Source organism: Peromyscus eremicus, chromosome 4, assembly GCF_949786415.1.
Source record: "Peromyscus eremicus chromosome 4, PerEre_H2_v1, whole genome shotgun sequence".
Lineage (NCBI taxonomy): Eukaryota > Metazoa > Chordata > Mammalia > Rodentia > Cricetidae > Peromyscus > Peromyscus eremicus.
In genome coordinates this window covers 84,269,865-84,341,953 of record NC_081419.1, presented here as the reverse complement: position 1 = coordinate 84,341,953, position 72,089 = coordinate 84,269,865, and the positions used below count along the sequence as shown (strand labels likewise).

Genomic DNA, 72,089 nt, shown 5'->3' with positions numbered 1-72,089 from the left:
TGTGGGCCCTGTTGTATGGTGTGACTCCTTCACACTGTTTTTAAAATACAACAATATACATGTATGAAAATTTCATGAACAGTTAGTTCATACAATTAATATACATTGATAAAAGTAATCTTATCATACTTCTCAAATTTCTCTATTAATTAAAATTATTTAAATCAAAAATCAAACAAAGTTGAAACATTAAAATAACCAATTCAAACCTATTTTCTATTATATTTACAAATACACACATTTGACATGTTGAAGAGATCAAGACACTTGTCCCAAATTCTAAATTTTTGATTCACTTCTTTGTAGAATCATTTATTTTGATTTTTATTCCATTCTTTCCATGAAGCTCAAACTAAACATTTGACTAGATTTTTTTGTACTACCTTTTCTGTAAGCATCCTTCATAAATGCTGCTGTGTGCTACACATAATGCTGTTTACACCATGCTCCAAACCTCTCCACTGACTTAAGGGGGAGCTTGGGGAACACGCTTAATCCTGAAGAGCCTTGGTTTTCTCTTAGAGATGATGGGAACACATGCTTCAAACACCTATCATGAATACTCTATTGTATAATCTTTGTAAATAACACAAATGATATAGTCAAACACTAAATCTTAACTATGATTATGAATAAGACTTGCAGAGTGCTTGGTACAGTGTACTGTTGCAAGGCCCTCAGGTTAATCATTACTGATATTTTTATTAGTTATTCTGGCTAACTAAACCACGTATGTTTCATTGGTAGACAGTGCCGTAGGATGAATGCAAATGAGGTATAAGCCTTAACACACTGATGCTCAGAAAGAAAATTCTGTCTGATAAATTTCAGTTCAGGAATAAATGATAAATTTCAAGATGGGCAGGTGTCCTAGTTATTTCTATTGTGATAAAACAGCATGACCAAAATCAACTTGGGGTTGGGAAGGGTTTATATCAGCTCACAGTTAATAGTACAAGATCAAATAAAGTTGGGTAGGAAGTCAAGGCAGGAACCTTGAGGCAGCAACTATATATAGGAGGGGCCATGGAGGAATGTTACTTACTGGGTTATTCACTCTGGCTTGTTCAGTTTACTTTCTTACATACCCTAGGACCACCTGCCCAGGGATGGCATGGCTCTTCCACATCAATCATTAATCAAAATTTGCCCCTACAGACTTATCTGTAGGCAAGCATATTATCAACTGCACTTTCCTCTTCCAGATGATGGTAGCTTATGCCAAATTGACAAAAACTATCCAGGACAGCAGGAATTTATTAATTCTTATGTCTACAGTATGTAGATCGTTGCAAAGCTCTTAAAATTGGTGAATAGAAGACTTTTCCCAATATACAACTTTAAACAGGCTGCTCTCCTGCTGCATAGCCTCGTGCTCCCACATAACAAGCTGCTACTACCATTTCTGGACATCCTTGGCATCTCTACCATTTAGAGGACTTATGCTCCTTGCTTTTACTGATGAGCATCAGACTAGCCATTCCAGGTGTTTCATCTTCTGTTTCCTAAGGGAGAATTTTTCAGAAGGTTTCACTTTATATCAGTCTTGCTCTTCTCAAAACAGATCACAGTGTAGCCACACAATTCAATGCTTATTATATCTTATGAATTTGTAGGCTGCCTTGATGTCTGACACTTTCGTCTACTTCTTCCAATTAGCATGTAAACACTTTGATGACTGGAATGTGTTTTTTCTTTTGCTCTTCCTAGTCCTCTTCCTCAACAGTCACCCTCTCCCTAATCAAACACTTGGCACAGAAATTGACTAGTATTAAACACTAAGGAAAACCTACCTATAATCTAACACTTCTTTATTACATTTTTTAAAGAACATATACATCAACATAACTGCCAGGAAAGATTGGTTGTGATTTTGCATATGGTGACTGACTGCCTGCCAGCCTGTATTGCAATTATCTGGGAAGATGCCTAGATCCCCATTTAAACTAACAGAATGCTGGACTTTTGACTCTTTCATCTCTGTCAACGAGGGTAGGGCTTGGCACATGACCAATGACTAATCAATGATCCATGTTAAAAAATTAATAGACTGATAAATTTGATTTAAAAAAGTTTGATTAGTGAGCAGGAGACATAGCTCAGCTGTTAAGAGCCCTTGCCAATATCCACACCAGGTGACTCATGACTGCCTGTAACTCCAGTTCCAGGGGATCCAATGTCCTCTTTTAGCCTCCATGGGCACCTATACACATGTGGTGCACATACATACATATGGGCACACATACACTTAAAATAAAATAAATCTTTAAATTATTAATCAATGTTTTGAACTGATTTAGTCAATGAATTGATATGATGGAACTATTTGCATATATAGGACCAATCTTTTATGAAACGTATTTTGAGGAAGTAGAATAATCGACCCATGACTGGAAAGGACAATGACTAAAAAGAGACACTGACTACAAGAGACTTTATTATTCTGCGTAGGAATGGTATAGTGATTTCTAAGTTCTAAAGAAAAATCTTTCAAGTAGAGTTTCCTCCAGAAGAGAGAGCTATTTCAAGATCAAGAGGCAGCTCTTTTTTTTTTTTCCTCACTTCTGGAAATTACACTATTACTCCTAAGTCCCCACCCAGCAATCAAAACAAGGCAACTTCAAACATGAGGAACACAGGACAGAAATCCTCTGTGCTTATGCTGCAGATGTTTCTTGCACACTTTGGAGTGGTGCTCGTCAAGACCAGGTTGAGGCATGTCAGAACTGTGTCCCACACACCTTTCCAATAATCCTGAGCCCAAGTATAAAACCAGACACCTCCATGTTGGCATCCAAGAGATCTGACAGTTTAGTATTTTAAACATTGACATCTCGTGCTTTGATGGCCCAGTCATATTAAGGCAACCACACCATTCAATTATCCTCATGTGAGAACAAAACAAAATAAAACACAGCATTTTGTTTTCATTTTAATCAACCTGACCAAGGCCCAGCTTGTGAAAGAAAAAGAAAAATCTCTCTTAAGGGTTGGAAAAAATTGACACCGATGAGTTAACATTGTTTTGTTAAACATTAACTACCACGAGGTAGAGCTAATTAGTTTAGAGAGCCATTATTATCCATTGTTCATTGAGTTTTATCTTTCTGAATATTCACTGATGTAGCATGATGTGTTACTAGGAAAAATATTATGATTTTAATTGCGTTTTGGCATCCCAAAAAGAATGTCTCACACTGTTTAACATCTGTAGTCAACAGATGTTTAAACAACTCTCTCAATGACTAGAATTTGGCAAAATGTATAATTGTTGGAAACAGCTTAAAATTATAAATATACTTCTAGGAACATGATACAGGCAGATGAATTACTACTTGTATGTGTTTTATATTAAATATTCAAATATTATATATACCATCCTTCCTTGAGATGACAAGATTCGGGAAAAAAGCAAGAACAGCCAAGAGGCATTTAAATCACCAGATAGACTCTATAAGTGGGGCTGTGTATGCAGTCACAGTCAATTGCAGAAGGAACCAGGTTTGAAGTGTTGTTATCTAGTGTGGTTAACCACAGAGGTTAGCAGAAGCTAAGCTATGAGGAAGTAAGTTGCTGATTTGGTTTCCTCTTCTCGTATCCTTTCTTGGACTCAGATTCCCAGAACCTAGATGAAGGGAGATTCTTTAATATGCATAGATTAATTCTGACTTCAAAATGATTGATCATACACTTCCATTAATTCAGGTAAAGATCAACTTACCTCTCTGTCTCTCTCTCTCTCTCTCTCTCTCTCTCTCTCTCTCTCTCTCTCTCTGTGTGTGTGTGTGTGTGTGTGTGTGTGTGTGTGTGTGTGTGTGTGTTGGGGGAAGTGCATACATGCATCTGTATCTGCTTGCTTATTTTATGAGGTAGGGGTCAGAGAGTGGAGATGGTGGTCTAAAGAATGTTTGATTATTTATCATTGTTAGAATGACTTATATCTAGAACTTAAAAATTTAATGCAGTCAGAACTCTAAGCAATTTATCCCCACTGATGCTTTATGACAGTTGATATGAAGATTAGCAAAGAGTCATATCATTTTAATGTAACTTTCCTTGTAAGAACTCTTATTTAGGTATTCATTATAAATAGTAAAAGTAAATTTTGTTTTCTCATAATTTCATACATGTTCTTTGTGTGCTCTGGTCACTCCCCCCACCACTGCCATATCCTGTTTTCTTTCCATCCCCATCGTATGTCTTAGTTAGGTTTCTATTACTGTAATAAAACACATGAACAAAAGTGATTTGGTCAACTTGGGAAGGTTTATTTGGTTTACAGTCATAGTCTACCATTAGGAACTTAAGGCAGGAATCTTGAGACAGGAACTGAAACAGAGGCAATGGAGCAATGTGGTTTACTGGCTTACTTCTCATGATTTGCTCAGTCTGCTTTCTTACACAACTCAGGACCATCTTCCCAGGAGCACCACCACTCACAGTAGGTAATTAATCAATTATTGATCAAGAAACTGCACTCCAGGCTTGCCTACAGGCCAGTTTAATGGAAGGCATTTTCTCAGCTGAGATTCCTTCATCCCAGATGACCCGAGATTGTGTGAAATAGAAAAAAAATATATCCTGGACACCATGATTGTGAGAATTCTTGCCTAAGTTTCTACCCCGACTGTCCTGTGTGTCTTGTAGATTTTAGACTCAACAGTGACTGAAAGATCAACTGTTGTGTGAATTTCCAGCCTGCCAGCTTGCCCTACAGATCTGGACTTGCTAGCTCTGATAAATACATGGGCTAATTCATTAACACCCCTCCTTTTCTCTCTCCCTCCCTCTTTTTCTTCCCAAACACTCTCCATTCACATACTCACACAGAAATACATACATACATATATATATATATATATATATATATATATATATATATATATATACATATACATATATATAATTATATACATATATTTTTTCTACCTTTCTGGAGAAACCTAATACAGACAAATGTATACAACATCTGCATTCAGATAGTATTCAGATAGTAACTGGCTAGTTAGTAGTAAGGTATACTTCATATAGAGGTAAGTAGGGTAAGGCTAGGAGAAGAGCAATGGAGCCATCAAGAAAGAGCAGCAGCTTGTTCAAGGACCAGGAGCCCATGCTTGTGCTGTGGAGTGGAATATTGATCCTATGCTAATATCTGGGAGGTTGTGTTAGAGAGCAATAGGTATAAGATTAGATCGATTGATGAGACACCAGGACCATTGCATAGAAGTCCATTCTTTTCATGTATATAGTGGAGACATCTTTTCTGTATCACTCTGAGAACAGAAACACTTCAGATTGTCCATAGCTATTTGGGGGCATGTCCATATTCCCTGCTCTTCCTTCTAATTTCTAGGAACATTTTCTCTTGCTAAGTTCAATGCCTACTAAAGAAATCTAGTAAGAGTTTCATAAAGAACTGGAGAGATAGCTTAGTTGTCAAAAGCACATTCTGCTCGTTCAGAGGACCTGTGTCCAGATCCCAGCACATATAAGAGAAGGCTTACAGCCACCTGTAACTCCACTTTCAATGGCTCTCTTGCCCTCTGGCCTCTGCAGACAAATGTATGCATGTATTGTACATAAACTCTTGTTAGTACACACATATATACATACATAAAAATAATAAAATAGATATCTTTAAAAATCTTATCAGAGATCTTGAAGAATGAATAAGCATGAAGGCAAAGTAACACTGTAGAAGGGAGTGAGAAGGGTTCTTTTCTGAAAGAGCACCTAGGTGAACATTTCTGTCAAGTGAGCCACTAATCACTTGGCTCTTTCTAGGAATGTTTAAATGAATAAGCCAAATCCACATCTCAGTATTTGTTTACAGAAGATCCTGTCCCTCTGGAGAGGTCACCATTAGGCTGAGAGGGTGGGATAAACAAATGGATGTTAAAAGTGGTGCAATTTGATAAACACTATCAGGGGTAGCAAAAAACAACAAAGGAAAATCACCAACCTAAGGGTATGCATCATTCTAATCCTTAAAAAAACTATACCATGGAAGGAATTATATTTTCTTCTCTGAACCTCATTCCTTGTATCAAATCTGAATCTTTGGCTTTCCTTCTCAAATGCCTTTAATGCTTGTCAGATGGTGAGAGTTGTTACAATGATGATCTGACGCTGTGCTGGTGGCCAGGAGCACTGCATGCTTGCCCCTTCCATTTCTTCTGGACTTATTTCAAGGTACTATGCCCCTTGAAGTGCCATCTTATGAGGTCAAGTATCATTTCCAGCGTGGCTCTGACTCTTTCTCCCTGCAAAATCTTCACTAAGCCCAGAATAAAGAGTCTTGGGTGTCATGAGGAACTAATGGTGTACTAAAAGACCAGATCTCCTCCTTGGTGCCTGAAGTCAAATTGATGAAGACCACCTCTTGACCTGTAGCTTTTTCTTGGGTAGAATGGACATGTGATCTGATTGCCTTCCACTGGGACATACTTCCCTGACACATTGATGATTTCCAGGAGGGTACCAGGGCTATAGTTACCTGGGGAAATGAAGCAGTGGCATTTATAGAATCCTTTGTAGATAGACTCCTGTGAAACGTGCATGTTGAGGTCTTGGTCTAATTAGTGGGCAGAGTGCTGGTGCCCATGTCGCTGTTGATGAAGAGAGCTTTTAGGTCCTGTTGAATCCTGATGCATGGGAAGCAGCGCAGAGATGGAGGCTCAGATGTCATGGTTGACCAGGTGTTGAGTTTGAATGATAAATGTCCTCCAAAGGCTCATATATTTAAACCTTTGCTCCTTCCGTTGGTGGTGCTGTTTGAGGAGGGTTAGGTGATATAGCTTTGCTGGAGGAAGTATGTCACTGGCCTACTTTCAGAAGTCTGACATATGAAGTATGTCATAACCTTGTACTACTTTCAGTTTGTCCTCACTGATTCTCAGCTTCCTGCTCAGGCTATACCTGCCAGCCATGCCTCACCAAAATTATGACCTCTTATCCTTTTGGATCTGTAAGCCCAAATAAACCCTTCCTTTTATAAGTTGTCTTGATTATGATGTTTTTTATCACATAACAGAAAAGTAACCATTTTACTTGACACTGTGTTGCACCCTGCCAATGTTCTGACTTATGAATAGTAATCTTATTGCCAAAACTCAGATGCATGATTTTTACATAAAAGTAAGTTCAATCCTGATCCTATAGCTACTCTCTTCATCCTATCACATGTTTAGGAGTTGAGTGTCAGTCAAATTATTACCCCCAGGTATGGGAAAGAGCCTGAGTTTCTCAGTATGTTGCCAAGTCATATTTCCTTCGACATTGGACTTGTCTATAGTATTTACTGTTGAGATGTCCATGTCCTCAAATGACATGACATAGTTTCTTCCATTTCTGACCCCTTGCCAGGAATGTCATCAGTGAGTTTACTAAGACCAGCCTATCTAAAATCTTTCCTTGGTGAATAGTGCTCCAAACTCTAGCTCCATTTCACACTATGCCTCCTCTTGCCAGAATCTCCATGTCTACAAGGGGTTTAAGTTTTATTCAATTCAGGACTGTAGTCAGAAGTGTTTTGTAGACAACTTTGGCTTCTGGGCCCATGGCAAGACTTTCCATTGTGGTGAGGGGCCACACAAAGGCCTGATAATTTACCTACAATGGAAAAAAGACAGAATCATGGAGAGTACAAATGCAAGTTAATATCCCAAAATTATACCACCATGTACTGTTGACAAGTTCACAAGTATCTTTCTAGAATTTTCTTGTGCTTACAATGCAAAATATCTATACATTAGCTACTTTTTAGGCAAATGAGAACCATACCATGTAAATATATTTGCAAATTTGGTTTTTTTTCTTTCACTTAGTTTAGCATGGATGTCTTCCTAGATTATTATTATTTTTTAATGACATTACATATGGCTCCCTTGATGAATACTCGATTGTTTTTCCCTCACAAACAATGCTGTATTGTGCATTTATATGCATATGTGTGTCTTTGTCTATTTTTCGATTATTGCCTCCTAGAAGTTGATGATATGGTTAATACTGTTTATTTATTACACTCTTGGGGGCTCAAACCCGGGGCCTTGTGCATGCAGAGGAAGCACTCTACTATTGAGTTACCTTCTTCAGCCATAGCGATTTTGTCTATTTGTTTGTTGCTTTTATTTGTTTTCTTTGAAACAGAGTCTCACTTTCCAACTCAATCTGGCCTCGAACTCCTGATCCTTCTTCTGCTGTCTTCAGAGTGAGAGGATTATGAGTATGTGTCACCATACCTGGCACCAATGAATGATGAATTTTAAATATCCAGTACTGGTAGCCGAGAAAAAAAGAAAATGGTCTTTTAGGAAACTAAATCTATGCTATAACAATAACTGACTAGAGGGAAATATAAGTAGAGCATCCAATGAAGACAATATTTTAATACTTCACACGTGGGAGAATAAAGGAAGTAGCCAAAGAGATGAATAGGGAAATTTCAAAGAATACTGTTACAAAAAAATGTTTTGATAGGATTTTGAGACCAAGAGTCAAACTTTTAATTCTAAAGCACTTATGTAACAATGTAATCAGAGGGAAATACAGAAACTTAAAATATTAAATCTCACAGACTGAGGCCATTCCCTGGTTAGGGGGAAGGATGTGGATAAGTATTGGAAAATAAGTGATAGATTCTACTTTTAAAGTATTTCTCACATATCCGGAGATTTCTGCCTCTCTTCACCATCCACAACGACATTTTTTAACATTCAACAGAATTCTCAACATTAAATTACAAAAGAGTTCCCTGTTTCTTGATCTTAGTGGTCATGGGTTGGTTAACACATGCTGGTGCTCAGGAAAGATGGATCCCACAGATGAGTTTCTCAAGGTTCTAATTTTTATTCATCTAATAAAGATCGTGGAGCTGATGCAGAGATTATCCCAGTCCTCTCTGTGGTATGCCTCAGCAAATAAGACTGTCAATGTTGAGGCATCAAGATCCTGAGTTATTCAGTCATCACCTAAGTGGACCACAATCATTTTCCATGCTAGGTCTCAGGCTCATCACTACACAATGGAGATGGAAAAGACAAGCACTCCTTTAGGAACTCTCTGAAGTGATGTAGTATGGGAGTTGGCCAAGGGGGTCAGATCCCTTTTTGTTCAGGTTCTTTTATTTTTTTTTTAATAAACTTATTTATTTTACATCCCAGCCTCAGTTTAACCTCCCAGTCCTCCCCAATCCCCATTCCCATTTTCTAATCTACTCCCATTCCATTTCTGTTTAGGAAAGGGCAGGTCTCCCATTGATATCAACAAAACATGGCATATCAAGTTGCAGTAAGACTAAGCACCTTCCCATGTATTAAGGCTGAGCAAGGATCCAGTATGAGGAGTAGGGTCCCAAAAGCCAGTAAAAGAGTCAGAGACAGCCCCTGTTCCCGATGTTAGTAGTCCCACAAGACAACCAAGCTACACAACTGTAACATACATGCAGAGTGCCTATGTCAATCCCATGCAGGCTCCTTGGTTGGTGGTTCAGTTTCTGTGAGCTCAGGTTAGTTGATTCAGTGAGTTTTCTTGTCCTGACCCTTCTGGCTCTTACAATCCTTTCTCTCTAGGGTGGAGCTAATTGGTTACCTATTATTTTGATATAAATTAGATATTGAAGTCTTTGTCAGGTAAAATCATATGCAGATGGTGGTTAAAGTCAGTAGTCATGCTCAGTAGTGTAACATTTCTTTTATATTGGTCCTTATTGGTCAAGCACCATCAGTAGAAGGTCATAGAGTGGTCATGTGGGAACATTTGAAGGACTAAACATGTTCAGGCATTTTAGAGTCTGGTAGCAATTTGAAGATCCAGGGTAATATCTTGGGAGAAAGTAATATTTTCCTTTTGTTCCCATTAAACAACTAGAACTTGTAATTGATTACACTGAGAAAAAACAAGTAATGTAAAGCTTCACTAAGGATTATGTCTAGTACCCCCAATTCCTATGTGCCCATTTAACGGCTTTTGCATAGCTACACTTAAAGTTATATGTGTTCTCTTGAGTCCATAAGTGGGCCATGTGCCAAGCTGGTAAATAGCATCTGTCTGTGGGTGCATGACAAACTTAGGGCTACAATGACCCTGTTACATCTTTTCAGCCTCCTGCTTTTCATTTTACTAGGACCCAACATTCACATTGAAGAGGTTTCAATATAGAAAGCACAAGACCAGTATGGAACCAGGAAATGATACAGTGCAAGGTGGTGGCCTATATAAGATGTGTTACCAAGCCAGCTGTCGATGAGCTTAATCCCCAAGGGCAATGCTAGGAAATGCATGCCTTGACCTGAAGAACAAGGGAAACGAGGTGTTTATGCTCCAACTCCCATCAACACACCCAAGTGCTCTAATGTGCTAATTGCCAGCATATCTAGGCTACCATACAAAGGCTCAGAGAGAAACTTCAGGTCAACGGTTTGAGGAGGGGTGTCCAGACTTGACACAGCACCAACAGTGCCTGTTGTGTAACCTTAACATCTGCCTTGGTTTATTCTTCTGCACATTTGCTCACCTTGTACTTTCTCCTTCGATTTTCTGATTAATGTATAAGCCATGGCCTCCTAGATATGTGTCCTTCCTCTGTTACTTGCTAGGTGACTTACTTTGGGCACATTACTTAGGCTTTCTGTGCCTCAGTTTCCTATTTTTAAAAGAGACATACATGGTGTATCACTTACTTTTTTATTGCTGTGATAAAACACCACATCCTAGGAAGCTTATAAAAGAAAATTCTACATTGGGCTAGTGGGTCCAAAATCTATGACGGCAGAAAGAGGACATGGCATGAAGAATAGCTGGGAGGTTCTGTTTCAGAGGACGCAGAGAGCATGACACAAGTCTTCTGAAACCTTAAAACTTGTAACCAGTGACACACATCCTCTAACAGGGCTACACTTTCTAATCCTTTCCAAAGAGTTCTACCAATGGGGAGCCCTCTCCCCCCCCAAAAAAAACAAGCCTATGGGTGACATTCTCATTCAATCCACCACACATGGTGATTAGTGTCTTATAAAACTGTTGTCAGGATTATAGCGGTTCCCAACACTTAATAAGACTTCAATAACTGTTACAATACTTAAAAATTACTACCATTCAGTTGCCACTTTGAGTGACAATGCTTTGAAGAAGCCTCCCTCAAGACTTCAGGCTTGGTAAAGGGCTCAGACCCTCACAAAAAGCACTTTAAGCAGGTGGTGGTGGTGGCACATACCTTTAGTCCACACTCCCAGCACTTAGGAGGCAGAGACAGGCAGATCTCTGAGTTTGAGGCCAGCCTGGTTTACAGAGTGAGTTCTAGGACAGCCAGGGCTACACAGAGAAACTTTGTCTCGAAAAGAAAAAAAAAAGATATTTTACAGTAACATTTAATATACACGTTTATCTTTCACAAAGAGAGAGATCTCCAGGCATCACTGTGGCTTACTCAGGCCTTCAGTCCCTGAGATTAATACAGGGTTTGGCCTACCATTTTGTGGACAGTTGACAAACTGCCACACTGATGTCACTCATTCTCAGATGAATTGTTTTTTTCTGTTTTAAAACTTATCCAGAATAAGATGAAAATTTTACCAACTAAAGTATAAACACACCTTTGTGTCATATGACGTGTATGTGCATGTGCCTATACAGCTGTTCATGTGTCTGTGAACTACACATGCTTGTAGAGGGAAGAGGGCAGCTTCAAGTATTCCTAAGGTACCATTCTGTTTTTTAGACAGGACATGTCATTGGCCTGTAACTCCTAAGAGGCTAGGCTGACTGGCTAGTGAGACCCAGGAATCCTTGTGTCTCCACCTCTTCAGCACTAGCAATAAGTGTGCCACTATCTCTGGCTTCTTTATACATGATATCTAGGAATCAAACTCATGTCCTCATGCTTGCAAATAAAGCCTTTCGCCAACTGAGCCATCTCCTCAGTCCCTAAGTATCATTTATTTAGATAATCACTCTGTCCTTTTTGAAGTTTGTACACTTATCACTCTATGATGTTTTGGAAATCAGGTTGAAGCTGTCATAAAAATATTTATATTTCATCTGGAGTACTTGTATTTTTGAAAGGAAGCTAATAATAAGTAGTGAACGCTTCTATTAAAACTGACTATGTGTGGTTTAGATCTCAGAGTATAGGGTGACTTAGAAGTAGTTCTCACTTCCTCTTCAAGGAGAAAGCATTCTTGAGATGCCTTGCTCATGTTGTAGATCTCATTTCCTACCCTTTTGACATAGTCTTAGGAGCAGCTTTTCTCACTCTACAGAGGATCTGGGCATCCCCATCCATCTGCAAGTACCAGGAGCAGACTCTGCTCAGTCTCACTGAGGCCAATCTTATTGTAAATCAGATGAAACAAAAGCAGGGCAGACTGGTGGGGTTCCAAATACAAAGGGAAAAAAGAACACCGTTGAAGTGAAGTTGAAAGGCATTCATAAGGCCAAGCCAAAGAAGCCAAATCAGATGTTAAAAGACAAGAGGTCAAATAGAAAATAGATAGCAATGGGCAAAGTTCAGGAATGGAGTAAGAAGGAAGTGGGGTGTAATCACATTCATGATTTTGTCTTTACTAGATGACAGCTGCGTGGTGTGAATTGGCCAGGAACAGACATCTCAAAATCAAGATGCAGAACAAGACAATGAGAGAAGCAAGTCCAGCCATAGATGTCACATTAAGCTGTGGGGTGGTAGAGGCAAAGACACTGACCAAAAATCAAGGTCTGAAGGAGGGTTTAGCTTAGGTATAAACATTGTCTTTTTCAATTTCAATTAAATACAGCTAGAAAATTAGCTAATATCATTAACCCAGGGGGGAAAAAACAGATTTGAATCTTAAGTTCCTTGACTTTGCTAACTGGAAGCATTTGGGCAATTTACACAAGCAATCTGCTATGGAGCTCTGTTCTAAGGATGGCATGACAGTTGCCATCTTGAGATCCGAGCAGCTATAATTCCCCACATGAGAGTCTCACAAGATTGGGCCCATCAACATTCTGTTGTGGAAGCTTGGAGAACTTAGGAGGCAAAGCAGCACCCTTCCCTCCCCAAGGATATGCAAGTGATTAACAACTGTTGGGGTGAGAGGAGACTCCTCTTTGGTGGCATAACTGCCTGTAAATGCCTATGCTCTTGTATGTAACCCCAATCAAACTAGTTGTTTCACCAAAATAGACTTGGGTGAAATAATTCCCTTTTGACCTATCATTGGTGCTTTGTATGGGGGTAAATAGATATTTGTTCAGGCCTCTCCAGGAAAAGTCATGCAGTATAACTCCATGTAAGTTTTCATTGTGCAGTATAATATAAAATGCAATGAAAATAACATCCCAGAGCTATTGTGAGAATCATTATTATGATGAGGTGTCTGGCGTAGTACTAAGGACTTTCACACACTTGGTTTTATTTTGTATAATCACTGTAAAGAGTAAGAATAGTTTTCATTTTGCAGAGATATAGTGAATAACTTATCCATTCTCTCCAGTTAGAGAAAATATATAAGGAATCATCCCATGGGTTAAAATGGTTGTTTAGTGTATGTGGGCTTTGTCCTCCTCTACATTCAAAGTCGACCACAGTTCATCTTTTAACTGTCTGATTTTTGAAGATAAAGCTCTTGGAAGAGTGATCCCTATTTACTGAGCTAGGGTTCATTTAACTATCATCTTGATCCCTGTGAAGTTGATAGCCTCTTAATCCATCAAGGCTACTACCTTATTGTAATGTGTTGACTTCTTCTGCCGCCAGTGTTTCCCGAGGGACCTCTGTCTGCATTTGTTCGTAGCTGTTTCTAGTGACATTTCCTCTTTACCTGATTCCTAAGATAATTTGTTTCTCTTTTGAACTTGAACAGCTTGAAAGATAATCTCAAAAAATGAATCAATCCCTTGACAAACATTGTAAATAAAACCCCTCAGCTTTGCATGAAAGATATTTCTATTATCCAGTTGTCATGGAAGTAGAGGGGCCCTAAAGAAGAGAGCCAGAGATTAGAATGAAAACCTGTTCGTATATAAGATCTTGTACATAGGTTGGGTGGGAGGAGCTTCAGCCTTATAGAATCAGAGTTTCAGTACGGGAATACACAAATAGAGAGATGTCATCCCATGGGACCATTGGGAACTCCAGGTGGAACATGGGGGCTTTTGATCCGATGTAGATTGTAGCCCCTTTAGAAACCATCCCCTCCCTCTACAGCCTTCTATGTAAAGGAAGTTGTCTTAGTTAGGTTTTTATTGCTGTGAAGAGACACCACGACCACTGCAACTCTTACAAAGAAAACATTTAATTGAGGGTGGCTTGCTTACAGTTTCAGAGGTTCAGTCCATTGTGATCATGAAGGGGAGCATGGCAGTGTGCAGGCAGATGTGGTACTGGAGTTGAGAGTGCTACATTTTGTAGGCAACAGGAAGTTGACTGACAGTCACACTGAGGAAAGCTTGAACAAAAAAGACCTCAAAGCCCTCCCCGACGGTGACACACTTTCTCCAACAAGGCCACACCTCCTAATAGTTCCACTCTCTTTGGGGGCCATTGTCTTTCAAACCATCACAGGAATCAATGATGTCTTAGAAGATCTGGGCTGGTTTCTGGGGAGATCTTAAGGCTGGAATCTTGTGATTACATCCTTCCTTAAAGTATAGCCAGCATCTGTGGACTGAATGCAGCTTGTTTGGGCTTTGCCTTTTAAATGTTTGTTTGTGGTGGTTTGAATGGGAAATGTCCCACATAGCTGCATGTATTTGAACGCTTCGTCTCCTGTGGGTGTGTGACGCTGTTTGGCGAGGTTACTGAACCTTCAGGTAGTGCAGGAGGGGGAGGAAGCACATCCTTGGGGACAGAATTAGAGAGTTGACAATCTTGCCCCACTTCTAATTCACTCTCTGGGCTTCCTGTAGATGGCTGAGATGTGATCTCTCAGCTTCCTGCTCTGGGCACCGGTAGTCATGCCTCCCTCTCCATTATGGACTTTGCCTCTGGAACTCTAAACCCAAATAAACCCTTTCTTCCTTCAGTTGCCTTTGATCATAGTATTTTATCAGAGCCACACAACATAACTGTTAGAGTTTTTGTAAAAAACCTTTGTATTAGTTGTAACATTTTAGATAAGAGACTTCCCAGAAACTCCAGATTTCTGGCTCCTCTTGAAATTAATTTTTGATAATCCTGGGACAGTATTTCCACTGGATAGAAGAGACTGAATTTAAAGATGCATCTTCTGATGGGATGGGTGGTAACCTGTGCACCAAGGTCTGCCATGATATACCATGCTCACTTAGGCTACTGTCCAGTCTGCTGGGAAACGAACAATGGGGCAAAGGCTTGTAAGCTAGCCTAGTTTATAATGGAAAAGTAAATGACACTTTATTTAACTATTGCGTTTTTTCATTATTATTCCAGTTTTATAGAAAGAAAAACTGGAAGACAAGTTAATTTATAATATACTTACATGATTAGTAAGGAGTAGTGCCATAATTTGAAGTTGGGTCTCTCTGGCTCCAAGTTGTAGGGCCATAAAATCCAATTCTGGTTTTCTATACTCTGGCCTCACCTGGCAGCTCCATCTGACAGTGGTGGACACCCACATGTTTCTGTATCCTTAGGGCATTTGATAACCTGTCAGATATCTCCCAGTTAATATTATATCAGTCACTGTTTGTGACACCAGGAAAATCCAAGTGGAGTCTTATTTCTCTACCCTTTTTCTGGCATCCTCTCTGATCTCTGAATCCCTGATCAGAACATAGGCAGTGATATTCAAATAGAATAGGAGAAACTTCTTTGTATATCACCAAGGTTACCATTTGCATGAAGGGAAGAGAGGTTGGATGACTCTCAGGCGGGCAGTTCAGCAGCCATCTGTACTTCACATCACTGGCCTGAATTTTCAGCTTCATTAAATTCTTTCAGGTCATCTGGTCCCAATCTTTGTAGTTGCCTGAGTGCATATTTATGTCCCCTGAGTTACTGCCATTTCTAACCTGTGCTTTACTGCTCCCACTTCCTCCTCACCTTTAATTGCTCTTGCAGTACTCCTGTTATTATTTTAAAAGTTTTCCCTTTCCCAATTATTTCTGAGGGCCCACAGAGGTTGCTCCATGGATTCCAGATACTTTACCCTTTGGATTTCTATATGACACTTGCCTTATTCTGCCAAGACACTTTGACAACTTTTGCAAGAACTACAGTGTTCTACATGAAACCACTGCCAAGAGGTATTAAGGTCATATGGGTTCCACATATCCATGGAAGATAGAACGAATGTTTGGCTCTTATCATGGCACTCCTTTGCCTTATGCATTCTCTTCTCTTGCTCCATAGGGTTCAGAGGTAATGCCACGGGGAACATGGCTGAAAGACAGAATACTGACCCAGGGACTGTATCACTCCTTTGATGATGAAGGCTTTGTTGCCACATACAGGCTGAATGCCAGGTGCCCTCCCCCACAGAAAGTTTCCCTCCAGATGGCTCTTCACTCCCCTGTTCACATTGCTTCCTATCTTGTCTTCATTGAATGTGATGGGATCTCAGTGATGAATGTTGCTCAGCATTGTTAGGACCCCTGACATCTTAGATGGCAGCCCTTCGCGTAGCTGTATGTCCTTGAAGACCAAATCAGGTAAGATAGGCTGACCACACAGGCACAGTCCAGACACATGATGGCTTATGTGTTCCTTTAGGTGCTTGCTATTCAGCTTCTGTGTCCTTTTTCCTAAAGAAGCAAGCCTTGTGCCTCCAGGTTTGAACCCCAGTGAGATATGGGCATAGGAAGACAGGTGTACGATCCCATAGACACAGCTGCAGTAAGTCCCAGAGCCAGCCTTAGCAACCAGGAGGAAATAGAAGGAGAACACAGCACAGGATTATGGTCATGTCTTCAGAAAAGACTGAGGTCAGACACTTTGTCTTGTTTCTGCTCTCCTCTGCACACTGCCTTCATCCTTCCTACCTGCAGACCTCCACTCTTTGCAGCTACCCTGTTGCTCTTCTGTTTAAATGCAATAGTTTCAGAAATATGCGAGACTTGTCGTATCTGTTCAGATCTCAAGTTCAAGTTCCCAAGCCAGAGAGCTTTACTGCAACTGCTTCTCTTTCTTGTGCCAGGGCTCACCTCTCATCTAGTCAGCTTTGTCCAGTGCACCAAATTGGAGTTTATGGATTAGAAATAGGGGGACATGGGTGGGGGTAGTGAAGGGCGAGGGTCGAGGGAAAGAGAGCTTGGGGGAGCGGGAGATCCCAGCTGGATCAAGAACAGAGAGGGAGAACAAGAAATAGGAGACCATGGTAAATGAAGACCACATGAGAATAGGAAGAAGAAAAGTGCTAGAGAGGCCCACAGAAATCCACAAAGATGCCCCCATGATAGACTGCGGGCAATGGTCGAGAGACAGCCCGAACTGACCTACTCTGGTGATGGGATGGCCAAACATCCTAATTGTTGTGCTAGAAACCCCATCCAACTACTGAGGGATCTGGATGCAGAGATTCACGGCCAGGCCCTGGGTGGAGCTCCAGGAGTCCAGTTAGCGAGAATGAGGAGGGTTTATATGAGCGAGAATTGTTGAGACCAAGGTTGGATAAAGCACAGGGACAAATAGCCAAACAAACGGAAACACATGAAATATGAACCAATGGCTGAGGGGTCACCAACTGGATCAGGCCCTCTGAATGGGTGAGATAGTCAATTGGCTTGATCTGTTTGGGAGGCATCCAGGCAGTGGGACCGGGTCCTGTGCTCATTGCATGAGTTGGCTGTTTGAAACCTGGGGCCTATGCAGGGTCGCTTGGCTCAGCCTGGGAGGAGGGGACTGGACCTGCCTGGACTGAGTCTATCAGGTTGATCTCAGTCCGCAGGGAAGGCTTTGCCCTGGAGGAGGTGGGAATTGGGGGGGTGGGCTGGGGGGAAGGGGAGGGGGTGGGAGGGGGGAGAAAAAGGGAATCCGTGGCTGATATGTAGAACTGAATTGTATTGCAAAATAAAATAAAAAAAATTATTTTCAGAAAAAAAAAAGAAAAGAAACAGGCCACAGAGAAGGCTGATGTGTTCTGGACAGCTTCACAAGCATCCATTCTACCACATCATAGGTTTTCTTCAACTCATAATCCCTTGTACCTTTGAGGAGCAAAGGAGCAAAACTGAGGACAGGTGCTGAAACGTAGCAGATGACCGTTGATTATTTACTATGCATGGTCTTTGTACCAAATACTGGATTCAACATCAAGGAATGAGTTCACTTTTTATGTACAGCAAGATCTCACCCGTGCATACCGTCTTTATTAGTCTCATGTCACAGTGAAGACATCAGGCTTGAGCAGCTGGCTGGACCAACATTAATGTAGAGACAAGAGCTCTAATCAAAACGAATGCTTTTAATCACTAGAGCCAGGTAACAACCTGATTTCAGACTTGAGGTTGCCACTGGCTATGCGCTTTTGAACTAATCATGCTAAGCCTCAATTTCCTTATCTGTTACTGGAAATGAAAGTATCCTATTTAAAATGTTAAAGCTTAGAACACGTAGCTGGGCTTCCCTACCTTATCCAAGCTCTTTTGCTCTTCTTACTCCTCCCAACTCTAACAAAATCTTCCAGAGCTCTTCTGGTTTCACAAAATACTGAGCTCAGATAAATAGTTTTGAAAGAGTGACAGAAAGCAGGGTTTGAAGTCAGCTAACCTGGATTTGAATATGGTATCTGTATTAAACCGTTTCCTTGAAATTAAAACAACTGTTTTTACAACTCTGGCTCAGTTTCCCCATCTGTGTTGGTGGTGAAGTATGTGTGTTCTAAAGATTAAAATTAATATGTATTTAGTGTTCTAGAAACTCGAAGGCACCATAAACTTGGAAGAGATTAATAGTATGGCAGAAAGTTCCAGGATGAACTCTTGGCCTGTGTCTGGCTCTCAGACTCTTTCAGAAGGTTCACTGTTTGCTCAGTATTTTCATACTCTTAGTTTGTAGCAGAAAGTGTTTACCTTTCCTACATTTTAGGTGGCAGGAGTTCTGAGCTTAAGGTGTGTGTTTTTTAAGCTCCTTTACAGAACTAAAAGATGATGAATGCCGAATAAATGCTAGATATACAGATACAGTTAGCTTTTCTATGCATCTGTCTTTCAGTGTTTTTGTTGCTGCTTTGATTTCAGGATTCTGGAAACTTCCTAACAATGGTGGTAAAGCCTTTGAAAAATCTTGAAAAACCCTCCGTAGGTGCCCCACTACTAACACCATGCAAATCCACAAGAACGAATGTAAATAAGAACAGTTTAAGCAAATATCCTTTTATTTCTGTTTTGTTCTTTACACTTGGCAACTATATCCCCTATAGATCATATTACTGCATTTCTGTATCCTGTGGGCCTCGAGGCACATCTTGAGATATCAAAGAAGAAGAAAAAAACCCATATAACAACATGGAATCACGAACTGTTAGAGCTTAGAGATCATTATGTTCAGCCCTGTCATGTTACGGATGAGGAGATGTCTAAGGGACATGAGATGGCTTGCCTAAGGTCACACAGCAGAGCAGTAATCTTTTTCTAATGAGGACTTTCCCTCTGAAATATTTTGATGTCTTCAGTGTTGTTGACATTTCCTTGGAAAGAGAACAATTTTTGAAATGAATTATTTTCTCTCAAGAGCCAATACAGTGGATCATGAGCTTGAGGATGGATGGGGCTTGTAGAAATAAGCCAGCAGAGGTGTACTAGAGAAAGCCTTCCTACACAGTGATGCCTTAATAGTTCAGTAAAAATGCACCCTCTAGGGAAAAAAAAAAAAAAAAAAACAACCACTGAGGCAGGTGGATTCCTTCAAATGAAATTATCGGGTCATTTTATTCAATAATTATTTCTTGAGGCTCTACTTCATGACAACAATGTGCCCTGTTCTATGGTGAAATTAATTTACAGATAAAAATAATTAACATTTATACAACAGGGGGAGCATACCACAGTGGTTAAGAACATGGACCGTGAAGTCAGTGTAACTACTTTCTATTGGTAAAGTTTTGAGCATGTCTCTTTTTAAAAAGAAAGATTTACTTGTTTACTTTATGGTCTGTGTGTAGACCTGAGTGCATATACATGCATCTTGTGTATGCAGTCGCCTGTCAAGGCCAAAAGAGATCATCAAATGCCCTGGAACTAGAGTCACAAGCAATTGTGAGCTGCCTAATGTTGTTGCTCTTAACTGCTCAGCCTTCCAGCCTCTTGAACAAGACTCTTAAGCTCTTCATGGTTTGTTTCCTTATGGATCAAGTGGGGCCTTACTAATAGTTGTAGTGAAGGTCAGAAGTTTAATAAATATCAGGTTTTGATGGTGTCTGACCTGCCGTCAAGACTATGCTGACTGCTGTTGTACATATAATCTTACCAGGTTAGACCCTACTCCTATGACATAGGTACCATTCTAAACTGAAGGTCAGAAATGGAAGATTGTTTCTAGCTTAGGAAATCAAAGATATCCAAGGAGGAGATGGAAATGGGTCTGAGTCTTGAAGGGTTTATTTATGTAGGAGTGTGAAAGGCCATTTGTTGATGAGAAGCAGGCTGGGGGGTTGGCTCAGTAACTGTGGCCCTTGGAACATGTGCAGGACTCAGCGGCTGCTGAAGTACAAAGCCCTAGGTGAACAGCTCAGATTGGTCTTGTGCACAAGGCAGACTGTGCACAACGAAGGTCAAGACCTGGAATGGCTCATAAAATAGTCAAACGGCAAAAGAAATGGAGTAAAACTTAAGTTTTGAGACTTTGAGATATGGCGATTATTTTTCATTAAGAACTAATAAAATAAAGGCTTTATTTACCTGCTTAGTTTTCTTTTGACGATACACATTAGTAAACAGAAAAAAGGGGGGCTTTTTGTTTAAAATTACCATGGTGGTTGATTTTGCAAGCACTGTGCTTATCTGAAGAGTTTAAGCATTCTTTATGAAATGTGATTGATGCACTTTACACATTTAAACTAAAATGAAATTATAGACATTTTTTCTTTGATTGAATAAAATAGGTTCAGAATTTGAACTTTACCTGTGAATTCTTCCTGCTTCCTTCTCCTTTTCTTCATTGGTTCACTCATCTTTACTAAGCAAGTGATGTTTACTGTTCTTTAATTCTGACTTCTTGTTTTAAAATTTGACTTACGTTTATAGCTCACATTCAGCCACTCAAGCACCTAATATCCTTTCAGCAGTATTAAGAAAGGTAGTAGAGATGACTTAAGATAACATCCACTTTATGGTTGAGAATGCTGAAGCTCAGAGGGAACAGGATTGCTTTTGAGAATGTAGTACCAGTTAAAGGCAGAAACATGTGACTGGACTTTTAAGACATTATCTGAATACATAAATAATCCATCCTCGCTTTGGAGAAGAGTTTAGCTTCTACTTCTAAGAAATATCTTATAGATCCTCAACACAACTCTCATGCACTATTTCAAGACCTCAAATCCATGAGGCATTTAGATGCCAAAGGGAACACTGAGATGTTGAAATCTAGCAACTTTCTTGCTGTGGCATGAATGTCTCTTTCCAAAATCAATGTGTTAAAATTTAAGCTCCAATACAACAGTGTTGGAAGGTAGGATTTTTGGGAGTGTTTAGGTCCTGGGGGTTCTGTATTAATGAATGGATTAATGTTGCCATAAAGGGATTTGATAAGTGGCGTTTGGGTCCTTTTTAACCTCTGTTTCTTTGTCACGTGAAAATACAATGCTCCTTCTTTCTGGGATATGCAGTACCAATACACCATCTTAGAGCCAGACAACAGCCCTCACCAGAGAGATGAAGCTCCTGATGCTTGATCTTAGAGTTTCTTGTCTCCAGAACTGCCCGAAATAAATTTCTGAAGTTTACAAATTTTTGTCTTGGGTCTTCTGTTACAGCAGCACAATGTGCTACAATATTCCTTGTGCAGAGACTAAGGCTGGAAGAAGTAAGGGGACTTGCCCAGTTTATATGGTTGGAAAGGTCAGAGCAAGGTCAAGGATTCCAGTTGGCTGACTCCTAGGACCATGTTTTCTCCCTGCACATGTTTATCCTTATTTCTGAAAGTCTTCATTTCAAGAATCCATCTCTTTACAGTCACATATACTGAAAGGAATTCTACTTCACAATGCCTGGAAGAACGTCAAGTGGAATGTATCCAAACCAAGAAGAAACCAATTGCTTAGTTTTCTTCTCTTCAGGTTGTGTGTAGTAGGGATGGGATGTGCAAGATGTGGCAATTCAGCATCAGCAAGTTCTTAATTTTTTTTTTAAATTCTCACTAAGTACTATCATTATTCTGGTGAAACCAGAACCCCAAATAATGAATGCAGGGTTGGAACCCTGGTGAAGCATGGTGTATTCATATATATGAAAGCATGGTGCACATTATTAAAAAACAAACAAACAAACAAAACAAAACAAAAAGATCATCAAGTTCTTAACTTTTTCTTTAAATTCTCACAAAGTACTGTCATATTGTGGTGAAACCAGAACCCCAAAAAGTGAATGCAGGGTTGGAACCCTGGTGAAGCATGGTGTATTCATATATGTGAAAGCATGGTGCACATTATTAAAAAACAAACAAACAAACAAACAAAACAAAACAAAAAGACACCCACAGTATTTCTCCCTATTACCTTGCTCTTTCTCATCTGTCATGGCTTAGATTCGAAGACTAATATTAATCCAAATCTCTGGAAAATTGTCAGTCTTGCTTGTTTGGTAAAATCCCTTGGGAGCCTTCAAAATAATATTGATACCCAAGCTTCACTCCCAGGGGCTCTGCTTCATTTGATTTGGGGGAAGGTCCAGAAATCATGTTTTTGTGTTCTTTTAAACACTCAGATGCCCAACATAAAACCAGAGTAGAGAATTACTCACTTAGACTTCTAAGTAGATTTTCCTTATTGCTGAGATCTACTGTTATTTTATAGCCATTTAGGGCTAGATATACTTAAAATATAGTGTCCATTCAATTATCCTGTGACCATCCAATTTAAAACATACATGTTGAGAGCTTTCTGGCAGGTGGATAGATGGATTGTGGTGGGAAAACACATGAATGGAAATGTCTAGTACTCAAGAAAAGCAAAAGGTAAAACAGTGGAGTTGACCAGCAGTACAAATAATTTTTGCCTAGTAAGTAGTTAGTGTTTCAGGGGAGGAATTCTAGAGGCCTCATGGAAATCTTCGAAGATTCTGTAACATGTAGCAACATTTAAAAAATAGGGCGGGGGAGATTACTTTGTGAAGAGAAACATGATTAATTGAAAAGTTGGTTTGATAAGTTCACAGCGGTGTATAAATATGCCTTGGACAATGTCTGGGTTTGCAAGATGGAAGCATCTTCTATTGTAAAATGGAGGCAGAGAGCAAAGCTGAGTGCTATAACGGAAAAGAGTCAAAAGAGCACTGTGGTGGTTTGAAAGAAAATGGCCCCTTATAGGAAGTGGCACTATTAGGAGGTGTGGCTTATTGGAGTAGGTGTGGCCCTATTGGAGGATGTGTGTCACTGTGGAAGTAAGCTTTAAGGTCTCCTGTGCTCAAGCTATATCCAGTGTGGACAGACTACTTCTGCTCCATATGGATCAAGATGTACAACTTTCATCTCTTTCTACAGCATCATGTCTGTCTGCATGCCCCCATGTCTCGCCATGATGATAATGGACTAAACCTCTGAAACTGTAAGCTAATTCCAACTAAATGTTTTCCTGTATAAGAGTTGCCATGGTCATGGTGTCTCTTCACAGCAATAGAAACCCTAATTATGGCAAACAGTGATTTTTTTTTTCTGGTCCAGAGCAGTGGCTTATCAGGCTATTCTAAAACTTCTAAAAGTGAAATGCTGCGCACTTTGAAGAGTAAACTCATTATTCGGGTTTACTAAGAAATGTTATGCATTGCTCAGGGATGGTTGGGTGAGAGTGGAAAACAAACAGAAGCACCAAGCTTCACTTTGAGAGGATGCACATGGGATTACCATCTTACAGGCAGGGCTGTCAAACATAAGAATTAAAATCACAAGGCATGTAGGAAGAGTGCTGTCTTCTAGACACGGCACGGCTATGGTAGCCATTAACGCACAGAAGCTATGGTTGTTGGAATAAGTTAAAGCCAACCAGAATTACTGCATGGATGGGGAGGTGCTCTCCTGGTTCCATTTCTTACGGAGGAGCTATTGGGAGTTGATAGCTGCTGGAGGAAGAAGAGTCAGTCCTTTACGAGAGGGCTCCCATGGTTAGATTTTCCATGCTCCAGTGGATGGCCACGTATTCAATGAACATTGTGCAATATTAATTGTAGTTTGTGGGTTATAGAAAACTAAAAAGACATGAAGTTGGGAAGGGGACATGTTTGAGGGGAAACGGAGGGGTTGGAGGAGGGAAATGGAGGTGGATATGACCATAGTTTACTGTGTACATGTATACAATTCTCAAAAATTAAAATAAAAAGTAAGACGTTCAGGACACGGAGTGGAATTTGAATTTAAATGAACATGACAATAAACGTTCCCTGTTAGTCAGCGTCTCATCACTATGCTGTGTACCTGGTATATTAGTTACTGTTCTCATTGCTGACGTCGGATACCTGACAACAATGACTGAAAGGAGGGTGGGTTCATTTCACTTACAATTCGAGGGCATAGAGTTTGTCATTGGCGGGGAAGGCTTGGCAGTAGGAATGTGAGGCAGTTGATCCCATGGCATCCACAGTCAGGAAGTAAAGGCAGATGAACACTGGCGCTTCACTCTGTCTTAATCAGCCCAGGACTCCGCCCATGGCATGGTGTCTTTCTGCTTTAATTAACCCTATCAAGAAACTTCTTCACAGACATGCCCAAAGGCTTGTCTTTCTAGGTGATTATAGGACCTGCAAATTCAAATTCACCAGTCAGTATCAACCACCATGCCCAGCAAAGGCTAACGGTAAAGAGGTTTCATTGGCTCCTGGCTTTAGAAGCTGAATGTCTAAACAGCATACTATGGGCTCTGGTGAGAACCTCATGGTATATAGCAGAGCATGGAAAGGTAGGCCAGAAGTAATGACTTTCGGGTAGAGCCATACTTAGGCTTTTGTAACAGTTTTCTTTGTAGAACTAAAGAAAGTCTCATGAAAAGTACTTTGTCTCTGATTTCAAGGATATGACCACAGTTGCTTTTAGGACTTTCCACTCAGCTCCATTTCCTAAAGGCTATATGACCTGCCAATATGCCACCCTGGGTACCACCCCTCTCAACATATGAACCTTTGTATGAACACTTATTCACAGCATGTTACAGTCACTGTTTCGGCCTACTTATATGAAACACATATTCAACTTGGACTCCCACTTTATTGAACATCCTGTATTTTACCTGGCATTCCTGCTGTGAATTATGATTGGCTAAGGATTTTATGATCAAGGAAAGGCACATAAAATGAATAAAGGCACAGATTAAACAGAATCCACATAGGGAGGAAGAGGTGGAGTGGGAGGGCAGTGCAACGTGTGTTATGAGTTGTCTGAGTATCCAATAGGGAAAATAACCCAAAGACACACCATAAAAGTCTTGAATGCCACTATGACTGATGTGTGCTCTGTCAGTAATTATAAGCCATTCCATGTGTTAAATGGGAAGAGATTATATAAGCCATCCATCCATCACTAAGATATATTAGAGAGCATATGTCCTCTGAATTTATCTCCTGGTTATACCAGTAATTGCCTCCAACTCACAGCCTCTCTCAGCCTTAGTTCCATGAGAAATGATCATAATTAGAGCTACATTCTACATTTCTTTTTGACTTTCAATCACCAAGCAGACAAGGCCACCATGAATGCTTGTGGGATACTCATTTGAAGGTACACACACACACACACACACACACACACACACACACACACACACAGAGACAGACAGAGAGAAACAGAGACAGAGAGACAGAGACAGAGTCAGAGACAGAGAGAGCCTTAAAACATCCCTCTTGCTCTATTTCATCCCTTGAACAAGCACTGGACTTCACTCCTGCATAGTCTCCCTCAAGCAAGGAGTGCATCCCTGTGTCTTATTCCAAACGAGTCCATCTGTGTTTATGTGGGTGTTGTGACTTGCATGATGTGATATGAAGGATTTTCATACTCGCCGTCATTGGACCTTCAGAGAGGTCATATCATAAAAGGCAAGAGGGAAGTCATAGACAACAGGTGGGGGAGAAGGAGACTTCTGGAAGGCTGCTATGTTCCAGGTGAGGTGTAATGCACACCCTAGCTGAAGCAATGGAAAGGAGGGCTGAAATGGAAGGAAGAGAAGAAAAAGAACCCAGAAATACAAACAAAGGGAAATTCTGACACCTGCATTTTGATCTCCTTGACATTGCTCCCATTTCCTCTGGGGACATGTCCCGGATAAGGGTGAAATCAGATGCTCCTTGGCAGTTTCAAATGACACCGCCCCTAGCTTTCCATTGGATAAGAGATGGCCCAAAATAGCCTCTGGTCCCACAGTCGGGTGATTACTGAGACTCAGATTCCTATTCTGAAAACATGGGGAAGAAGCCAGGCATTTGCCCACTTACCCTCTCAAGCAGCTGCCCTGGGGCATTAGCACCCTGGTGCCTGCTGACGCAGTGCATCTGCCAAATTCGATTAGTCCCGTGGCCTCGCTAAGCCAGGCATGCCCTGCAATGCTGCTAAAAGAAGCCCTCCAGGAAGGGGTTATAGGATTCAGAGACTGTTTTCTTCTAAGTGTCAATCACTACTGCCTTTTTGGAAGTTGACGGTAGAGGTGGGTGGGACAGAAGACAAAGTCAAATATTATTTTAATGGTCACTTTTGAAAACATAAAAAATCCTCAACATAGTCATGATAGACTGTTTTTTTTTTTTTTTTGTCCCTTCAATTGAACTTTTTTAAAGCCTTTCAATGTCCAACAGAATAAGCCAGGCATTAGTGAAATGACACTGGGGTGTGTTGCTGGCTGAAAGCAGCTGATGGCCTGCCTGTGAGAAACCCACGAAGCTCCATCTCTCTAACCCTAGGCCAGGGGAACCCTCTGGGCTTCCTGCAGCCTTTGTGCCTGCATTGTTTCTGTTTAGGGAGCCTCAAACTGGTAAACCTTGGCCCAAAAGTACAGTGTCAGGTTGAATTGTCTAGTGCCCAGTTATGACTCCAGAGGTTGACTTTAGCTTCTAGAATGGCTAGTTCTTGTTGATGTGGTTGTACATCCACTTGCATTTAGTTTATTCTAGGACTGGGGTCCTGCTTGGCTAATTCTTAGTCATTTGAATTCCATAATCCTGGTCATGTTCTGACCTAGAGGAAGAGGAACTCAACCATTGGGAAGGCTTTTTAAAAAAAAAAAAAAAGTTGCCTGGGCCCTACTGCCAGGGATTCTAATTTAACTTGCCTGCATTTGAGGTTGGCATAAGAACTTTTAATCTGTGTGATTTGTATGTACAGGTCAAAATTGAGAACCATAGATAAGATTGAAGCCTTGTCACAATAGAGATGTAACCTCAATCCTGACTATATTATTTATTAACCATAATACCTCAGACAACTTATTTAGGCCCCTTTGCTGTCACTTTCTGTGTCTGTAAAATTACACTGCCATGTGGTTGTTAAGTATTTTACAGTGTGGAAAGCAGTTAACATGATATCTCATACAAATTAAAGATATTCTATTAGAGTCTGTTGCCCAACTCTTCTTCTTGTAGGTGTTCAACTAATCCTTAGGCTAGCCATCCTTTACTGGCTTCTCACTGGCTTGTCTATCTGAAGTCCATAGATGTTACTCTTAAGTAAATGTCTGCAGAACATGCATCTCCCTCTCAGGCTTGATGTCTACTAAACCTCAGAGAAATATACAGTCCTCAGCACCCTGACTTTGGGGTCAGAACTACTCCACCACCTGGAAGACCTGTTCTTAAAAGTCTGGGAAACGAGAAAAGCAAATCAAGTTCATCTTTTGGGTCAGTTCTAGTTAATTGGCAGCGATCACACAGAACATACAGTGTGAAACATCCTGAGGCTAAATCTGAGCTCAGCTAGAACTTTCCAGTGATGTATGGCACATATGGAAGCGTGGGGGAAAAGACGGTAGATGATGATGTCCAAGACTCCTTTTTCTTCTCCACCAACCACGAATACAGAATAACTTTGTAAAGTATTGACTTGGGAGGGCTGGAGGTGTAGCTAAGTGGTAGAGTACTTGGCTGTCATGCATGATGCCAATCCTCAGTACCACTCAGAGAACTCTGACCTCAGCAGGACTGAGCACTCCTGAGCTTAGCAAGTGGTTTGAAACACTCATCTATCCAATCCCAGCAACTCACAGGAAGCCTTTCAGCTCTGTTACAAAGTTGAAGGGATGACAGCTGTCCCATTTCTAGGTATTGAAAACAGCTGGCGCAAAGTAAAGGGAACCAGAGCCAGCTCATTGCATCCACTTTGGGAGGGGCCTTCATGCAATATGAGTCTATTTGCATGTTAACCCTTAAAAGAACCAGCCAGTGCTCTCTTGAAAGTTAATAAGAAAGCATGGCCAGTGTTCTTCCTTTCTGATGGAAGCCCATATCCCTCCCTCTCTTCCTCCCTCCACCTCCCTTTCTCCTTTTGTCCCTCCCCCTTCCCCTTCTCACTCTCCTTCTTTTCCCTCTCCCTCTCCCTGTATTTTCCCAGTTTCTTTAATGTTCTTTTAATTGTGGTGGTGGTGAGGACAGTGAGTGCAGATGCAGGCTACGTGAAGTCAAACCACCGTGCACTACACACTGGCACTAAGAACCTTGGTAGAAACTCTCGTTCTGTATTAGTTTCTTTGTCACTAAAGCAAGAGTCCTGGTACCACCACCTCTTCATAGATTGTTGTAAAGTGGGTCACTCCGCACAGGTGCTAGGAATGCTGCCTAATTGTGGTATTCACTAGTTTCCTGCCATCATGGGGTGGGATGGATGCTTGTTTAAGAAGAGGCAGGAGGTTGAGGCAGGTTCTCTTCATGTTCTATGGTCACTTTCAGGGATGTAAATGTGACTGTGCCTCTTTCTCTTTCAGACTTCATGAATTCAGCCATCTGCCATGCCTCAGCTATTACTGTTTGGCTGGCACAGACAGTTAGGGATGATGGACACCATTTGAAATATGTATTCTAGAGAAATACCTGTTGTAGTTTTTTTGTTCCATTTGCCTATGAATGTGGACTGATCACTGTCTAACCGACAAGAACTATTGCTAGTACATAAACAGGAGTTGCCTCTCTGAATTTTCTAGAAAAGACAAAGAAGCCTTTAATGCTGTATAGACAACATGGGATCCTTCACAGAGAACATCATAGAAGGATCTCTGAAGTCTATGCTGGGCAAGCTCCACTTACGAGAATTTCCCTCTTACGATTTTGCAGTGCTTTTTGAGGCTTTTCTCTGAGCGCCTCGCATGTTTTTTAAAGTTTTATGTGTATTGCCTCACTTGATTCTCACAAAATCCTAAGATTCGCAGTATTTTTTTTCCAGTGTTATTTCTAGGTGAGGAAGCAGACGCAGAGAAGGTGAGTGACTTTGTCTTAGCCACAGAGCTGTGGTAGCAGGCTGGAATTCAGACACATGTGCCAGGCTCCAAAATCTGAACCCTTCATGGCTATAGTATGTGCCTTCTGACAGGTGAGAGGATGGGACCCAGAGGAAACAGACCCTGGAGGTCATCAAGAGGGAAGCCAGGCCCAAAATAGCATAGAAAAAGACAGTCAAAACAGATTTCTGACAGATTCAGGCCTGAAGGACTCTGGACTAGGAATTATCTGGAGCTTGGAGGCTGAAATGAGGGTTCTAGGCCATGGTATGCCAGTGAACTTGGTCCCCTACTCTGACCAAAGCTTTACTCAGAATGGTATCCCATGGCTAATTATGAGACACCTTGTTCTCAGGGTTTTCCTCTCTGGTGGGGAGTACACTTATTCTTCAGAAGTGGCTGCAACGCAAGCTGAGATGTGCATGTCCTTGGCAAAGATGTGATGCTCACCAGGAAGAAAATGAAAGCACATTTTGTAACAGAGACTTCTAGAAACAGTAGCAATGGGATGTAAATCCAGCAGGTTAACTTAGCATCTCCTTGCCACAATTTTAGCCACTGCTGGATTTCTTTTCCAAGCTTCACACACTAGGGCATGAGAGTAGGAAAGAAATAAAACACAGGTAAAGGAGCATTGTCTAGCTTTGAAAGTGAGTTTAGAGCCAGGCAGAATAAGTTCACACCTTGTAGTTGATCAGCTTTGCCAAGGCATTTTAAAAAAACAAAACAAAATAAAACAAAACAAAAAAAACCTTGTTACATATTTGGTTTTAAAAATAACTTTATAAGCTGCATTTAAAGTGAAAACTCTCCTGGGAGCCTGTCCATCACAACCCTTGTTCTGAATCAAGGTGCTGCAGTCTTGTGGCATCTGTCAAGTAATAAGGGCACCAAGAATGGAGGGAGGCAGGAGGTAGAACATCTCAGTATGGTCTCCATCATGTAAGTACTTCAGAAATCTCTTCTGTAACCTCATGTTACTGCAGGTTAATGGAGTAGGTAGAATGCCTTAGAGCTAAAAATCTTACTCCAAGAAAGTCCAGTTTGGCCTTCTCCTATGAGTAACAATGGCTTAACAGAGGCTCAGAGACTCAACATTGCTTGGCTAGTCTAGTTATGGCAGAATTAACCAAACTCCTGGCTTTGAAGCCAAGTTTGCCATAATTCAGTTTTCCATATTACCAAATGGGAAATAATTTTAGGCAACCTCCCCTCCATCCAATGAACAGAAAAATCTTCAAAAACAGCTTGAAATCTAGAATATGCAGGATTATTCATACACAGAGAAAACACACACACACACACACACACACACACACACACACACACACACACACACACACAGAGTGATGACATGGGCAAGGGAATAGGCCCTCATTTCCACAAGCCAATTCCTACAAGGAAAAGGTAAGCCACCAAGACTGGGGAAGTCTTTGGTCATTCTGGAGGGTCAACCTAGAACTCTTCATCCTGTTAATGGCTAATTAAGCCAGGGTATGTATTTAATTTATAAACAGTATTTCCTAGAGACAGGGCTATTGGCATGTGTACAGCCCACCTCCCCAGGTGGACTAAGTGTTTCCTTATTAATTTGCTGCATGTTGCCTCTCATTTCTCACAGTCATTTCTGATGTGTTATAAATGATCACATGCTCTAGGTCTTGACTCCACTACTACCATTATTTTGAAAAGAAAGAAAACAAAATGTCAACTATGAACCGGAGTGAACTTTTCTGGCATACATTTCCATGCTGGCTGTTAAATCATCAGTACAACCCTGAACATTGTCCCACATCTAGGCACCCACTGTTCTTGGACTTTAAGAAGTGGAAATCTAGATGGTTTGAAGGTGGGGGAGTCTTGGAAAGAGATAGTGTTCTGGAAGGATCAGAGACCACAGTTCCGAAGCCTTGGGCTATGCCAACACTCTGTTACCCAGATAAAAACAGAAGACTGGGTATTGGATTCCCTTTCTAGTGATACTCAGGACCTACCCAGAGTGCCTGCTGACCAGATTGTGGGGCTCTAGCCCCAGAGCCCCCTCCCAGTCTTCAAGTCTAGAGTGGGGCCTGAGAATGCACATTTCTAAAGAGTTCCTAGAGATGTTGCTGCTGCTGCTGCTGCTGCTGCTGGTGTTGGTTGGAGATCACTCTGAGACTCATTGTATTAGTGCTGGAGAAGAATATAGACACCATGACCTCCGAGTGAAAGCTGTTGAATAGGTTTTAGAGAAGGGCTCTGCTGTTTAAGTGTGTCTATTTTATATCTTTACCATTTCCCCCTTCTGATCTGTACTAAATTCCAATTCAGAAACCATTTTTTAAACATTGGGGCCTGATTGAATAGATACATCTTAATGGTACTTAATAAAGATTTGTAAAGATTTTACAAACTGTGAGCACATAAGCTAAACCAAAATATCTCCCCCTTAGTTCAGACATTACACACACAGCAGCTCCTTGTATCTAAGGAATGATTTGAAAGGATACACATCAGTGAAGTGCAGGGCTGTAGAAGCATCCCTATGTCCTTTTGAAATGTGAACACCTCAAGCTGTTTCAGCTCACTCTTTGGTTATTTACATGCTTCAGACACATCCTGTCATTAACTACAACAGTTGGTGTGAGATTGTTTTCAGGATAAAGGAAACAATATTTTTCTGAAGGAAACTACTTTCTTCATATTTCCAGATTAAAAGAAAATAGCAGCTCACATTTAAATACAGAATAAATGCAAAGGCAGTTGTGTGTGTGTGTGTGTGTGTGTGTGTGTGTGTGTGCGCGTGCGCACGTGCGCGCACGTGTTTGGTTTTATTTATTTATTCATAAGACTAGCTTTTACAGTTTGATGCTACAGCATTACCAAGCATTCAGAATTGTTATTTTTCCAAAGGCAAATGCCAAGTTAGGAGCTTTTCACGTGGTTGCTTACCAAGTTATAAAAAGAACTGAGGTAAAGGCTTATGGCAATTCTACATCATGTCACATAAATAGATTTTTGTTAATGAAGGATAGGTGTGTAAAATGTCATAGTATTTTTTGTCATGGGTGTGTAATGTTCCTGTGCAATGTTCATATTCTTCAAATAATCTACTGTGTTTTGTCATATGTTAAAATGTAAGGCACTTGCAGTTTTTCCTAGAAAGAGTACTTGCTAAAATTAAAAGAGTAGATGATGTTCAAAATACTGGTGGTAGAGGTACAATTGGGGTGTTCCCTAGCTGGACTGTCTAGGCATGCTGGATACTTTATAGTGACTGTGACCCACTCAGGTCACTGTCCTGGGCTCTTAGGTAGAAGTGGGTCAGCTATGGAAAGGTCAATGCAGCTAAAAGGGGTCAGAGTCACAGCTGCTCTCCTTTGACCTCCCAAACCAAACAACCGACCTTCAAGGCAACAGTTAACACACAGCTAAAAAAACGGTCCAGGTCCCATCAAATATTAATTTTTTTCCAGTCAGTATGTTAAATTTGAACTGCATCTATGATGCTTCTTTCTATGCTAAATACTTCATCTATTTACCTATGTATGTATGTGAGTATGTACGTACGTATGTATGTATGTATGTATGTATGTATGTATGTGTTTTTCTTTTAAATCTCAGCTAGCTGTGTTAACAATAGCTTACTAAAAACATGGACATTTCATCTTGACTGACTTATAGAACACACTTGCTGTTAGAATGGGAGAAACTAATAATGCTGCCAGGAGTGCTGGCTGCCTTGAGGCAAGGTCTGAAGTCTACTGGTGCAATGCAAAGGTGTCTGACCTGTTTTCTGGAGCCTGCTAATCATTTCAGTGAACATGGGACAATCTCGCTCTTTCATTCCAAGACCTACTTCAAATTTTCAGAGTTGGGATATTATTGATAAAAATCAGTATAGATGGTAAAACAACCTCATAGACACATTGATTGACCACAGAGGCTCACTAATGTGATGAAAACAATAGATCAAACCATGCAACTTATTTCCAAGCTTCTTAATGATTAGACAGGTTTCATCCAGTGCAAACTGGTTACTCCTGTTACACTCCACTTGGGTAATTTAGTAATATTTCCGTTTTGTTATTCCTCTGACCTCATACTTTCTCTCACTTTTTTGGTCATAGCTACAGTCTGGATATAGTTGACTTTTATGTTGGCTAAGTAAGTTTTACATTTTGATCTGACCTTCGGCACTAATGGAAACATCACCCTATTTGCCAAACACCTTTTACTTCACAAACATGGACGTCCTATTTAATTTCCACCTCTTGTTACTCAATCGTTTCAAAAACATTTTGGTCTTTGTCAACTATGAAAATTGGGTAAGCCTGGAAGTATTGCAAAGTTCTAACTGCATGACTGGGCTTTCAGGGCTGGCTGGCTGGCTGGTGTGTGTGTGTGTGTGTGTGTGTGTGTGTGTTGGGGAGGGGGATTCTCAGAGGTTGAAGTGTTCTGCAAATGCACGGGGTAGATTAGAGTCATCCATCTCATTCGATTTGCTCTTGCATATACACAACACAAGTCAGTGTTTGTTATGACTTTCCTGATCCTTATTTATAAGACAATACACGAGGAAACCATGTGTGTATGTTTGAAATAGAAATGATACATTGCACAGATATAGTTCACCACTTTCTGGGATGGGCTGTCAGTGCTCAAACAGGGAGCCTGAGGAGTCAGAACAGATGCTCTTTTCCTTAATGGCCCTTTCTCTAATTTAAAACCCTTCCATTTATTTCCCTAAGATTTAGTGATAACTTTAAACACTTTAACTAAATTACCCAGCGGCTTGGCAGCCATCATGGAGGCAAATCTTTTTAGAGATTGTAGCAATCTGTTAGATCATGGGCACTATGATATGAAATCTGCATGCTCCACATACAAAAATTAAATCAGTGCAATGGATACAAGCACATGCTGTAAACGGCATCACTTCCAAAGCGAGGGGACATGACCTGTCTCCAAATATTGAATTTCTGCAAGATTTTCAGTCATTGACTTTCTAAATTTGAGCCAATTTATTCTCATTATCCCTAAGTAAACCTACTTTGATTTTTTTAAGCAGTTATTTTATAATCAAATAGAGCCTGCCAGCCCTGGTTCATGGATCCTGATGTTGCTAGGATACATGGTTTGGTATTTGATGAAAGTATATCACTTCAAAGGGGAAAAGTTTCAAATGTCCTAGAAAATGACACTCCTGTCTTCTACTACAGAAGACAGGCCCAATCCTGGAGCTTTTCTGAAGCTTACAGACTGCAGGATTGGTCTCCCCATGCTTTGAAATAAGCATCCTGTGTGGGGACTGTTCAGTTGCTACCACTAGTCAAGTTGGTCTTAAAGCAAGGAACACATGTATTTATAATAAAACACATTTTCATATTTAACAGTAAAGAGAAAAAAACCCAGAACCCCCAGATTTTATGTACTTTGAAAATATATTTAAAAACATTAAAAATTCTATATTTAAAACATATATTATATGTTAATTGGTACACTTAAATAGAACCTGTATTTACAATACGCTTCTGATGTGGTTAAGTTTTAATGCCAATTTTTTCAATAACATAATTATATAAATATACTAAAATACAATAAATATTTTTCTTGTTTTACATGGTGAATAATATCTTTACCATAGAGAGAACAAGGCCACAGACATTTACTTACAGTTTCAATGGAATCACTATAAAAAAGCAACAGGTCTGCTGCCATGCATGAAAACATTTCTGCCAAAAAGAGACCACAGCAAGACTTTAAAAACAAAACAGAACAGAACAGAACCAGAACCAGAACGAACAGAAACGAAGAAGAAGAGATTTTAAAAATAAATCTCAAGTCAACAAAAACCACCAAACATGTAACTATGATGTATCTTATTGGGTAAGAGAGTGAGCCACTGACCACACAGTTGCTGAGTGTCTCCTATGAAGCCACTTAACAGACCTGGCCTTTGGAATACTGTTAAGACTGTGATGGGGATTCTTTTGTTTGTTTGACTGATGTCTCTCAGAATGAAGCTGTGAAAAGTTAACATATAGCAGATATTCCAAGCATTCTTTAATAGGTTAAAAAACAATGACAAAGATTAACGTTGTCAAACGGCACAAAACAATCTATGCTACATAAAGTCTTTCTTTCAAAGACAGGTATTCAGTGGTACTCCAAAAGACAGGCTAATTCTAAAGGAAAGACTGGACAAAAAGAAACTGTTTGCTGATGGTATCTTCATTCCCTGAGTCACAATGGACATTCACTTTGTTCATCCTTTCCCCCCTTAAGATGAAGCAATTGTTTGCCTCTTTTTCTGATGCTCAGGAACCCAGGTAAGTAACCACTAACACATTCATGCTTCCAAGAAGGCTGAATAGGGAAATGGGCTTAACACTACCTCTCACTGGGTCCATTCATTCAGGCTACCAACTTGACTTCTAACCCCAAAGGGCAAAGTACAGAAGGGACCCTCACCATGAATAGACAGAATTTCAGGAGGTTTCTGTGCTCTTCCCTGGAGCAAAATTTTCTCCTGTGTTCTTGCCTCTTTCATAGTGCAAAGCATCTTCAGTCTTGTCTCCGCACAGAAGTTCTAGCCTTTACAGACTTGATCATTCCGTCTGAGTTTTGGTGCCTTTTCCTTTTTTCTTTTCCTTTTACCAAAAAGTCTCAAAAGACTCAAAAAATAAAACCTAGGCTTCCTGAAGTCTAGGTTCAAAGCAAATAAGTATCCTCGTAGCAAACATTTTCTATCACATTGCATTAATCTCATCATCACAAATGCCACATTTGGATCCAAACCCGCTCCAGGTTAATCCAACCTTATACACAATTATTTAGGAACGGGATGGAGGGCATAAATGGATTTGAGTGTGGTTCTCCAAATGAGAACCTCTTGAGCACTGTTAGGTAACGTAGGCACTTAAAGCAGGAGATCTAAGCAACTTGACACATCATTCCAGAGCCTACTCTGAAGGGTGCTTCTGTGCCTTCCTTTAGGAATGTCTCAAGTACCGTTCCCCACCTCCACCTAGACCTCAGGATGGCCACTCAGAAATTCCTCCTACATTGCCAGGAAATGGTATGTCAGCTCCACTTAGCTTCCACAGGGCCATTCAGTCGAATTTCAATGGCAGTGTGGATCTTGCTCTGATCTAAGTGTCTGGCTGTATTTAGTAACCTTTACCTGCAAAAACATTGTTAGGCCTTATTATGATTTACCCAATGCTTACCACTTACTAAAAAAAAAAAAAAATACTTTGGGTTATTTATTCTTGTTCTTTTTCTCTTTGGGGGGAAAAAACAAAAACAAAACCAAAAAAAAATCACTCTTTTCCATGAGTGCCATGATATGACACACTTCATTCATCTGTTCACAGTGGTGATAAAATATTTCAAATCGCGCAACTAAATTTTCTTTCTTAAGATAAAACAAAACAAACAGAAGGGACCCAAGGAGGGAGGGGAAGAGTGTACTTTGAACAAATTCGGGTCTTTCCAATAAAAGCAGCTTTCCCTGACCCATGCCAGAAGAGGGATCTGGGGACCAGGGAGATACATCATGGGCAGTGGAGTGTGAGCATTTTATTCAGTTGCCTTAATTTTTATTCACTTTCCAGTCATCTGATTGGATTTTGCAAACATCTTTACAACATACAAATATAATGTTTTATCAACCAGAATGGATACTGAAGAATTTTCTCCATCCCTACTCCTGGCGGAACTAAAAAACAAAACAAACAAACAAAACAAAATAAAACACAAAACAAACAGAAAGATTCCCCTCCCATCCCCCATGCCCTAAGCCAGTAAAGCAATGACAACAGCACCTTGACATTGTTTTAATTCCAACGCTATCAGAAGTTGAAAGCAGTAAAACAGAGTCCTAACAAGAACGAAGATACTTAGTGTCTAAAATGTAAAGGGAATGTTTTGGTTCAGATTTTTGTATTTTTTTTTTTTTGTTTTTTGTTTTGTCTGTTTTCTGAAAGAGGGACAGTTTATTATCAATTCACAATTAAAGCAGCATGCAATTTATTATTTTTTTTTAACTTTTTGTTTTCAATTCTTGGCAACGGCAACAAACCACAACATTATCGAGGAATGTAATGCAGACTTTTAAAGTTGTGCGCAAATGACTGTTTCCTTTCTGGTCATGGATATGTCCAATAAATAGATTGTAGAACCACTGTACTGTATAAACTTCATTTATACATGCAGTTCATAAAATTATTTTTTCTTAACTGAATAATTTACCCTGTTATGTATATATACAAATAGATAATTTTTGTCTCAATATAATCTATACAACATAAATCCACTATCTTCCCCTTTTAATGGTCAGTGTACATACACAGGAAGTGTCTATCCTTATGAATCGCCAGCCAATTCTCTTTTTGCTATCCATAGTAAGCGCCCGAACATACGACTGAGTAGTTCGGCATTGCGAGTTCCAGTGCCTTTTGTCTATACCCCTGCAGCCTTCCTTCGTGTAACCCATGGGATTACACTTGGTTTCGTAGAAATATTGCTTCAGTTGGCCTTTTGATACCGGGACTTTCTCCAGGACTGTGACCGTGCCACCTGACATGTCCACTGCAGTCTTTTTATCGGCCGCTGTGACCCACTCACTAATACTGTCACACACGCTCAGCTCCCCACGGCGGGCTGGGTCAGAGTGGCGCCGGACTCTCATAGACATGTTTGCAGCATCCAGGTAATTTTTGTATTCCTCCAGCAGAAAGAGCAGAGGAGGCTCCAAAGGCACTTGACTGCTGAGCATCACCCGGGAAGTGTACAAGTCCGCGTCCTTATGGTTTTCTTCGTTGGGCCGAACCTTCTGGTCCTCGTCCAGCAGCTCTTCGATCACATGTTCAAAAGTGTCAGCCAGTGATGTCGTCAGACCTCTCGAACCTGCCCTGGGCCCATTCACGCTCTCCAGAGTCCCATGGGTCCGCACACCTGGGTAGGCCAAGCCGCCTTGTCCATGGACGTTTGCTTCTTTCATGGGCGCAGCCTTCATGCAACCGAAGTATGAAATAACCATAGTAAGGAAAAGGATGGTCATCACTCTTCTCACCTGGTGGAACTGTGGGAAGGAAGCAGAGGCAGACACGGAACAGGTTAGAGCTTGCTTTCTCAGGGACACCACGTGGCCCATCTGGTTGTAATTCCAGACCATTCTGCAGGGTCGGGTTTTTGTTTTGTTTTGTTTTTTTATGTCTTAGTGATCCACTCCAGCTGCAGAGGACACAAATCAATGTCAGTTAGTGTGCTGTATGTGGCTCAATATAAACCAAAGACATGCAATGTTTTCCCCAAGATTTACATGTAAGCCTGAGAGTAAACGGTTTCTAAGCAAGTGAACACAATGGTGGATTCACTGCTCCCACTTCCTCCCACTTTAGCAGCTTTGGGAGTTTAATTTTTAATGATCTCTGCTCACGCTGTCACCAGAAACACAATCACAAATGTTACTAAGCAACAACTGCAAGTGGAATAGTAATCTTCCTTTCAAGTCAGCAGCACAGTCCTTGGTAGGAATGTGTGGCAGAAACAGTAGTGGCTTGAGGGCCGGATGGGTCTCTATAGCTCTGAGGAAGGAGTCTGAGCAGGAGCAGTGCAAGAAAACTGCAGCCAGAGAGCTGGGAGAGGCCTTTTGCTCCCAGAGACAATGTCATGGCATGTTTGGACCACCATGTTTTGCAGATAAGAAAGCAAAAGGCCACATAGGACTTGCCTGGTGTCATGATGAAACTTGATTAGGAACTAGAGATACCATCTCCAAAGATCTACTACATCTGAAAAGGTTTTGTTTATTTCCAAACAATTCATTTTCAATAGGTTGGTTCTAATGCTGGACCTGAGACAGGTATGAAAACAATGTATCTCTTTAGAGGAAGCTGGAGAGTCAGCACTGAACAGCATTTAAGTCAGTATCAGTGCCTCTCACATGCAGACTCTACACTCATCACACACTCAGCTCTCCCAGCCCTCTGAAGGCTCTTAGTCGAATGGCTTGTTTTGGCTAATACACAGATCTAACTGAGAAAGCTCAACTTCTCTTTATCAGAACACCTCACTCCCTTGGGTATGCATAGTGTGTGTGTGTGTGTGTGTGTGTGTGTGTGTGTGTGTGTGTGTGTAAAATGCTATTGTCATACCTTTACAAAGCTGAGTAGTGTTTTACACACTTTAGAATAGGCAGCCAGAGCTTCTTTCTGTACATTTGAAGTTTCCTACAGTCTCTTAACAGCACACCACCCAGTAAAATCTCTTGTTGTTTGCCACAATTTGGCTTTGCATCTGTAAGCATGCTCTACAAACCCAATTAAAATCAAATAACAAGCAAAATTAAAACATACCTATAGACCAAACCAAGGTTACGTCAGGTGGTGGAAGACTTCAGAATTACTTACCTGAAGCACTGTGACCCTTAGTAGTAAAGAGTAGCATCCCTCTAACTTAACATGCTAACTTTATTTCTACTTATCAGCTCTGGCACATGGACTTGTAAGGACATACACATACACCGATCGTTATGCTGGGTAAATCCACGGGAAGTATGTTTCTGCCAATGATGTATTGCTGAACACAAAAACAACCTACCTCCAGTCAATAAGACACAGTGCAGAAATGCCCAAAAATTCTAGTACTGAAAATCAAAGTTTCTATTGTCCGCTTTTGAAAGAGATAGCATATTCTAAATGAAGAGGCTTTATATCATCCCCAATACAAATTTCCTCATATATTCACCTTCAGTTTGCATAAATGGTAAACATACTCAGAACTGCTTGGACTGGAGGGACAGCTGAGCAGCGAGAAAATGGCAGCTATTATATGTGGTATCCTGAGCAGGGAGCAGAGAGAGCTTAAGCTGTGTATGCTGTGGAAATTCTCACCAAAATGGGACATTAAGGCTATCCCCAAGTCTTCAGTGGCATGAACATTCTCTTGAAGCTGCTTTTCCTTAGGAGGGCAATGCACACAACAACAGTTGCAGACTTCATATTCGTGTACAGCCTCCACACACCAACCACAGCAAGAGGATGCTCTGCATAGTGCCGGCTACTCAAGTGCAGTTAGACAGGTCGGAAAGCGAGTGAGACAACATCTCACACTCACAATCCAGGCAATGATTTGAGACTAGCACAGCACCGCTCTGAAGGAGGTTCATGTCTTCCTTCCTGAGAAGACTGGACATTCTGCCTAAAGCCTTCTCCCCTGTTCTGCACAGCATATCCACTACTTGGTAACCACGTCACCCTTAGCGAGGGGTACTGAGCCACTTGCCCCTCTGTGTCCTAGGACATTTTGTTATGTTGCTGTTTTCTATAGACTATTTTTGCAGCCCTTAGCCTAGGCATGATGAGCCAGTATCAGATTTTAAGTTACTCAGAGTAGAGTAAGGACTATTTATGCTTGCTTGCTTATATGTTTTGTACTGACTAGTAGAAGTTCAATATGAATAATTAGGTTGTCATTATTAGTAAAATATATATATATTTATATATAATCTATATAGAGAGATCTGTATCCACCTGTATCTATCTATCTATCTATCTATCTATCTATCTATCTATCTATCTATCTAGAGCTGCTTGGACCACATAGTGATTTAAGGTTAAAAGGCAAACTGGTTTGAGGAAAATGCACCTGTTTGACAATACTGCTAATAACTCAAGTTTTAGGAGTGTTTGTATCCAGTACTATTACAGAAATGGATCCTGCATGGAGATTTCTGATCTGGGCAGGTGGTACTCAAACCACTGAGAGAAACTTTTTTCCTCATATCCCAAATCCTTATTTAAGGAACTCAAGGGACTCTTATAATTTAGGCCAATGGAAGGATACATTTAAACTATTTTATGTTGGTGCATGCTTTTAATTCCAGCACTCAGGAGACAGAGACAAATGGATCTTTGTGATTTTGAGGCCAGCCTATTCTACACAGTGAGTTCCAGGCCAACCAGGTATACACACACTGTGAGACCTTATCTCAAAAATAAGTAAATAAACAAATATTTTAGTTATCTGTATCTCACTGGTGAAGATTTGCCATTATCAGCTATTTTATACTACATTTTATCAAATCTAAGACAATTTCATAAAAAACACACAAGTTTAGGGCTGGAGAGATACTCCAGCAGTTAAAAATACTTGCTACTCTTGCAGAAGACACCAGTTCCATTCCTAGAACCCACATGGCAGTTCATAACTGTAACTCCAGTTCCAGGGGATCCAATGCCCTCTTCTGGCTTCCAGGGGCACTACACATATATGGTACACATACATGTATACAGACAAAACACCCATATATACAAAATAAAAATAAATATTTTTAAAAGCCTGCCAATTTATCTTCTATTGAGAAAGAAAAACGTGCTCTCTGACTTGGCTTTTTCACTTTTGACACTGGCTTTTTTTTTTTTAAACTAACAGAGTTCTCTTAGACTTATTTGGATATAATTTATCCTACATAGGGTGCATACACAAAATAGAAAAACAAAGGAAATGGATGAAGGTGATGGAGGTATGTAATGATTGGCTAGCCAAGAATAACAAGATGATATCCACAGGAGGATACAATTCAACTTAAAATGTTGAAATTAAAAAAAAAGAAAAGGTGAATTTTAGAAGTAATGAGATGCAGATGTAATAAGCAGTTACTAAATAGCTGTATAATTTAAAATGGCTGAAGGTACTGAGGTATCTTATCTACAGAGTTTGACATTTGTTTTATTACTATTACACTGAGTCTTTTGGGGGGGGCAGGTTGAGACAGGGTTTCTCTGTGTAGCCTTGGCTATCCTGGAACTAGCTCTGTAGACCAGGCTGGCCTCGAACTCACAGAGATCCATCTGTTTCTGCCTTTCATATGCTAGGATTAAAGGTATGTACCATCACCACCTGGCCACTAATGAGTCTTTTAAAGTTATGTTTTCCCTCAGCCTTTCATGAGTTTTATTTATCTCTTTTATTTTTATCTTTCTGATAAGAAAAGTAATTAATTCTTTGTGCATTGTTCTCTCATCAATTACATAAGCAAATTCCAAGTAAACAATTGACATCTGAATATGACTTGGATTTCACTCTAAGTTTACACATAGATCTTGCTCCAAGCTGAGCATCTAAATAGATTCAGTAACTAACTAGATGCTTACACACCCAGCCCCACTCCACTGACACCCTCTAAATGGTACTTCAGCAATTCTTTCAGCCTACTTGATGAAAAAACTTAGAAAATGCTTCAAAAAGTAGCACAACAGCATGACCTTCTTTGCCTGTTTATTGTAGATTTCTTCCTATGTACCCCAGGATGGCCTTGGATTCAATCTCAATCCTCTTGCCCCAGCTTCTGAAGTGTTGGGAATATAGACATTCACCATCATGCCCAGGTTTACTTTGTTTTCTAACCATGGTTTCCTGATATTTGGGTAATTTTGGAGTTGACTGAAATGTTCAGAATAAAGTTTTATGTGAAGTTTAATGATATTTCCTGTATAGCCTTCAAATCTAGTCAGTAAAGGCATTATGCTGATGTTTCGGTTCAAACTCATCCCACCAACACCTCTTTCTCCAAGCACACTGCCACTATACTAGCCCAGTCCTTATTATCTCTCTTTTTTTTTTTTTTACTCTAATGTCCCCTCATTGTGTGGGATGCCCCTTCTGCCCTATAAACCTCCTGTAAAAACATTCCTGTATTATTCTCTTAGACAAAAACTTACGATGCCTCTGCTTCTGTTCTAATCAGGCCAGGACTTGAGGTCCTTGGTCATCACTGGAAATGATTTGATTTTCTCTGCAGACAGACCTCTCTCTTCTATACCTCTAGGAAACTAGTCTTGGTCATCCTTCACGACCTGGTTTAATCATTAAAATTTGCTATTAAAGCCGGGAGGTGGTGGCGCACGCCTTTAATCCCAGCACTCGGGAGGCAGAGCCAGGTGGATCTCTGTGAGTTCGAGGCCAGCCTGGGCTACCAAGTGAGTTCCAGGAAAGGCGCAAAGCTACACAGAGAAACCCTGTCTTGAAAAACCAATAAATAAATAAATAAATAAATAAATAAATAAATAAATAAATATAAATAAAGATAAATAAATAAATAAATAAATAAATAAATAAATAAATAAAAAATTTGCCATTAAAAACCTGCCACCTTCTCTATTACTCCAGCACACGCTGTCTTCTTTCTTCTCTTTAATTCTACATTATTACTGTATTTGGTACTTCATGTCCCCCATATCTGTCATTGACAGTACTTACTAGTTATGGCCAGTCTTTTATAAGAAAATAAGTTCTCTGAGGAAAGGGATCATGTCATATCTCTCACAATGCTCACATAGAAAAATTAAAAGTAATAATCTATAAACACTCATTTATTAAGCCAAGAGAAAGAAGGGTTCTGATGTCATTTTTTCACAATAAGACATAATTTGAATGCATTGAAAGCTTTAGTTAAATTCTTGATAAATTTTAGTATATAATATATGTATATAATCAAAAATGTTAAACTCTTAGGTTGATATTTATCAATATCAACAGCTGAAAAAATTTATCATTCATGAAAAAATTATTGAATTTTAATGGAGCAAAACATTGAGTGATTAAAAAGCAAAAAACACACTGTGCTACATACAGCTGTTTCCAGTGGATCAGTGAGTGGGAGGTTTGGGTAGTAGTCAGTGCTAATAGCAATAACAATGATAGCAAAATTTGGAATTTTTATCTTCTGGCTTTCTTTTTCATATTCTTGTAAATTCTTCAGTGAGTAATTTTATACACTATATTAGTAAGTCATAAAAGACTAATAAGGGTTCCTGTTGTGCTTTGAATATGAAATGCTCCACACAGACTCTTATGTTTAAGACTCAGTCCTCAGCTGGTGCTATTTTGGGAAGTGATGGGGACTTTAGGAAGTAGGGTCTTAGTACAGAAAGCAGTCAGTGGGCACACTGGAGAAGCATACTTTGTCCCTGGCTCCTTTCTCTTTGTTCTCTGGCTGTCACAGGCAAAAAGCTTCCCTCCACTATGCCCATCCCCTCCATGCCAGCCATTTCTTTCACCATGTCCACCCCCTCCATGCTTGCCATTGGTTGAAACCTCTAGTAAATCTTTCCTCCTTTCAACCTTTTCTCTGATGGCAACAAAATCCAATACAACTCGAGATAAATCTCATCATCCAAAGATAAAGGGGCTGTGCAGTGCTGCTAAGTAGATGATTAGTCTATGTCTGGTTATATTTAATGAATTCATTGATACCTTTTTCAAAGGCTTAACAACAATCAACTTTACCATACCTATAAAGTTCTAGGAAGACTTTCTTAGCCTCATCTCAGTAAAGTTAATATAGTATATGCCACATTAAAAAATATCACCAAGGTAAAAGGAAAGTTTAGTTAGAAGCATGACTCACAAGACCTAAACATCTGACCAGAAGAATATGCATGATAGCTTGCTCCTCTACTGCAGTACTATAATAACTGTGTTGTATAAAAGATCACAGAACATTCATAATCTTCATCAAACTGGATTATCACAGAGAGAGGACAGTTAATATCATGATCACACAGGTACAGCAATTACACTTCATAGAAGTACTCTGTCAAATGTCATAAAGCTAATAGATCACTGTCTCCTCACCCAAGCTCTTACTACCAGAACACAATGCCAGTTTTAGAATATTAATCACAGGGAAGAGAAAGGCTATGACAAAGAGGGAGCTTATAAAACTTGGGCACCAAATTCTACAGTTATATGTATCACAGAGGCCAACTTTCTAAAGCCAGCATCAAAAAGATACTACTAGAACTGTTTTTAGTTTTTGTCACGATTCAGATCTTCTTGTGAATTCAAGAGTTGGTCCTCACTGCAGCTATGCTTAGAGGTTCACTTTTAGATAGTGAATAGATGATGAGGGCTCTGATCTCATCAACGGTATATTCATTGATGGATTAATAATTAAATGGTCAATGGGGAAAGGTAGAAGCCATAGGAGGTAGGGCCTACATGATGTCCTGCCTTATAAAGGCCAAGAAGCAGTGGGGCCAGATGACCATGGAGTGAGACCTCTGAAGTGTGAGATGATATAGTCTTTTCTCTTCCCTTAAGTTAGTCATATTAGAACTAAATTTTCATGGCCAAAATTGAGAAAAGGAACCAAATAACCATACAGGAAAATCAGAAAATTGGGGATGAGGGGACCATAAAAGCTTTAACTGCTCCTAATCTTTTTGTTTTTTGTATGTAAGCATATAGCCAAAGAAAATACAGTTTATGATAGGGTGTCTCATTTTAGACAGTCCCATAATGATAATGTTTAAAAAAAGATTGGTTAATATTTAATTCTGTCATACAGGATACAAACCTATTAAAACCACATTAATAAAAAATTTGCAAAATAACATTAAGATATTTAACTCACAACTGACTTCTCCGAATCCATATATCAATCTTACTTCTGTTTGCTCAATTATAAGACAAGGGATCTATCTTCTAGTTCCATAGTCTAGCAAGGAAGTAAGACCAATGTGTAATTTAAAAAAAAAAAGACAAATGATCCACGGAAGGAGTAGATGAAATTCTAGAAGGAGAAAGATGTTATTTCTAAATAAGAAATGAAGAAATACTTTGTAAAGATTTCAAAGGATTCAGAGATCTCCAAATAAGACACTAGGAGATGATGATTGCTTGATGAATGGGTTAGAGGTGAGAAAGAATGGAATTAGAATATGAAGAGAAGAGCTCTGGATTGGAAATAGTAAGGAATCAAGACCAAACAATTGACCAACTTCATAACGTCCTAGGGATGATGATAAACAGATTGGATGCTATTTTATGGGCACTTAATTCTGAGCAGAGGGGGCTGTTTAACACTGCCCACACAAGACTTCAAAAAGTGGCAGATTAGAAGAAATAATGAGTTCAAGAATTGCATTATTTTTGAATAGTGAGCTTTAAAAATAAATACTAAGTAGTTGTTTACATGTAGAATTATGGATCTGGATCAATCTATTTACTGAAACATGTTTCAAAAAGGAAAGTGGTTACAGAAGTAGGCAAAGTTAAGTAGCAACTATCAGTAATGTCTGGGTTGGCAAAAGAACGGGACATAAAGAGATGGAGATAAGGAAAAACTACAAACTTTCATTCCAATTATAATTGTACTGAACTTTGGTTCTATGGCTCAGCACTTTTAATTCAAAGCTCTCTGAGTGCTTTGCAAATATTAAGTAATTAAGACTCATAGGACCCAAGAGGTGCAGGTAACTATAATTATCCCCATTTTGTGCTGGAGGTAAAAGGAGCAGAGTTTTTAATCAACTCATCCACTCAGTGTGGTTCCCTTGGTAGAACGAGGTCAGAACCTAGATTCCAAAAGAAGATTGGCCTTACACTAAAGGTACTAGTTTGTTTCATCCATCTACGTCATTTCTGTGTTATTTTCTCATGTATTGCTAAGCCAAGAATCAAAAAACAAAAAATAAGACAACACTAAAGACACCAACACATTCCTCAAAGAAAATAATCAAAGTTGAAATTCATAATTAAAATGGAAAAATATGTAGTGTAAAAATGTAAAAAAACCAAAACAAAACAAAACAAAAAAACAACCCTACAGATAGTTACCTATTTAGCTGGCTGTCCATTTGGTTGAAGCTAATAAATAATTTTGAAAATAATATCAGATAATGCAGATGTTTCAAATCTTTTAGAAATACCTCTATAATATAATTTTTAAACCATTTGTGTCTTAAGATATTCAGCTATCCATGAGTGAAGGTTAAATTTAGGTGTTAATTTGACTAGATGAAGGAATATTGTTTTGAGATGTGGCTGTATTTCCGAAGGAGATTGTCAGATACATTGGTGGACTGAATGGAAAAGTCTGTTCTCAATTGTGGGTGGACACAATCCATATCATTGACTGGTGCCTAGACAGTACAAGAGGAGAAAGTGATTGGATTTTTTTTCTAATAATTGTTTCACACTCTTCTTTTCCAAGGTTCATTGTCGCATAGACACAAGTTCTAACATTAGACATCAGAACTAGCAGCTCTTTGGACTTGTAGTTGGATCCTCAGACTCTCAGACCTTCAGACTTGGACCAAGCCATGTTACAGAACAACAGGTTCTACAGCTTGCAAACAATCCCTCACGGGCCTTTTTCATCACAATCATATGTGCCAACTTCTGTAAGTCACCTGTGTTTAGACATCTATCTATAGCTACATTGGTTCTGTCTTGCTGAAAACCCTAATACAACTTTCTATAAAACATAGTCTTTCATATCAGAGTACTCTAACCCCCTGGCTTTTCCATGGCATTGAATGACACAAACTTTATTTAATGATAATATAAGAACTGAAGAATTTGACTAGTTTTAGTATATTCCTGTAGTAAAAAAAATACAGGTAAATACCATGAGAAAAAAATGTATATTGTACTAAATCATTGATTTGACAGATAATTTACATGCATCTTTGATAGAATGCCAGTCTTCTATTACCATCATCTACTCCCCTCCCCTAACATAAACAAACAAACAATGGTTTTCTATTGGCAGAAGACTTACCTTTCTTTTGGAGAAAAACTAGACCATCTACTAAGGACAGAGACTGAGCATTCTCCCTGGAATTACCCAGAGAAAGTTGTATAGTACACTATATCAACTAGATTCTCTAGATAATGAATGACCCAATTCTCTTTATGTTGGTGCTATTGACACAGTATTTGGGAGTAGGTCTGGTTAAAGTACCAAACATCAGCTGAAATGATGACTTGAATTTGGAAAGAAGGAATAAAAAATTATCTTATACAAAGAATAGATCTGGGCAGAGAATTTTCTCCCCTGACATCCTAACCTAGGGCACAGCTGCCACCCTTCCAGAGGTCCTAAGTGCTGCCATTAACACTGCCTTGGGCAGCATAATGTTCCTCATAACCAATGGATGTTTCTGAATGCCAGAGCCCCCCTAGAGATACCAATCCTGTTCATACCTGCCCTTCTCTTTTGCCTAAACAGCACATGACTCTAACAAACAATCCTTAGCACCAAGCATTCCTAATTCACTTGCTTATCAAATATGCATTTCTAAATATCCTTTAGAACAGCTATTTTTAGTTAAAAGGCCCAACTGGCAGCTGACAGTCAAAAAGTAAAATCTTTTAAAATTAGGATTCTATTTTTTTCAGAATTCCAGGCGAGATTTGTTACCATTCACCAAAGTAAGATTTATCAATGTGTTATTTACCAAATTTTCATATGTGGCAGATAAATACTATTAATATTTCAATTAGTATCATTAAGTTTTATCAACTCACTCTGTAATGCACGACATATAACCTTATCATATGAGCATCATATTTAATGACAGACATTCATCAATTACTATGGAATCATGGACATTATTTTTTTTAATTATTTTGTTATATGTATGGGTGTTTGCCTGCATAAATGCCTTGTACCCACGGAGGTCAGAACAGGGCACCCAATTCCCTTGGAACTGGGAAGTTTCAAGATTGTGAGGCACCATTTAGGGGCTGAGAATTGAACCCTAACTCTCTGGAAGAGTATTTAGTGCTTTTAACTGCTGAGCCATCTCTACAGCCCCATAGATGGGATTTTTATGGAAGGGGATAATACCTTTGAAATGTTGAACAGGGGTGTGAAAATAACTTCAGCATCACACTGGTGCAAGTGAACTTGCATTTAAATATGTAGTTAAATATGTAGTTGAATTTATAGAAAAATTGTATTTAAATATGTAGTTGAATTTATAGAAAAATGTCAAGGCTGAAATTAACTTTTTGCATCCTGAAGTCTCAAATATCAGGTAACATTTTCAATGAACATTTATAAATTGCTTATTAATGCAATTCAAAATTGTCAGTAAAAGATTGATCAGTGAATAAAACAACTGTTGAATAAACTGGAGGATCTGAGTTTAAGTTTTCAAAACCCATGTAAAAGCAAGATGCACTGTGTGAGCATTAGCAATTTCAGTATCTCCTATGGGGAGATGAAAGGCAGAGACAGGCACACCCCCAGAAGCATTTGAACTTGTTAGCTTGGTATATGCAGCAATGATAAGACCTCATCAAAAATAAGGTAGAAGGTGAGGACCAACATTTGAGGCATATGAACTCCACATGCACAGTGTGGTGTACATGTATGCTCATTCACATACATATTTGTAAAGGCATGCACACACATTGTACATTCAAACAATAACATAGAATTAATACAAACTTGTTAAGAAAAATACTGCAACAAAATAAGAAATTTGTGGGACCTGATATTAGAGTTTTAGGAAATGCAGGTATGGGATAAAATCCAATGTACTCCAACTAATGAGCCCTTACTTCTTTTTCAAAGTGTGATCAATGACCAAGCTGCATTGATACCATCAAAGAGCTCATAAGAAATGCAGCATCTTGGCTTCCCCTCTCTCATCCCATTTATCCTACCCACTGTCACAGCCTGTATTTCAACTAGATTCAGATATTTGAAGTAGATACAAAAACTCATCAAAGCTGAGATATAATAGACCAAATAATACCGAGAAAGGTAGCTGAGGAAGATAAGGAAGGAAATGGGCAACGTCAAATTGAGCACTATGGTACTTTCTTAGTAGGCCATGGGGTTATTGGCCATGTTTCTTCTTTGGTACCACACTCATCGCTCATTACATGGGAAAGTATTGTTGCTTTTGTAATGGTACTAAGTAAAACCCTGGCTCTCTTTTTTGCTAACTGGCTTTTCTACTCTGTCTATGCTAGAGGTGTGGCATGAGATATATGGGGTACCTATAAATGAGAATGCTTAAATGAGCATTTATAGGGTACCACTGATATAAATCTGGACTGCTATTCAATCACTAATTTTTCCCAAGTGCTATGAGGCAGATGCAAACATATTTAGCTCTCCTAATCACTTCACACAGTCTGATATCACCCACTCAATGAGAACCATGCTAGAGATGACATGACTAACTAGATCTGAGAGTAGATTTCCAAGCACTCAGCCAGATGTCAAGTTGCTTTCAGCCAGATGTCTCTGGTCCTTTGTGTTCTAAAGTGGTAAAGGAGAGGCAGAGGCAGAGAGCACTCACCCCCTCAGGCAGATTTCTTATTTTTAGAGTTAGTTCTGAAACCAACAGATCTCCAGCTCTTTCCTACCATGTGGACATTTCACGTACTGTGAAATTCAAAATACGATTAAGCCTCACTAAATGGAACAGTGCTGGCAAAAAAAACATAATATACATAGTATCAAGGACCAGAATCATTCCTCCAACTTTAGTCTATCACTACAACAAATGCCCAGTAGGTAGCACAATTTCTCACTAAGCATCTAATATTTGAAATATCAGTTGATTCAAGACAAGTGCCTTAAATGGATTTTGAAAAGTTAAAAAATGAAAGAAATGCTTAAAATTTTTGGAATTGAACAAAAATATGAGGGAGTTGTCAAAACAATTTTTTAAAGTAGAACTGGAGTCTAGTCCACTGTTGAACTCTTGACAAAACATTGTGAGGACTGCTAGATTCCAAACACCAAGAACTCACCAGTTTCACCCGTCCATATATAAATGCCACGCACTGGGAATCCTGCCAGTGTGGCAAACCATGTGCAAACTTGTGGGACTGATGTGATATGGAGTCTTACTTTCTCAGGTGATGTCTCAGATATTGTTGAGTTCTACCTTGAATAGGGGGTTGAAAGCCACAAATGTCAACATGCTAAAGGACTGCCTTCTCCAGGTCATACACAGGCACACCTACAGGCAGAGAATAATGTGAAAGCAAAGCATGGCACCGTCCCTTTGCCTCCAAGATAAGTGTGTATGGCACCAAAAGCAGAATGCAAGATGGACAAAGTTGCATTCTTTGTCCCTAAGGGGAGAGCATGTGGTAACTCTTAGCTCTGAGAATAAAGGGAATCCCTTTAAGCAGTGTTGTTTGCCATTATGTGTTGATTGGAAACATTCCAGGACCATCATGATTCAAATCCAGAGACAGAGAAAAAGAGAATGAAAGCAGTCTGTCTTATTTCAATCTCTTTTATACAATTAGCTGATTTAATCAAATTCTATCTATAGAGTACTGTTGAACACCCCTGTGTTCCTGCCATTATATGCTATCAGGATTCTTACTGCTGAAAGCCAACTTCTCAGCAGAGACCACAGCCCCACAGCCCCACAGCCCCACAGCCACATACACCTAATGGAGCCTGGAGCATGGTAAAGACATGTACTTGCCAACTTTTCTACAGATGATCCTCCTGAAATTTTCCATAGCCAACATATTCCTGTGGCTATCAGCACAATTTCCACTACAGAAAGAATATGTATATAATATCAACCTGTAAACCCGTCTTAGGACCAAGCTTGTAGATTTAATATCATCACTTCAGGAAGATGGCTACGTTTTGTCTAAACAAAGGACCACTCTCAATTTGACCCTATCTTCTGAAAACATAGAACGCCAAACTTAAAAAAGTGAGGTAAAAAAAATATGTGGAGGAAGAAACTGGGAAGATAAGTTGCCCTGGCAACAGAAGAACAACATTCCTTTTCAAATTACTATCACAGTATCCTGGGGGAAAGACAAAATTAGCAAGAGAAGGTTACTAGTTCTTTTTGCTCACCTTTATGACACCATTTTCAGCAATTAGTGTGTTCTACTCCACTGAGGCACAGAGGCACACACCACAGCCTTTCTCCTGGGATGCACAGTCATACCATACAAAAGTGTGTGGGTAGATGCCAAAACATGTATGGACATGCAACCCATTCTGTAGAAACTCACTGTTCTGAGTCTTAACGAGGATTAGCCTGGGCACATGGAGAAAACTGGTGGTTCCACACATCCAGTTGTCCTTCGGGTTATGCTTGCATCCAACTCTATAATTTCTTTTAATTGCTTACTGCAATGCACAGGAAAGTGCTCATTATTTGCAGCTTAATGTAGGAGGAAAAATAAAATATGTTTCCCTGCCCACTGTCTTACTCCAGCTCTCAGTTCTTCTAAGTGTTACTGTAAGGAAGTTTCTGTGCACTGTGCATAATGATCCACCATATTCAGGATACTGACTGTGTTCTGAACTACTAAAAAATATAATGAAAATAGTAGCATCTCAGATGAGAATCTATCTATGTGGCTGGTCAAAAAATACCACCATTACTTAAGCACTGGTGTGGGAATATTCAAACCTGCAGTGCCATGAGTAGCAGGGCAGTGAGATTTCCAGCCCTCCCTCTTTTCACTAAATATAAATTTGTAGAGGTGGCATGAAAACTCACAACAATATATTTCATCTAAGTAATGGGATGGGGACTATATTTCTACCTATACCCTCTAAATAAAAGCCATTGTTTGTAGCAGTCATGTAGGTGGAGAATGAATTTTAGAAGATGCTCTGGGCAGCTGTATAAATACTAAGTATTACTAAGCTGCTTTTGTATTAAAAATGACCACTGAACAGTTAACTCTCATTGACTATTAGCCATATAATCAAATCAATTTACAACTGTTTGTTTGGCTTTTCTGTATAGATCCAGTTGTGGATATGGTGTCTTTGATTTTGAAAGCCTAGATGGTGAAGACATTCTGTAGTCTCTATATTCCAGGTTCTTTATTTACTTCAGCAGAATCCTATATGAGAGTTTCTCATATACTGTGTGTTTAAAGTCTAACTTCATGGGGCTTGAATACAACCCTAAAGTTTCTTTGTTACAGCCTGTCCCTAACATGAGGTTATTCCCTTAAGGTACCAATCATGCGATGCATACATAACTCCAGAGTGTCAAAGTTATGCACGAAGGTAATTCATTAGAGGTGTCAGACATTTTTTCCCTGGGAATTCTTTGGACATTGGAACATAACTATGTACTTTATAGACCACTAACACTGCTACCAGATGCTTCTCTGCCAACTCTGCTGGAGTAAGAATGATTTCAATCAAGACCCAAATGTTAAGTGCCTTTTAAACATATACCTGTGACATAACATCTTTGTAACACCTTAACTTAATACTTCCCATGTCTGAATGTCTAATGCTGTATGGCACTTTATTTGTGACCTTTGTCCTACTTTTTAAGACTGTACCTTAGGGGCTAAGATATTTGCAGAAAGAAAATTATGGCAGGACAGTCTCCAATGTATTCTCAAGAAGGAGTGAAAACCACAAAGATGGCAGAAGAAATGGTCCAGCCTGGAGCATGCAGCACTCTTAGGACTGGGATGTGGGGGAACTAGCATTCTTAATTCATGTGTTGAGTTAGTTGACAAATAGAACATCCTGCTTCTGACCATCATCAGCCCTTGGGAGAGAGGACACTTTGAGAGAAGCAGCATCAAGGAGCCTGAGAACAGAACTGGAAATGCCTGTTGTGAAAGCTTTTGCAAGTATCATTAACAAAGTCAAGTGTGTCTTTGTCACTGTGCATCAGCTAGCTTTTGGAAGTCTATTTACACACCCATGAATGGTCCCTTGTGAAGACCAAATACACTCATCAGTGCAACTCTCCAAGTTCAACTGTTCTGTAGAGGGGAAGAAAGTGATTTTAACATGGCCCTGTCAAAACTCTACTTTAGAAAACCTTGTTTGGCCAGGCATGTTGGCTCACCTGCAACCCAAGCAGTGAGGAGGCAGAGGCAGAAGGATTGCTCCAAGTTCAAAGTCAGTCTGGGTTACATAGTGAGTTCTAGGCCAGCCAGGGCTAGAGTGAGACCCTTTTTCATGAGCAAGCAAACAAATATGAAAATAGATACAAGAATGCCTATTTGGATTGGATAACCACTCTGCCATGCTCCATTTGCCACATTCTCCTAGGCAGTGGGAATGACAGAATTTCTTTTTTCTAAATAAGGCATCGTCAGAGAAAAATGAGACTAAGAATCAGTCCCATAAGAATGCTAAGAGTTATGGGAGGATGACCTGGAATCCATGCCATTCACAACGTGGAGATGTTATCTAGGTCATAAATCATGCTGCTTTCACATGATTCCCTATTTGCATACTGCAGGAGGCTGCCTGGCAACGCCGAGGACAAAGTGTACTGACAGTGAACCACAGTTCCGTGTTTATGTGCTCTGGAATTTTAATTTATCATATAAGGTGCTAATTATTTAATTACAAACTTTGGGGGAAGCACAGAATCATTCCTCAAAAGAGCATTCCTTGGGTATGAATACTCATAGCAAGACTTCTCTGTGCCTTGAGGTGTCTATCTTGAAGTCAGTCCTAGAAATGAGGCTGGTAACAGAAAAGGGAGCATTGGATTGGAAGCCTGGGATATAAAACACCACGGTGGAAAAATTTTCTTTTTTGTTCCAATAATCACTTGAGCTCTTTAGAGCCAATCTTGCTAGTCAGGTGAATAATGAATGTACGCCTAACTTTCCATTACAGGGAACTCTGCAAGCGGCAACTTGGGCCCCTTCTGTGTGTGGCACTGGAGTTGTCATAAGCCCATGGCCACAGTGAGACATTATGCACACTGTGTCACAGTCTCACTGAAAATCAGGGGCAAAAGAAAAGACTGAGTATTCCCTTGGAAATTTCTGTTTCTCATCTGACCCCAGCACACCGGAGGTGACTCTATGGGGAGATGGGTGTCCTCATACACTGTCAGTGGGAGTACGAACTGTTGCATCCTGGGCTAGGAAAGTTTAGGGAATCACTATCAAAACTGTAAGCGAACTTCACTACAATACAGCCGTTCCACTCCCAAGAACAAATGTAGAGACAGGTGCACAGGTACAAATACACATATATATACATGCACGTGTATGCAAATATATGACATACATGGTTATCAATTACAACAAGATGTATAACAGAAGAAGTTCTGCTTTCAACTATGGGAAAATAGAACCACAGTAACTACTTAAAGTCAAAATTAGGCAGCTATGAAGAACATGCTCTGTCCCCCATAAGCTGGAATGGAAAGGTCTCTGAAATATAGTGCTAAGTGACCAAAAACAATGTGCAGAACAATACGTCACCTTTCCTTTAGAGATGGGGGGATAATGAGAGCCATACTTACTTATATTTCTATAAAACAAACAATAATGGTTTCAAAACAAATAATTCTATACTAAAGTCAATTGTAGGTGTTGTGTGGAGGGTAGGTGCAAGTGGAGGCAGACTTCTTGGTATAAAATTCTTTTTAATACTATTTTGGTATTTGAATAATGTAAATAAATTAAGTATAAATTTTTAATTAACCCTAGGCCTAGATGGTACATGCTGGTAATCTTCGTACATGGGAGGCAGAGGCAGGAAGTTCAAGGAATTCAAGGTTATCCTGAGCTACACGGTGAGTTCAAATCCAGCCTAAGCTACATAGGGCTCTGCCTCAAAAAAAAATTACTAAATAATCAATTAACTCATTAAATAAGAAAGTTTTTAAAATATTTAACCCAGGGGTTTCATTTTTTAAGACCCATATCCCCACTGCTTTTGTGTGGTCCCCAGAAGACTGAGTTTTCTATTTCATCTTTCGGTACATTTCCCTGGAAGAAATGAGCAGAAGGGCAGGGCTGGAGCCTGGGAACTAAAGACATGAGTTCGGATCCTTTCCCTTGCACGTCATATAACACTAACCCCATTAAGTAGCCATTTGACCTTTTTTTTTTTTTCTTACCAGAGAGTTGAACAAACGCATAGGTGGACAAACTTAAGGACCCGTGCCTCACCTCTGTGACACACAAGAGTCAGAATACTAACCCTTCTGGGTTCAGTGCACCTTTGAAAAGGAACTGGTATACGGGCAAGGGATCTGTGACAACTGTTGGGACACACAGCACAAGACTGAGAGGCAGCCACAAGCAAACAGAGGAGGGGATATAACCTGTTTCCCAAAGTATCCAAGACACTGAAATAGTGAAGAAGAAAGTGAGCTCCCCAAAGAAAGAATAAGAATACGAACACAAAACAAGAACAAGCTGACAGAGAGCGACTTGAAGAGAAAGGCGTGTAGTTAAAGGGCTCCGTGTGTGGTTATCCTCGGCGTTTTGCATTCTGTAACGTCTAGCAGGGGAAGTGGGGCAGGCAGCTGTAGAAGAAACTCTGAGGACGCAGATGTGAATATAAACATGAGACTTAGGTTGAATGTAAGACCCAGTAGGATGGCCCTTACTCTATCCTTATTGGAGCAAGTAAGTGCCTGCTTCACACAGGTGGCTGCCAACTTACTTCCAAAATCAGATGGAAACTTCAAACATTTCTGAAAATGTTCCCCAGAGGACCATTTACCCAGAATTAGAGACTGAATGAAAAACCATTCTTTAAAAAGGCACCTCTCCTCCAAAAAAACCCTTCTCATCTCCATATGTACAGTCATCTGGAAAGCAGATTTACCGTGAAACGGATGGTCAAATAGGCCCCACAATGTTAAACTAATCAAGGAAATCGAAGCGCTGCTTTCCTCACCTTCCCGGAGTGAAACATTCCGAGAGGCTGGAAGTAGCCACATGTTGGTGCTGTAGCCTGGGGTTCACTAGCAGTGCTCTCACACCGCACCAACACCCAGATGCTGGGACAGGAAACCAGCTACTTAGAACCCAGTAAAAGCGAGTAGAGCCCTCCCTTCTATTTTGACTAGTCAGGGCCTTTGTGTGATGTTCCTGGTTCCTGGTTCCAGCAAGGTCTAATTCTGCTTCCAGCTATATTTAAGCTGGCTAACTTGTACAACATACTTGGGGATCTCCCGCTAATGAAATGAGGGAACCGCACACACCACCCAACTTGGAAGACAGATACAGTGGGACCCACCAGTCGTATGAACCAAAGTGATGATGATGGCAGGAGCAATCTTTCTCAGACAGTGCTCTTTTGAAGCAAGGCCTCTTGAGCAACATAGAATGGGGAAATGATTTCCCTAAACATGCTTGTAGACCTCAGAACTTACACAACTTTCTCAAAGATCAAAGAGCAAATAAGAGGTATGTTGGAATCAAATTTAATCATTAGACTCAGGAAAGGTACCAGGCATGGGCTACCTCATACAAGTTCTATTTCAGAAATCTTTCTGTGAGTGAAGAAAATGAACTGCCCTTAGATGCCCTAAATCATCTTTTCAGACTAGAGTATCGTCTCCAAAGCTCCTAACATCTAATCTGACAGAGACACGATACACAACAATGATTTAATGGTTATACAATTAATCACTATGCTCGGAGATGCAGAAAACAACTCATATAGGGCAGGCTTATCATGGACAGGAGTCTTTTTAGTGGAAACAGAATTCCTGCTGGGTCTTGAAGAATTGGTATAATTGTGTGAGGAGAAAGTAATAAGTGAACAATAGACTCAGAGAATTGTAGGAGATTTCTGATCTTGTCCTTTTTGTTAAAGCTCATTTAGGAGTGAAGTGTGCTAGGGAGGCATTCGCTGTTTTGATGATAAGGTATTAAAACATATTCTTCTGGAGTTGAGAAGTGATAAGAATATAGCTCAGTGGTAATGGCAAGTGCTGGTCTAAACTTTACACATATTAACACATTTAATCCCCCACTACCCTGTCAGGAGTTTGAGGCACAGAGTAAGTGACTGTCTGGGATCACAGACTTGGTAGATGTTAGATGAACTCCATCCTTGGGTTGAGGAATATGGACTTTGGTCTTTTGCTCTTCTTTGGAAGTCTCTGATAGGAAATTCCTTCCAAGTCAGAACAACATTTAATAGGCCTACCATTCAGAGTCTCTGAACATCTGGTTATTTGGAAGCCTGCAATCTCTTCTAGTCATGTTCTAATCTAGGTATTTGGGCAATGAAGTAAATGACTAGTCCCTATAACTCGTAGGCTATTAGGTTTATGTGACTTCTAGTTCAGGAGATCTCAAACGTTTTTGTATGGATGAGACAACTGTGCAAACTGCTAAACACAGCACATACCCAGGCTCAGTCTTAGATTCTAGGACCTCACATCTGTATTCTTAAGAGTTTACAAGGCATTTATGATAATCACTTGGTTTGGGAATCTGTGCTCTTTATGTTCTAATTTACTTACACCTCCAATAGTTCACCTACTCTGACCTTCAGCTTTATGAAATATGTGCCCCAATTCCTGTATCTATCCCCCCTTTGTTTTTGTTTACAATACTATTGTACTATAAGAAAATCATTACCATGAACATGAAGACCATAAAGAATGAGGTAGGCTAGATGTGTAACCCAGTGGGGACATTTACTTAGTGTGCGCAAGACTCTGGGTTTAATCTGTAGTAGAAAAAAGGAAAGGCGAAGAAAATGAAATATTCAGTAAATTCAAGGAGAACATTTTGAAGCAAATATTAATGCTAATTATACATTTTAGTGATGAATAAATGCTTAGTTGTTGCTTTTCTTCCATTATAAACTATGATTTCCAAAGTTCTACCATGGAAATCTTTGCACATTTTTTTAAAAGGAAATCTACCTTTCTAGTTACTGTTTTCAGAATACTCTGAACTGGGAGGCAGAAGCAAGTCTCAACACAAAAAATTGGCACAGAAACATGTTAGAGGACTTATGCCTTCACAAGAAACAAGCATTATTCCAGTATTACTCTGCTATGGACCTCTACCTACTGACTTCTGATTGAGAGCAATTTGCTTACTGAGGAAGTTTTATGGAGTGGAGTGTCAAGGGATCTCTAGGAGAGGTGTAGTTGAGATTGAGGGGCAAAGATAGCATGCTGCTTGCCTGTTCTCTATCTAGACCAGAGTTGCTTATTTTACACACACAGGCACACATGCATGTATGCACATACACATATGTGCTCTGTGTGTGGTTTTATTAATAAAAAATGGTGTATGGTACAATATTATGCTTTCTAGGTTTTACAATGTGAACTTAGAGGCTAATAGACATATGTTTGTCTTTCCAATTTTGTTTCAAAGAGCAGACTAAGAAGTAACTTCTACCACTAGACAATAGTTTTGATACTACATAGAAGTTTGGTACTATAGTCCATTTGTCATTTACTAATCCTATGGGTACCCCACCTCTTCTTTCTTTCTTCTTTTTGAGATTCACAAAACAATTATGTGAAAATTTGCTTCCTCGCATGTTAGGAAGTTAACTATTTCTGAGTTGGTGATGCCAAAAGTGCTGTACTTAAGTGATTATAAAGGCATGGCCCAGGAACATAACATACATGTTAATACCACTGGATATTTGGGCAAAATCACCTTCTGACTTCAAAATTAAGTAAAGAAATGATTTGTTTCTTCATTTGTGCATTATACTTCTTATAAGCCTGGCCCAAACTTGCAGTATTTCCATAAACAGTTCCTGTTATACCATGGGCTTACACTGAATCTGCAATGACTTAAAACACCCAAGTTTTCCCTTCCTGTCATCTGTTGATAAGTCAGCCTCCAAGTCCACATCCCTAGCTCCCTATTTTGTTCTGCTGAATTTTTAAAAATTCCACAAGGGCTGGGGCAATAGCTCAGTTGTAAAGCACTTGCCTCAAAAATCACAAGGGCCAAAGTTCTATACCCACACCCTACACAAAAAGTGCAATGGCATGTATTTGTGATTCTAGCACGGGGGCAGCGAAGACTGAGGTGTGACTGGGGTTCAGTGGCCAGCAAGCCTAATGTACTTGGTGGGCTCCAGATCAAGGAGACACCCTGTCTCAAATAACAAGGTAAATGACATCACGAAGGAATGACAGCCAAAGTTTTCCTCTGGTGTCTACGCAGAAATATGTGCACATACATCCACACACGAACATACATAAACATATAATTCACACATACACAACACATACACAAGTAATCACAGTATTTCCCATTAAACAAATGTAAATGATCCAACTTCTATCTAGCAGCAGAATGCCTGCAGTGCCTGTTGGCTTTATGTTTTGATGTGATAAGCGTATCGTCTGTGCCTTCAGACACATCATCAGCCAACACTCCATGCTGGGTGTACTTTCCCAGTGTTGCATAAGAGAGAACACCTTGGAGCCTTTGGTCTAGGAATGTGGCCTGGGACTCTGCCAAGCATCTCCCTCCAGCATCATGACTGTAGATTTCTCCACCATTAGATTCTACGTAATATAAGAGAAAGTAGTCCGTGTTTAAAAACACATCCAACACATAAGGGCACATGTGAAAACACAGAGAAAGTTATCTCAGTTTGGGCCCCGGTTCAGGTTTCAAAGGCAGAGGAGTCCACAGAAAATGTAGTGCTGAGGCAGAAGCTCCAAATCCAAGAGTCATCAGACTCATGGCCAGGTGACGAAAGCATTACTAAACGAGCGTCCCCTTCATCTTCACACATGCTTCTCTCTATCTTTCTCTTGGGGTGGGGGTGGCAGTAGAGGGGGGTGCTTGCTTGCTTGCTTTTCCTGAATAAGAATGTTTTCTGATTACTCCCATGGATGACACAAAGCACATAGGGTACAGTTTCTTTCTCTGGTTGCCATGCTGTCTGTTCTTTCTTTCTTTCTTTTTTTTTTTTTTTTTGTTTTTGTTTTTGTTTTTGGAGACAGGGTTTCTCTGTGTAGCTTTGCGCCTTTCCTGGAACTCACTTGGTAGCCCAGGCTGGCCTCGAACTCACAGAGATCCACCTGGCTCTGCCTCCCGAGTGCTGGGATTAAAGGCGTGCGCCACCACCGCCCGGCTTGTCTGTTCTTTCTTACCAGACACTGGCACACATTTAATACGTACTGTGTTCAGTCCCTGAAACGCACAGGAACCAGCCTCTCCGCTCACACTCTAAAATTGAAGACTTAAAAGCAATTTCACCTGTAAGTTTGTAGTTTCTGTCTCAATCAACTTGAACATGCCAAATATTCTGAATGTAATTTCATGAGTAAGGTAAATTATGCATAAAAATTTTAGAGCTCAGTTAAGTAAATGATTTTTATAATAGGTACTCTGGAAAAATAAATATTATTAAATATTTCTTCCAGTTTCTTTCTCCCTGCCAGCAAAACAATAAACACCTTTTTTTTTTCCCCTGAAACCATTAAGTTCTTTCATCAACAACATCAACAAATGCAGAATCTCGGGCAACTGCTAATGAATCTATCTGTTCCTTTAGCAGCTTTTATGAATGTGCCTCCTTAGTCTAATACTGTTCTGGATGCCGATGTGGGATCATGCAGAGGTACACTAACTAAACGTAAGTTTATTATACAACTGGGGAGAAGTTGGAGTCAACTTATAATTACTGATTCCTGTTTTCATCACTTTTCCATGCTATTTATTCCCAGGTTGATGTTATCTTTATCATTTCTTTCTACTTCTTTTATTTTCCTTACTTTTGAGGATAGGGGTGTGTGGTAGGTGAAGTGGTGTTTAAAAATCCTGCCCTAATTATTACCCTCCATTTTATTCTTAAATCTTCTCAAATCATGAAAGTTAAAATTAGATCAGAGATGAAAGACAGACATTCTTTAAGATCTTTATATTTCATTTATTTGGTGTTATTCTATCTCAGAAAGTAGAATAAATTGCCTTTGGCAATGGTAAAATCCAAACCTTTGTATTCAGTGCTATGGTACAAACACTTGAAAACGGTAAGTAAATGGCCGTGGGGGGAGACCAGCCCTTGATTCCTGGCACCCAGTTTTACATTGACTGGCATATTAAAACTTTTAAACCTACTTAGCGTTTAAGCTGAGGTACGGAGTTGTTTACTTTAAAAGTCACCTGTTATGATAAATCTTACTTTTCCCTCTCTTCTTCCTCACCCCTTCACACACACTTCCCAAGCCTGCACAGGGTAGCATGGAAAGCTAGTCAGTAGAGCCTTGGAAAGCAGTTTGTGTGGCAACAAGCTGACTTCCTCATGAGGCTGGGGAAATGCTTTAGTAGGCACTACGACTTCAATGTTGGATGAATTTCTTAAATTAATTTGGAATGTTTTTCTGACTTTCTATTACATACTTATCAGATTTCATATAGACGAGTTGCAATTAAAAAACAGACTGCTTTTTTTAAAAAAAAAAAAACAATCTGAACAGAAGCACAGTGATTTTTTAAAAAAAAAAATCATGTAATTTTTTATGTATTTCCTGGTTATATTGAAATTAAGATATCCTCCTTTGCCTGCTCGCCTCCATCCAAAAACGCAGAGGCATATAAAAAACACAGAAGGTCATCATAAAATCCCAGCCAAACCAAAGCAACCAAGATGAAAGCACATTTAAAAGCTCTAAGGTTCTGTAAGCTTTCAAAAGCAGGACATTACTACCATGACAACCAATGAAAAGTTCTTTCAAGTGAACCTTTGGGGAAAACTATGTAACATTCATTACTCTCTGGGCTCTTTAGAAATAAACTTTTACTTTATTATGCCTGCCACTGAAGCTTGTAAATTATGTTACTCCCCTCAGTCACTCTCCCATTCTGTACCCTGCCCCCTCACTCATCTACTGCAACCCATCCTTGAACTTCAGCCCATCTATAAATGAAACCACAGGGCAATGAGCTACTTTATAGCTAGCCACTATATTTGGTAAGATTTGCCTCACCAACAGTGTGTCTCATAGTTCGCATTTGCGCTTGAGTAGTTACATAAATCAAAGTTGCCATACTGCTTGTAATAATCTCACTCTGTTTGTGTATATATGTATATATGTATATACGATATATATGAATATATGTATATATATTGTAATATGTGATATATAAGTATATAATATGACACGTGATACATATGTATATATCATATATATCATCATCACAATATACATGACAGCATTCCGTTCCCCTACACAATTTTCAAATATCAATGCAACTACTGAGTTTCATTATTTTTTTATCTGTCAACAATGACTCCATACATCCAATAATTGGATCCATAACTTTCCGAAGTTTTCAGTATTCTTGTGATGGAGTGATGGAAGTCCAGTGATTCATTGAAATATAAAACTATTTAGGATTAGATAATCTCATGCCCTAAGTGGAAATTAGAAGAACTTTAAGAACGCACATCCCTAACTTTAAAAGTACTAAAGCCTTAATAATGTTTCCAAGGGCTAACTCACTCATGCTAGTGACAGAAGGATTTCATTTGCCAACATCATTTATTGCTTAGCATTACTCCATACTAGACAGAATAAATGGAGGCATAGTGTAACCAGTACGTCTGCTCATTCACTTCTGACTCCCATCTGTGCATGTTATCCATCCTAATAAAGAAAATTTATCATAATGCAACTTAATGTGATTATCCTTCAAATGGCTTCTGCTTCCATTGAACAACAGCCAGAATTTTCAACTTCGAAATCTGCAAAACTCTCTTCTGATTCCTCTTTAAAATGCAATTCACAGCTTGAGATCACAGAGCCTGCCAGTGGCTGAATGGCTGCACTAGGCGGCTGAGAGTCCTTCAATTAAGCAGCAATTTTGCAATTAGTGGAAACGGAGTGCTCCATAACAATTGTTTGAAAACAAGTTGAGACAAGTGAGCAATTACCCTATTAAAGAGATATATTTACTTTCACGGGACTCAAAGAGCCCCCTCACATAAACTGAAACCTTCTCCACAAGGAGACAAACACGGGCTGAAAATTATGTTTTAATCATTAGAATGAAATCAGAACAATACAACTGTTGCAGCAGGAGTGCCTTTCATAAAAGACAGTCAGTGGTGTGGCTGTTGCCCCCTTTCTGTGTTCTGTTTTCATTCAGGAAATCCACAACTGCTCTTTGGTCTACTCTAGGACTAGATTCCTACATCTTAAATTCTTAATGAACTACTTGTGTGTGACCTTTCCTTCCAAGGCATACATCTTAGATCGTCTTGATGCTTAGAAGATAAACTTATGGAACCCAAATCTGCTGGCTGTGCTACATTTTACAACGAATAGGGACATAGAGTTGTGTGGGGGGAGGGGTGGGGGAGGGGTTTTACGGAAGATGAATGCAAGAAAGAATGAAAACAAGCTGGTTGCTATACTATCAGGTGGGCGTGCTCAGCCTTTCTCTGTGCCAAGCTACAATCCAGAGCTATTTATATTTGGAAGAAATGAGATTATCAATCATTTACATTTTAACTACTAAAAAGTTGGGACTCTCAAAACATTTCAGGAAGCAGGGAACAGCTTACATTCTAATGTTGCCCCCAGAAAATCCAAGGACTTTGAGCTAGGATTTTAGAAATTTGCCTTTACATTTAATATAATTTCTTCTTCCCAGCAAGTCAAAGTGAATTAGAAATAACCCAGCTCCTTTCTCTCTTGGGACCTTTAGGAGATTTAAGGAACCAACTTACATAGCAGAAACGTGTTGTGAGGTGAGGATGGCGGCACTCTAGCCAAATGATCACTTTCTAGGTTCCTCTTGTTTGCAATTAAAAGTTACATGCTTCCAGGAGGGCATCCTAAAACAGATTTCCTAAATGCCTTCATTTCTAGACACATACAGGGTGACAATCCTTTCAAACGACCTTAAGTAGCACCCTAAAATAAACATGATTTCTAATTACCAACTTCGCTCTGAATGGGCTGTGAGAGATTCTAAAAGTATGTGAAAAATTACTGTTACTCTACTTTAAAAAAATGTTATGTCTAAGTGTGTCTGCAATGGTCTATTGCTTCAATATGTGTACGTCATGTACACCAGTCTTGTTTATCTGGAAATTATTCCTTTCTTCCTAAATCACTCATAAACAGGAACATTTTAAATTACTTAGAACAGTTTGCTATATAACATGCATTCTGTGTCATAGTATTTACTATTAATGTTTACCAATATGTGTCCCATTTGACAAAATAACATAGAAGAAAAACAAAAACAACTTTATGGTTCTGGAACTCCAATCATGGTAACTACCATATTTCAAATTCCAGTAAAGATTACATTTCAACAAGTGTCTGTTTCCTTTTTCTTACCTCCAGAGATAAACTTGAAAAATACAAAACAAAACAAAAACTCCAAACCTTATGCAAAACCAGGGAACTGCAGTAATTATTTGAAAAACTCCCTAGTGTTATTTCAGCCCCTGTGCAAAGGATTAAGTCTATTATGTGTAACAGCTTGAAGCGCTCCTGTTCTAACGTCAGCTACCTCCGACCTGAAATTAGTGTCGCCTGTGGCAAGCTTAGAGGAGCCTGGATGTTTAGTGGAATCAAACCCGTAAATAAATAAGTAAATAAATAAATAAATAATGCAAAAAAACAAAAATCAATCCTAAGATCAAAATGGCTTTTGACCTTATAACTAATGTATTAAAAATCGATTTCGGAGAAGAATTAAAAGAGGGATATATTCTCAGTAAGTTGATCCAATTGTTGGGAAGGGGGACTCATTTAACCTTTTGTATACAATTAGATAACAATGGTCGTTCCTAGTTATACACCGCTTTCTTTTGAAATACAACTTCTAGAAGGTTTAATAAACAGGGAGAAATATGCTTCTAGCCAAGAACATCCTGCATTCGTGTGAGGGGAAATACAAAGTTCGTTGGCTGTTGTTGACTCTTAGAAGTATATTGCGGGATACCGGGAGGACCCTGAAGTAAGATCCAGAAAGTCCCACAGCTCATCGTCCAGGGTGGATCGTCAAAGCACCCCAGCCACTCAAGGAAAGAAGCTCAACAAGTCAAAATTCCCAGCCCGAGCCGCACATCTCAGGAAGCTGTCCGAAACACCATTCAACAAGTTTTTTGCTCACACCCCACTAAAGATCAGCAAAACTGCCCCTAAGAACTTCCCCACCCCCATCCGACCGCCCCCAGCAGCTGCTCTTGGCACTGTGGCCGGCAGAGGGCACCCTCTACCTTTCTAGCGCAGTTCTCCGGGCCCTCCTCTCCCTCTTCTGGATCCTCCCTCTATATCTTGCTCTCCCCCGCCCCCCACCCGGGTCCCCATACCCAGTTCCCTAGTCCAGGCTCCACCCCCAACTCACGAATTGTTTTCACTAAAACACCAGTTCACCCCCGCAGCCTGTGGCTCACCCACCCCCAGCCGCCCGGGGAGAGACCCCCTGGGCTGCAATTTCCCCTTCTCCCTCATCATCAAGCACAAAACTCCAAGCCCCCATCCTCAGCTACTTCTTTCCAGCCTTAGCTCACTCATCCATCCCTCTTCCTGCTTCAGCATCCCCAGAAACCAAAACTAGTTGTTTCATCCTCCGTAGATACCCAATCTATTTCCTGACGAAAGTCAAAACTTTCACTTCCGCGGGAGGATGCCCTAAGGGAGCCCCGTAGGATGGGCAGAGGGTCGGGTGCAGGCTGTCTGGGAGTTCCGAGGATCCTTTCAGGCCCTAGCGGCAAGAATGGCCCCAAGTTTTTCCAGTTACGTTGGCCTTGGACCTGTAAGTAAGCCTTGGTATTGCTCCCTGGAGAGCAGGTGACAGTGAACAGCCTGTGTGATACCCAGGAAAGGACATGAGGGCAGAGGGCGCAAAGATCCACTCCCGGACCCCACACCACCGAGGTCCAAATCCGCTTGGAGAGTGTCTAGGTGATGATGAGGGATCCCATCCCAGCCCTGACCCGGTGCCCTCCGTCTGAGCCCCCCCGACAGCTGGCGCCCTACATCTCTCTCACCACCCTTCCTCGTCTGCGGGAGGACTTCGGGGATCCCCTGAACGCAGGCTTAGCTCCCATGGCGCAAGTCGTCCTATCCCCTTGGCCTTTTCTCTCGCACTGCAGGGATTCCCGGGGTCCCGCTGTCCCTCCGGGCCGTGGGCTCCAGGGAGAACGCTCCTCAAGAGCAACCCCGCCCCTCTGCTGTCACAGGACGAAGGTGAAGCTGGAGTTCTGCGGTCCCACAACTTCTCATCGGCCCCCCCTCCCTCCCCAGCCAACTTTCCCGGGCGCACGCGCCGCCGGCTCCCGCGCTTAGCCCCACGCCCCGCAGTCGCCTACCTCGGGGTCCACACAAAGCTCTCGGGTCCCCGGCAGCGGAGTCACATCGTTGTCACGCTCTTGGCCCCTGCGCCCTGTCCCGGGCCCCGTGCGCTTTCCCGTCTGCTCCACAGCAGCGGTGGCAGAGGGTGGAAGCCGGTCTCATCAAAGCTTCCCCAGGCGGAGGTGGCGCGTCGCCCCAGGCGGCCTCCTTCTCCAGGCCCGGGAGTCCCCGGCGCGGCGGGGACCGTGCGACTGCCAGGCAGCGGGTGCGCCCTGGCGCGGCGGCAGCGGCGGGCACCCGGAGCTCAGCCAGCGCCAGGCTCTGGGGTCAGACATTATTTAGCTCTTCGGTTGAGCTTCGATTGGTCAGACAGCGCCGCCCCTATCCCCTCCCTGCTCCGCCGCGCCACCGATACCCATTCGGGGCGGCCGCTTAAAGGGGACGCCGCGCCTTTTCCTCTCGGGGGGCTTAGCCCTCGGGGGCCCTCGGGGAACCCCTGACCGCCCTGCACCGGCTTCTCGCCATTTCCCGGGAGCCCGCCGCTTAACCCCAAAGCCCTGCGCCTGCCCTCTGTGGCCTCCTAAGGGTGCCCTGGGTTGGGGGGGGGGTGGTGGTGGTGGTCGAATCCCAGTTTCCGGAACCCTGCTCCTGGCAATGTGCCCCCAGAACATGAAAAAGCGCTTGTGAATCCCACGCGCCCAAATCTTTCTCCTCTGGTTTGCAACTCTTTCCATCTTTCCCATCTCAGCACCCAAGTTCTGTGGGAGAGGGCGTGCATTTCCCTGCCCCAGACACACCTTCCCGCACCTTTCCTCACCACAGAGCTAGGAAAAAGAAAAGAAAAGGAAAAAAAAAAAAAAAAAAAAGAAGCAAAAACCGAGCACACAATGAAACTGCACAGAGTGTGCGGGGGTTACGGTTTAACTCCTCTACCTTAAACACATCAGCTTAACCAGAGTTCGCGCCCTGACCTCTCCAGAGTTTGCCTAATAGAATTCAATCAAGATAATAACAGTATTTTTTATTAATGAATAACCCCGGATAACATTACACCAAGTTACTGCTTCTAGCCGGGAAGCCTAGGCAATAACAGACCTCACTAAAGCCATATGCTTCCCAGCAGAACAAACCCGGGGGGGGGGGGGGGAGAAAGAGAAAGAAAAGAAACCCACCTTTTTCAGTCACTACTTGTCAAAGTAAACATCAAGGCAGCTGCTCTGGGGAAGACCGGTCCCCAAGGTCCTAGACTCTTACTATATTTTTTTCCCCTTCCCTTCGATTAAAAGGGGGAGGGGGACGAGTCTTTGGTGGCCGGTATGTACTCCTGTTCTGCAGCAAAGAAGTTAAATTATTGATAGTGGAAATTGCATGGCGGAGGTAATACTCGCACGCCTTCAGCGAGAAGCTCCATTTGATCTAGGCAGAGGCTGGGAGATTTCATGCTAGCTCCGGGGGTGGGTGGGGGGAGCGGCAGCGCGAGCAGTCCTCTCCTCGGTGAATGGGAAAGTGGGTGGGAGTCCACGAGAGGGCTCCACGCTGCCTTGACGTGAGCTGTCATATGATACCTCCTCTGCCTCGAAATAGACACTCTAGTGCACGAATTACCAGAATCAGAATTCCGCGCATTTAAAATGATACATCTTTTATTAGAAGAATTCCGTTCCAGGGTATTGCATGCTTTGTAGATGTTTTCACTTCCAGTCCTAGCGAACTCACACACACACACACACACACACACACACACACACACACACACACACACACACACCAAGCCTTTCATTATCTGGGCAACAACACATTAAAAAAAAATCTTTAACCAAAGTTTAGGGTGAGGGATGGGTGGGGTGGGGTGAGTGACTCACTAAAGCCCCTCTTCCTCTGGAGTAGTGGGTCTTTGGGCTTCTCTTTTGCCTGTAGTTAAGAACTATTTTCATTTAGATGTATGATAAACTCTGCCAAGTGTCTACCTGGAATCCTGCTTTGTTAAATGTTCCTCCTTTAATCCAACCAGTTAGTAAAAGCTAGGGTAGACCTTAATATATATTAAAAAAAAAAAAAAAAAAGGACAAGAGGGCAGTACTGAGTGTGGAGTCCCCATCTCTGGTTAACATAATTACCTGCCTGCATTAAAAGAAAGGTTCCTTCTTCTGAGGTTGGCCTTTAGTATGGTAAAACCAAGGCCCAGGGATTAGCATTTTAATAAGCAATTTCTTTACAGACAATCTCAAGTCATACCAAGGAAGACTCATATGTGACTCATAGAGGAGGCAAAAATGAGTATCAGAAACTCTGGCACCCCAACTTCTGTGGGCCCTTGTGTGTGAATGTGCATTTTTGTTGAATCTTAATGACTTAATCATTGCTAAGACATTGCTGTATGAATGTCTTTAAATGCTTGAGCATTAAATTTGCCAGAAGAAAAGAGGTATGAAGAGTTCCCTTTCCCAGATGTCTCATGGTTATCAAGAATGAGCTGTTGAACAGAATATAAGGTATTATTATATACTGAGATTCATTTACCCGACAGCTGATAGTTAATAAAGTGAACTTACTAACATTTGCTATTTGAGAGCTTCCAAAAACTCCTGACAGACACTGTTTCTGTTTTAAAAGCGAATAACCAGACATTCAATACCGCATAGTAGTTTAGCCAAGTACATAGTAATTTACTCGAGTGTACATATCAGACATACACCTGGAAGGCCTCAAGAACTCCTGTTAGAGATGCCTCCTGCCTCTACTCTCTGCCCCTCAGGAAAGGAAGGTCATCAGAATTCCAGGTCCCTCCGAATCCCTTTGCACACTGTTGGTCTGAATAGACAAGTTATTCAAATATATGCACATTCTCAGAGTGCCACTCACAGTTAGCTTTGCCCCTCTGTCAATTTGATGGAGCACGTGATCAATATAAAGGACCCTACAGCACAGATGGTAGAGTTTATTGTGAACTAGCTAATGTATATGAAATGTGCAGGAGAAACAGAGAGCAATAGAGGACATGAATCTGTGCTGGGGCCACCTCCAAGACCCTCTGTATTTCTTCCTAGGGTATAGGCTGAACACAACCACTATTTCTTCAATTACTATAACTTAAGTGGCTATATTATAATCTTTAAAACTACCTGTATATCCTTAGAAAGGACTAGAGAAGTCCTGCCTCCAATTTTATATTTTTGGTTGTGAACCTAGCCTTTAACAGCTGAGCCATCTCTCCAGCCCATACACCCAATTTTAAAAGGAAAATGACTTTAAGTCAGCTTCAGACCGACGCCTACTTTCCAACTTTACACTTATCAGGAATGAGTTCGGACCTTAGGTTTTGAAACCTGTTGTGACTTATTTCTTTTCTGAAAAACACCTTGCAAGCAAATGTCCTCGCAAGCATTGTCATTGCTGCTCCTGCAGATATTACAGCTAATCTCTCTTCTGTCGAACTCACATTGTCCTGTTAGCACTTCTCCTGAAGGAACCAGGCTCTCATTCCGAGACTCTGATTGCATGGCTGATCTTGTTATGCCCATTCTTCCTTGACATTATAGAAATAAATGTTTGTGTCTTCCCTTTCCAGTGGGTGGTGCATTTTTACTGAGAAAAAGACATATGAGTCAGAAAGGCAGGAGTATTTTGTACAAAAGATCGAGTGCCAGTTCAGATAAGCTGGGTAAAGTAGACTTCTTCCCACTTTCGAGTATTTTCAAATTTCCTGATTTGTGACTATGGCAATAACTGAACAGTAAGAGACCGGACTTAAGACATTTATTTGTTCACCATAAAAAGTTCCCCTTACACTGAAAAAAAAAAAAAAACAGAGTCAAGATGGACAAAGTGCCAGGACTTTGCAGGAAGTTATGACTTCTTAGAAAATTTATTCTGGTAGTAGGTTCAACTAGTTTTGGGAGCCTAAGATCAAACTCTGTAGAGAAAGCATTTTCTTTATTTTTGGCAGGTCTCATTATTCAGCTCAAGCTGGCTTTGGACATGGATTCCTGAGTGCCCTGTACTACAGGTACTAAAGCACTAACAGTGCTTTCATATTATGTTCAAAGACATTATTTAATAAAATTGAGCATGTATTTTTTTCTTAAAGATTGGCTTCTGACATGAAAGATTGTTATTGGGAGCAAAAATTTCTTCTAAGATTTTGATGCCAACATTTTCTCTACTATTAAAAGGAAGAAAAAAAACTACGAAGAAAAGAAATGCCATTGCTTTGGGGTTTAAACATTACTTTTGGGTGAGTCCAAGTCTTAATTCCTTTGGCTTATTGCCTAATACTGTCCTAAGTCGATGTGTCAAGAGGACAGAAGTGAGGCAGAAATGTGACTTCCCATTTCTTCTTGTCAGGAAATACAAACTAATCCTCATTACTCAAGTGGGAACAGAGGCGGCAGGATCAGATTTGATACTGACATATTTTTCTATTAATAATTTTAATTGGCTGAGGTCAATTCTACTTCTCCATAAGCATTTTATGTTTAATTGTGTTTATTGAAGTTTCTTGGTTACTCCTATCTCCACTCTTCTTTGAAAAAAAGTGTCTAGTATCAAATGAATTGACCCCAAGCACTGCTGAATATTAGGGAAAGTAATTAGCATAGGGAAAATAGTATGTAAACAGAAAGCTTCCCTGGTGAGTAGACTGACAACGATGTCTTCAAATCCATGCTGCATGACTTCCAAGGTCTAGTTTGGCCTTGAACTGTGTCATTTACAGTCTTTGAAATCATTGAGTAAGGCCCTGTTCTGAGAAAAACACCTTAAGGGAAAAAATAGTTTCCTTATT

General features: G+C 40.4%; 1 protein-coding gene across 1 annotated transcript; it reads right to left on the bottom strand.

Annotated features, from left to right (window-relative positions):
• Window positions 1-37,808: 37,808 nt before the first annotated feature.
• On the bottom strand, window positions 37,809-67,641 carry Bdnf (brain derived neurotrophic factor). The gene is given in 2 exon segments (XM_059259475.1): window positions 37,809-38,580; window positions 67,324-67,641. Coding segments are annotated over 2 exon segments (1,086 nt in total). The 3' UTR covers window positions 37,809-37,812.
• Window positions 67,642-72,089: the final 4,448 nt, after the last annotated feature.